The sequence below is a fragment of the Biomphalaria glabrata genome, chromosome 1 (genome assembly GCF_947242115.1).
Source record: "Biomphalaria glabrata chromosome 1, xgBioGlab47.1, whole genome shotgun sequence".
In the NCBI taxonomy this organism is placed as follows: domain Eukaryota; kingdom Metazoa; phylum Mollusca; class Gastropoda; family Planorbidae; genus Biomphalaria; species Biomphalaria glabrata.
The window spans coordinates 75,375,958-75,442,821 of NC_074711.1; the positions used below are offsets into that span (position 1 = coordinate 75,375,958).

The 66,864-nt window shown below is 33.9% G+C and overlaps 3 protein-coding genes across 9 annotated transcripts in view; 2 read left to right on the plus strand and 1 right to left on the minus strand.

Annotated features, from left to right (window-relative positions):
* The window catches only part of LOC106072616 (mediator of RNA polymerase II transcription subunit 1-like), a 17,069-nt gene extending 6,843 nt beyond the window's left edge, over positions 1-10,226 (plus strand). Inside the window, exons 13-16 of the mRNA XM_013233023.2 lie at positions 703-895; positions 995-1,090; positions 1,191-1,296; positions 1,465-10,226. Of these exons, the coding sequence (XP_013088477.2) occupies positions 703-895; positions 995-1,090; positions 1,191-1,296; positions 1,465-6,733 (5,664 nt within the window). The 3' untranslated portion in view covers positions 6,734-10,226. The remainder of the gene's footprint in view (positions 1-702; positions 896-994; positions 1,091-1,190; positions 1,297-1,464) is intronic.
* Positions 10,227-29,741: 19,515 nt separating this feature from the next.
* LOC106072604 (uncharacterized) lies at positions 29,742-58,037 on the minus strand. 7 transcript variants are annotated; one of them, XM_056014515.1, is made up of 15 exons: positions 57,208-57,612; positions 55,256-55,332; positions 54,985-55,047; positions 51,873-51,991; positions 51,443-51,529; positions 50,748-50,893; positions 49,182-49,361; positions 48,911-48,958; positions 48,769-48,826; positions 48,572-48,642; positions 47,836-47,884; positions 38,821-39,058; positions 35,869-36,034; positions 33,938-34,092; positions 29,742-33,747 (listed from the first exon to the last, which is right to left on the minus strand). In XM_056014515.1, exons 4-15 carry the CDS (start codon positions 51,934-51,936, stop codon positions 30,234-30,236), a joined length of 4,776 nt encoding a protein of 1,591 aa, XP_055870490.1. In that variant the 5' UTR covers positions 51,937-51,991; positions 54,985-55,047; positions 55,256-55,332; positions 57,208-57,612; the 3' UTR covers positions 29,742-30,233. The 7 variants fall into 7 exon arrangements, with proteins under 7 accessions (XP_055870490.1, XP_055870482.1, XP_055870478.1 ...); XM_056014507.1 differs by lacking the exon at positions 54,985-55,047 and having other exon boundaries at positions 57,484-57,613; XM_056014503.1 differs by lacking the exon at positions 54,985-55,047.
* Positions 58,038-58,889: 852 nt separating this feature from the next.
* Positions 58,890-60,445, plus strand: LOC106072614 (WD repeat-containing protein 74-like). The gene has a single exon (XM_013233021.2). The coding sequence runs from the start codon at positions 58,926-58,928 to the stop codon at positions 60,186-60,188; it is 1,263 nt and encodes a 420-aa protein (XP_013088475.2). The 5' UTR covers positions 58,890-58,925; the 3' UTR covers positions 60,189-60,445.
* The last annotated feature ends 6,419 nt before the right edge of the window (positions 60,446-66,864 follow it).

Sequence of the window (66,864 nt, forward strand, 5' to 3'; positions counted from 1 at the left end):
CCTGAGTTGTGAGGTTCTTTAAGTTCGTTGTGTCGTGTGGTGCAGTTGGAAGAGAGCCTGGATAGTAGGAGAGACGTAACAATATATATATATAAATATATTGATATATACTTAGAAATTAAAAAAAATAAAATACATTTTTATTCAATGATTAGCATGTATCTTTTAACCCACTTGCTCCTACTGCTGTAGAATGGGGTAATGATGGCTAACTCCTAGTGCGTTGAGACTCTAGCAGAATCCCTATAAAAGGATTTCATCATGTATTGTTGAGAACAGTACCCTAGAGATTAGTTAAAACTGTATCTGTATTGCTTTTTATTATTTTTTAAAGAATATTTAAGAATATTTATCTATTCAGAGTTACCCCTCTTTGCTTACGGTATATATATATATATAATTCTCTTTGTCCCCCAACCATGCGGGGCACCACACTCATACACCGACTTTTTAACCTTCGATGAGAAGGTCATGGAAAGATAATGCTTTTATTTCTGCAAGTTGGACTAGAGATACCCCACATAACTTTCGCAGTGACAGAGAACATGGCTCAGAAAAAAAATTGGGGGGGGGGGGGGGAGAGAAAAAGTAATCTTTCTCTTTACATTCAAAACTGGAAATTGGTCTCATTGGTTTTATGCAAACATAAATAATAATAATTATTATATAAGTTATATAGGTTGTCTTTTTTGTTTTTAATAGTCTTTGCCAGATCAGCGTCACATTTACTTTCTGGATGGATTGAATGGGGTGTCTCAAGATTTACAGGGAGTGATGGTATCTCGCATTCCTTTTACCCATCCTACACATGTGCCACAGATATTGAACCTATTGAGACAGCAACTTTTATTTAACATAGTTTTGTCTAGTTGTATAAGACCTGCTTCCAAAAAAGGTAAGAATAGTTTCGGTTTCTATATTTTGGCTCTTTAAGTAAATTATTTAGGAGGTGAGAATACTTTGAGGTTCTAATGTGTATGCGTTTTTTTAACAGAAGTATTAAATACAATTGTTTTTGAAGTCACAACTGTGTCCCTTCAACAACTGACTATAGTTTTTGAACATCCTGCCTATGACTCTATGATAACAGGTAATATATTACAGCAATAGGATTTATAAAGAAATTTTTCCCAGGATATCTGTTTACATTAATTTGAATGAATAATAATTTTTAAAATATTTTCTTCTAGTGGATATTGATCTTACTGACATCACCAACCTCAAGTGCCACATTACTTGCACTAACCATGAACATACATTATGTACTGACGATGCCCTATCTAAAGTGTTTCAGAGGTATCTTTTTTCTAGATGCATTAATAATATTTGTATAAACTTAGCTAATTATTTAATGTTATAAGGTACTTATTCAAAAAATGAAAATAATTAATAAAATTCAGTTGTTAAAACAATAGTTATGATTAACCAAAGTTTAAAAATGTTCTTTAAAATATTTTTTCTTAGGTGCATGTCCATCCCAATAATGCTGCGATGGCTTGTTGGGATTGGTCGCCATCATTTGGATAAGCTAAAAGAAGCAGCAGCACTGGCAGCCGAAAAAGAGAAAAATGACAACGCCTTATTTCTGAAAGAATTGAAGCAGCGGCAAGCAAAGCTTCAAGCCACAATGCCTACAAAAGGCAGGCCTCCACCGCAACCTCCGCATCCCACTCTTCCGCCTCCGCCTAGTTACACTCAAATTCATTATTCAGTGGCTCCAACTCACAGTCACATGAGCAGTAATGGACAGTCTCAAATGGTGCCAATGTTGTTAGACAGTAGAACTGCTACTGAAGGGATGGAGGATTATAGGAATTTCAGTGACAATAACTTACATCGGGCCAATAATTCTATTCTGTTGTCTCCCGGCCCAGACAAACCTCATAACCCTCTGTTATCTACATTATTGGAAGATAAACTGCCTGGTGGGGGTGGACAGCCTGAGGTGCATGACAGCCCTATGTTGTCTCGACTCCTAGATGATAACATATCAGTGGCTACCAATGTTATACCCATGACCTGTAAACCTAATCAACCACTTATAGGTGGCAAACGTCAACGCAAGAGAAAATCTCAGTCAGAAATGAGTGGCCCCAGTCCCAAACATAGATTTGGTGACAGTGACTCTTCAGATCGCATGAACCCAATGGGGAGCTCTATGGATCTGGACATGGGGCCAGGTCTAATGAGCCAGGGCCTGTCCTCCACACCTCCTATAATGAGTTCCATGCAGTCAAACCTTGGGTCTTCAACTCATTTACTCCACCATCATCCGCATTCATCGCTCAACCATGCTGCCAGTTTATCTCGTTCACAAGGAAATGTGATAGATCTCACAGAAGATAGTATATCTGCAGAATCCAGTTTAAAAAAATTAGTTGACAGTGTAGATAAGCATTTTCCTCATAAAGATCAAGATTTAATGATGTTTGATTCTGAGGCATCAAACAGAATTCCTAATATGTTACAAAATTCTCCATCGGGCTCAAAAAACGAGAACGCCTCTACCTCTCTTGAGGTTTACCTCAAAGGGTCGGGAGAGGTAGGCAGGGCTAAGGACTTCGACCCAAGTGATGTTTCCACTGTCCATGTTTCCAAGTTAAGCACGTTGCTGCTAGCACCTTCGGACAGTCCAACATCAACTCTTAATGCATCATCACATAAAGCTAACTCCAGTTTCTTTAGTGATGGGCAGCTCACAAGTGATAATAGAATTATTTCATTGATGCAGGACATAAAACCGCATCAAGGATGTTTGCTAGATGGGCAATGCTCAAATCCAGAGCACCCTAATGACAAACAAAATGTGGGCATATTTGAAAAATTTGACAGGGCAAGACAGCAGCAGGTTGGTAAAGTAGAGCTAAGCAGTGCTGAAATTAAGTCTGCCCCCTCTGAAGGGAAAGTTTCTTTAAAACTTCGAGTGGGACCTTTAAAACAACAAAACAGTGTCAAGCCAGTTGTGAAATCTGCGGATAAATCAAACTTAAAATCTAATAGTATAACAACGTTTGATTTCAAAAGTGATGAGGATGAAGATGAAACACTGTTGCATTATTCAGACAGTGTATATTCGTCTTCACCAACAAGGCTACAGATTTCATCAGGTAAGCATAAACGTTCTAGTGATGCATCTATTTCTCTAAAGACTGATAAAGTAAAGAAAAAAGATAGAAATTCAAGTAGTACAACTAAAAGAAAGAGAGAAAAAGAAGACTCTAAACGTGAAAAAAAAAGGAAAAAAAATGAACATATTATTCAAGAGTCTGTATACAGAACTGTTGAAAATGACTCTAAAACTGATTTTAAATTAAAAATCAGGGTAGCAAAAAAACCTGTGACTGAGAAGCATGATCAGTTATATGATGGTAAAATTCAACAAAGTTATGAAATTTCTAAGAAATCTTCATCTAGTCCGGTGGAAAAGATAATTTCCAATAAACAGGAAGTTAAAGAAGCTAGTTCTTTATTAGGAGAAAATGTGAAAGTAAAAGATGTTAATGCATCTGTGCATCTTCATAAGTCAGGCTCCATGACCAGTGTTAAACCTGGCACTATCGCAACTAACACTCATAAACCCTCTATTAAGTCCCTCAGCTCTAAGCCATCTCAGGTCAGTGATAATAAAACTGACACAAAACTTGTCTCCAAAGCAACAATTAGATTGAAGCCATTAAATATGCCAAACTCAGGTTCAACTGTAAATGTAAATATTAGCCAATCGGGGTCTAAGACTTCTAGTACAACACTTGCCAATTCAAGTAAAAGTGATCGTCGCAGTTCTACCTCTGCAGCACAGCCTGCCACAGATAAACGCTCTGCTGCTCATAATACACTGTTAGAGCGAAGGGGCTCCACATCAGGATTAGTAGAACGTAGAAATTCATTACAATCTTCATCCTCTGCAACATCATCAACAGCAGCAAACACTACTAGCACTTCAGTCAATTCTTCTCCTGTAACCACTTCTGCTAATCTGTCTTTGTCCAGCATTTTGCCAAATGCTCCAACTGGTAGCAAAATAGCCAGTCTGCCAAGAATTCCAAAACTGCCTTCCTCGTCCAACACATTGATTAATCGAACTTCTAGTTTGGATCCCATTACTGATACAAGTCTTACACCACAAGGAACAAAAGCTAACAACAGCTATAATACTGGACCAGCAGGAAGGGTGAATTCTAGTCAAGGTACAGCTGCTGGTAGACCTTCAGCCAATAACAATGCAGCTTTTAATTACAATAGGCAGAATTTTAATGTTAATAGGATGCAAAGTGCTAATCGTCAAACTAGCCCTGGTGTAAATGCTGGGCAAATAAGCCAACAGAGGGCTGGAAATATTCGACCACATCATCCTTCTGGCAGTAGCACTCAAGGCAGTAGTGCTGGGCAGAAGCAAAGCTCAAATAGTCACAAAACCGGTAGCAGTGCTAATTCAAAATCTAACAATAATCCTAATGCCTCTCCTAAAACTGGAACTACAAAAATAAATATTAGTGGAAGTAGTACAAAACTAGGACATTCAAACCTTAGTACAGGACAAAAATCTGTGACTAGTGGAGCCAATGCAGTCAGTGGACAGAGGCAATCATCTCATGGAAACATTCAGAGGACACCTTCAAACTCTTCTAATGTTAGTAGGTCTCCAAATACTTCCAGCTTAACAAAATCTCCCAGCTCAGGTAAATCTCCTAACCTAAGCAGTGCTGGCAGGTCACCAAGTCTTAGTACTGCTAGCAAGTCTCCCAATATTACTTCAGGTGTGAATAAATCACCTAATATTAGTTCAGGTGTGAATAGATCTCCAAATATTAGTTCTGGTAAGTCTCCCAACATTAATGCCAGCAAGTCTCCAAACTTGACCAACCATTCAAGCCGTCCTTCTCCTTCTAGCAAGTCTGTGCATATCTCAAGTTCTCATAAACAATCAGCCAACATGAGCAAATCTTCCAATTTATCAAAGGGAACATCTAATGTCATGAAAACTCCTAACTCCAGCATTAACAATGTTTTGGGCAGCAGTAAGAGTTCACATAACAAAGCTGTAAATAAAACCATTGTGCCAACTTCAAATAATCAAATCAGTAAAACGATTTCACTCCCCAGTGTATGTGGCACCACAACTGTGACTAATGCTATCAGCTCTGCCACAGGGGATAATTTGTCTAGTCCAGGTGCTCTGAAGTCTTTACTTTCACATTCATCCCATAGCAACAGTGCTCCTCTTTTAGCATCACCGGGCTTGGTGACAGAAAACTTGTTGGTGAAGTCTGTGCGTGAACAAGTTGAACACAGCAATAATTTCAAGGACGGCAATGATATAAATAACATTTGTATTCCAGATAAACTATCTAGGTCTACCTCTAGCACGCCAACAACGCCTATGAGTGCAGATAGTTGTAAAACTAAATTTCCATTTCCTTCTTCAAGGGGGCGTAAAAACTCACTTTCTGCTATCGTTGATAAACTGAAGCATAATGCTGTTGGAGGTGGTTTAGACCTATTAGTAGCACCTTCTGAAGGATTTAAAGCGAGTTTGAGTACAGATAGTACAAAACTTCAAACTGATTCTTCTTCTGAGATACTCAGACTGGAGGAAAATAAAATGCTTGATGCTTCAGACACTATTGAAGGTGCAGAGCTCATTAATAATTTGGAAGGCAGAGTTAATCATGCTATTGACTCATTAACAAAAACGAATGATTTTCTTGGAGAAAAATCTACTTCTGAGTATACAAAAGCTTTACTCTTAGACACTGAAGGTAGTAATAAGTATTTTAAAACTCTTGAAGACAAAACTAAAGACTTTGTTAAATTGACAGATACCAATCTTTCTATGGATTTAAATATTGCAAGGGAAAAGAATAAATCAGACTTTGCTACATCCAACTCTGTTCCTTTAAAAAATATAAATGTGGAAAATAAAAAATTGAACATTAAGAATAAAGACAAACCATCACCTTTGAGAATTCTACCAACTCCATCATCACCAGTTGTTCAGTCACCTGTTTCAGGAAAGTTATCACCTTCAGTTTCACCATTCCATACTCCTAACTCCTCACCATCTAATACTCCTAGTGTTAAAAGTGCAAGAGTTCATAAGGACACAGAAGAACAGATTTTTAAAATTCCGTCAGTTAAACCTGCTCCTGATCAATTAGAAGATTCATCTGATACCATTGGCCATTTAGCAAATGCTAAAAATGGTAAACTTGATGTTCCTGACCATACTAGTGGCTCAGCCAGAGACAATCAGGATCAAAAAGTTAGTCAGGAGCAGAGTAATACAAAACATTCTTCTGTGAAAGTTCTTTCTAGTCCCTTAAGTGACATAAGTAGTCCTGAAAATGGTTTGGTGATTGATGATGAGGAATCCTCTGGCTTTACTTTCAGGTCAGGTACAGAGAAAAGTTCTTTGAATAACATGCTAATGAAAACACAGTTATACTCCTCACAAGTGGACAAGAATGTATTGAATAGTGTGTTATTAAAACCACAATTGTCTCCTCACATTTCCAAAGATGAAGTAGCCAACAGCATTAGCCAGATCCATGGAGATAAATCAAGCAGTCCCATGAATAATTTGGAAGGGGTGTCAATACCAGGTCGCTTACCATCCGCCAGATCACCAGCCCTTGCCAAGAACCCTTCAGGTGCATCAACACCCAAACGCTCTGATTCCCCTTGTGAAATTGATGATGATTTAATGGATGAAGCTTTAGGATTTGGTAGCTGATATGAGCTTTAGTTAAAGCAATGTAATTATCGCCTTCAAATTGTAAATGCCATCCCCTTTCCTGATTTGTGTGGAATATTTTCTTTCATTGTCTTATCTGTTTGTTATTCTAATATATACATTAAAAGATTTTATTTTAAAGATTTTTTTTTATGAGTGGGATGTATTTTTAGCTATGTATACAGTTGGAGCTATGTGTTGAATTTTAGCATTTTGTTGCTAAATGCTAAATGTATATCATAAAGAATACTTCTGAAGTAGCACCCAAAACCAATTCATCACAAGTGCCATTATGAGTATCGCTGTAGCATTTAACCAACATCCAAGTTCAGCCACGTGAAAGTCATCTCTGTCACATATGCATTTTTCTGGCCCAATGAGTCATGTATTTTCCCTATGTCCATAGCCTGTAAATAGCTGGCAATTTGTGTACTTTATTGTATTCTTTTTTTTTTTTAATTTGGTTTGATAACCATCTTCAAACTTGAAAAAAGAAAAAAAGATCACAGGTCTAAGTCGCTGTACAGTATTTATGTGTATATAATACATAGATTTTTTCTCTCTAGCTCTCTGCCATTTGATTAAATTATGACTGTGTTGTACTATTGGTTCAGGTTCTTGTTTTCTGTGTACACTAGTGACTCCAATGAACTAGCTCTGTGGATGACTAGCCTCCACTGCTTGACATTTATCTGCTGGTCTCTCAAACCATTTTCTTTTGGTTCATTGAGCTTTACCCATTTTTCTTTATTCCTGTGTAGATTTTGTTCATGATAAGAATTTTTTTTTATTTAAGTATTTCCAGTCATGTGATACTTATTGTGATGTTTACTAATGTTACTATTTTTAACCGCTAGAGTTTTAACTCATGGACTCCATCATTCTTGTCATTTGTGTCATCCTCCTTTAAATTGTACATTTCCTCTCTGTTAATATCTTGACTTTTTTAAAGTGACTATAAATATAAAAAGTCTTATTTTTTCTGCTGTTTCCAAGAAATTAAATATTTTATTAAGTCTGTAATTTTTTTATTTTTTTTTGCTTGCTAACTATGTGTTACAAAAATTAGTGTGTTCAACTAAATGATATGCAGTGAAAAAGTTAATCATAAACTGTCCAGGAAGTTCAACTGAATTAGAAATGTGGGTGTTTAAAAAAAGATATCTTATTAGATGGGTACTTTTATTCACCTATCAACAAGGAAATAAAAACATAGCTTTAGTTTTGTACAAGTTTTTTTTTTTTTTTCATTTTTTCATTTATTAAGCTGTCTATTTTTTTCTTAGTGCTGATAAAGATAATTGGTTTGCATAATTATTGGCTGTAATATCTCTGTTGTCATTTTTTTAATACATTTCTTCAGTAAGATGTAGGTGACTAAGGTGGCATAAGTTGTTGTTGTTGTTTTTTTTTTTTACAGCTTTTTTTTTTTTATGTCTTCCATGCTCAATATTTTCAAATAATTTTAAGACAAGTATATTTTTATGATAACAGCAGTTTAATCAAATATACCAAATTTATATATTTTATCAAATTAAAAAAAAACCCACTGAAGTTCTTTAAAAAAAAAAGCTGTTAATGTCTTCATGAAGACAAATCATTTTAATCATTGTAGCCTTTTTTAAAAAAATTACATTTCATTGTTTTAGCTTGCTGTTTAGAAGTATATATATATATATATATTAATATTGTTACCGGTACTAAAATGTCATCTTTGGTTATTTAAAAAAAATTGTTTCCTTCTGGAAGTGCAAATCTTTTTGTCTTACTCTTCCTTTTTTTTTCCCAGCTAATTTGTTCTTCTGTACAGAAGGTCAGCTGGACTGTAGTTTCTCAAGGGCTACTGTCTCCCATATTTGTTTTTGTCTTTAGCTACAAGAAAAAAACGGGGGTGGGGAGGCAAAGCAAGTTTGACTGCTTGTGTTAGACATTGGTCCTAGTTGATATAGTAAACACTTCATACTAAATTAGAAGAGATACATTCTTCTCTTATCTAGGCTTTGGAAGATTTGATATTGACCAAAACTTTATACAAAACATATGTTTGTATGCTGCTTCATTTAAACAAAAAAGAATGCTTTAACTTACACCTGAAAAGATATGGTACTGCTAGATGGATTTAGAACACACACACACAAAAGTAATATTTGTTAAAGTTTTGTACTTTTGACAGTCGTTTACCATCTCATTTCTTTTGTACTAATGAAAGTAAATAACACTGGATTTCCATCGATTCATCTTGCTAAATGTATATTGTGATATCAGTTAATAGCTGACAGCTTAACAAACTGGTAGTAAATATATATATATATATAGCATAAAACTTGTTGGATAAAACGAACAGCAAGCATTATTTTTTTCATCAAATGTAGTGTTTATATTTGATTTTCCATGAGAGCTGCAGTGTTGGTGCAAATGAAAACTTGAATCATACCCTGAAAGATACTGTGAATAAACTTTTTGCTCATCTATTTAAGTTCCAACTGAAAATCACACAGCACACACACACAATATATATATATATATATATATGCTACCATGTTGTAGGTATGTATGAAGAGCTCAGACTAAATGCTCCTTTATTTTGGTCAGTGCTGAAATCAAAGGGCTTCTCTTGCCTGCACCCAGACTCTGGAACTGAATGCCATCTAGTGATATTTGCTACAGCTGCCCAATAAGCTCATTGTGTGTCAGTGTGTTAGTTCTAGATCGTTGCCAAACTATAGTATCTCTTGCATATTAGCCAAATTAACTGCTTTGCTTGATTGATTTTTATGAGTCCAACTGACCTAACGGCATGACTTGTACAGATGTATACACATATTTCATTACATCCCTTATTGAACCAAGACATAATATGACTTACAGGTTATCTTATTTCCAACTAACTTCAATCATATCAAAGCATACATATTAGCAATGCTTAGGATTCCAAGCTTGCTTTAAAATTAATTTTTTTTTAAATATAAAGGTAACCTTTTTTACATTAAATTTTTCATGGCATTTGAGTTTATAAATTGCAATTATTCCAGCACAATAAATTTCAGTAGCTTAGTCAAAGTAGTGTAGATGTGAGATTGTAGATTTTTTTAATTGCCATTTTATTACTGCTCCCAATTTAAAAGAAAAAAAAGAAAAAAGCATTATTAAATACTTTGTGTCAAGTTTATTTTCTTATTAATGAAATGATTGGTCTATACATATTATACATCATTTATATTTTTAGTTTACTGGATATTCTGTGTAAATGTATGCATTTCATGTATTGAAATCAGAGTTCGTGTCTTCATATGTGCTATAAGATATTGTTTAATATAAAGTCATATTTGTGAATATTTATATTTGACTGTAAATATTGTATATTCTCATCTTGTAATGGATATTTTCATTCCTTTGAAGATAAAAACATGAAATAAAATACACATGTAAACCAATAATATCTGTTGATATTGAAACATAAAATTTATAATAAATTTTTCTATGGCTACTTTAATTATTGTTGCTAGTTTTGTTTTTGTGTTAGTTTAATTAGCTCAAACACAGGGACAAATGCTAACCAGATTCCCTTTCTTAACTAATAATCTAAAATTAATATTTTAAAGTTATGTTATTGGAGAAAAAATTACATTATGTATGAATCAGTTTAAATGTTACATAATTATAAATTTGAGAAATAATAAAGTATCCATTCTTAATTCTACACTAAATATGCTGTTAATGGTATTTAAAAAAAAAAAAAAGATTCTAAATGTTAAAAGTATAGGAGGAAGCAAAAGGTGATTGAATAACCTGATTGGGTAACATGGAAGAAATGTCAAATCGTGTTCCATTACTTAGTCACAGCAGCCATAATGCAGTTATCTATGTTCTGTAAGTACATGTGGAAGAAAGGATTTTGGAATGTTTTTGTAATATCATTCATATTAAGGTTATACTATTAACTCGCTCTCTCTTTCTGTCTGGGTTTTCTTCCAGTTCTCGGATCAAGTTGAACCTCTGTGCACAACTATTCATTGATTGTCAATGGCAACATATGAATGAATCGAAAAATTAACGAATAGGTCGTAATTAATTAAAATGGTTTAATATTTTAATTAGAAAAGGTACTAAACTAAGGGTAAATAAGCCTTGTTTAGAGACTGGTAATGACTCATTGGCACGTTGGCCTTCAGACTAGAATCGGGGTCGTTAACCTGCGGCTCTTTGGCTGTGAAGCTGCGGCTCTTAAGTTCCATACGCTAATATGAATTATTTTATCGAAACATTTTTTTAAATAGTTCTGAAATGTTCAACGAGGATTAGGCACCGATTCTATCTCTCAGCCACTTGTACTCGAGCTCCCCTTCCACGTGACACGCGTCGTCAGTGTTGTCAGTCCGTCGGAAGCTCTCGAATGACTCCGTCGTCTGATGTTTCTATGTAGGTTTTAATTCGCTTACGACGCAAGACAATTTGGCATTTTCACCACTCGCTTTGGCTGTTTGTTGTTTCAAGTAGGCTAAATGAGTTAGAAGCGATTATCTTCTCAAAGTTAGAAGCAATCTATAAGTAACGCTAATCTGGTAGACTTTGCGGTACCACTAGAAATTGCACAAAAAGGCAAACCATTACAGATGGTGAGTATGTCAAGACTGCTTCCTGCATGCAGTGGGGAACTGTTTCGTGATTTCAAAAAGAAACCATAAATCTTGAAAAAAAAAAAAAAGATTTGCCACTGTCCGCTAAAACAGTTCAAGATAGAATAGCTAAAATGTCTTCAAACGTAACATATTTGCAGGTGGATGATATCCAGCTTTATTCTGTCTTATCGTCTTGCGATATATACAGAGGGCACAAGTTGCCCTTATTGTCAGGTATATGTCTTCCCAAGGTCCAAAAGAAGAACTTCTAGGATTGCTACAGCTCTCAGGACAAACTAGAAAGGACGATAGAACAAATGCTATGCAAAAAATACATTGAAGACATTAAAATCGATTTAAATAAAATCGTTTCAATAGCAACTGATGAAGCCAGAAATATGACAGGACAATAACGATTCTTTCTTTGGAGCCAAATAAACCATGAAATTCTTACGTTTCACTACATAATGCATAATGTAGCGCTTTGTGCCCAAAACGATTCCAACCGAAATAGTTAACGTCATAAATTTGGTAATCAAGATTGTTAACAGCATCTTGTCAAAAGCATTCTACAATCGTCAGTTTAAAGACTTCTTAAAGGAAATGGAGACTCAGTATTCCAACCTCCTTCTTCACAATAAAGTGATAGGGCTTTCCAAAGGTTGAAACGTTTTGCTTTGTGCTTGAAAGAAATAAATACATTCCTAAAGGAAAAAGGCATTAATCACACTGAATTAGAGAACGACAAATAGTTGCAAAAAGTTTACTTTATGGTGGATATAACAGAGAAGTTAAATGAGCTGAATCTAAAACTGCAATGAAAGGGAAACATAGCCTATGTTTTGGTAGAAGAATTGGTTTGTTTTGAAGACAAATTAATTCTGTTTACAGAAGATATTCAGAGGGGTAAGTTACTTCATTTTCAATGTCTAAAGCAGTATCGCGTTAAAATCAGTGCAACTCTTGACATGAATTATTTCAGCACAGTTATATAAAAAACAAGGTCACAAAAGACAGTTTGTGTGGAAACACAAACTCAAAATCGACCCCCGAAGTGGTCCACCCAGGCAGGCTTCAATATTTTCAGAAAGAACATCCGAATGAAATTATATCAAAAACAAATGAGAGATAAGAATTGAGAAAGAAGGTTAACAGATCTTGTGTAGTGCCCCAACGGTCCCGCAGATCAAAGGATAGGTGAAAGTGAATGTAAAGTTAGATGTGAACCTGGCCTAACTAGTTCCCCTTTCAGACCTTGTGGTCTATAGGGCAGATGATGTAAAGTTCATCTGTTTTTGTGGCCTACGATTAACGAGGGTGTCATATAGCCAGCACAACGACCAACCGCCTTTACTTTTCCCCAACTAATGTCAGGTATCCATTAGAGCTGAGTGGACTCAGAGGCGCCCAAAGAGTCCAAAGTTGAAAGTCCCAGTCTTCACCAGGATTCGAACCCGGGACCCCCGGTTCGGAAGCCAAGCGCTTTACCGCTCAGCCACCGCGCCTCCCCTGGCCTAACTGATGTCTTATAATTGATCTAATTGTTTTGAAAAGGCTCAATCTCTTATTCGAAAAAAATAATATAATTCCGCAAAAAAATCAGGAAAATGAAGTTTACAAGATTACTATTCGTTTTAAATTAGGTTTAACTTATGTGAGCAGGTCAGGCAGGCGCGAGTGGGAGGACCTATTCTCTTCTGCTCAACATTAAAATTTACCTAACAGTAGGCAGATTTTAGCGCTACTGGGTGGGCTCAATCTGTGCACCTCGGTATGGTGACCAAGGGGCTAGAGTCGCCTAAGTAACCAGACATACTAACCTATAAAAATAAAATATATAAAAATAGATCTAACCTATACAACAAAAATACATATAAAAATAGCTCTGGGAGCGCAAGCTCACATTCATCCTGCCTTAAATTTTTGCGTCCCCGCAAAACAAGATAATAACAAATTACTTAAAATGCATTACATACATACTGCTGACATATTCTACCATCAAAGAAAATACACACTAAAATCTATTTGACACTAAAATATTACAGCTCCCTGACATGACTTAAATTACCTTGCTTTCAAAAGACAAAAGGCTAAAAAAAAAAATACACTTCATCAGCTAAAACACAAAAAAGTACTCTTGATTCTGTACATTCTCAAATAGGTACAGCAGCTACTAAGCTTTAAAAAAAGATTTTAAAAAACACATGTAGATAACATGTACTCATATAGTCACTACAAACTAATACATCTTGATAAATAGAAATGCAATCAACATATTAAAATAAAAAAATTACAAATGCAAGAATTATGCTAGTAAGGTAAGGAAACGAACTTCATTTCCTCCTCTCGTACATATCTGTAAGTACTCCCATCTTCTGCTTCTACCATGTACCAGCCAGAAGCATACTTGGATACTGCAGTAATTACAAAACACGAGGGTTCATACTGCATGAACATTCTGCCTTGGCCTCTGACTCTCTGTTCGACAAGAACTCTGCATCCAATGTTCAGAAGGTCGTTTCTTTTCCTCCGGTCTTCTGAATCATCCTGAGAATTAAGGGAGGATTCAGGCTGATGCAAATCTAGGAAGGTGTGTGTTTCCCTATCAGCCTCCATATGGTTTCGGGTAGCGTCAGCTGAGGCTACTTCTGCATGCATTGACAACATTTCTGCCACTGCGGGTTGGCTTGTGTGGACCACTGCAGTGTTGGATCCTCTAGGATTCAGTGGCACATCAACTGACAATTCTGCTGGCTTGGGGGAAGGTTGCAGTTGTACTGCCTGTGGTTGTTCCACTGAGGCAACCTGAATGTTGCTCACTGCTGCACCAACATTAGGGCAAGCCCGGGTGAAGTGGTCCCGGCTGCCACTATTCGAGCAGTTGCTTCTAGAAGGGTGTTGCTGGTGAGCCCGGTTCCCTGGCTTCTTTCGCTGACCTTGGTACCTGTTCCTCAGCTTGCAATTCCTAGCAAGATGGCCAGGTTTGCCACAGGTATAGCACTTCCTGTTTTTCTTCATTGGCCTCTTCTGGCTAAAGGTGCGCTTTGGTTGCCTACCCGGTTGTAAGGATATCTGTCTCTCATTGCTGCTAATGTGATCGGGCTGATGGTTGTTGCAGTGGGGACAGCTATAGTTCTGTGGCCTCGAAAATTGTAGGTGCACAATCTGGGCTGCAAGCTCCTCCACTTGCTTGGAGAGAGCAGCTAGCTGGCCTTCAATCTTTATTTCATTTAATGTCACATTGGTTATGGCTTGAGAGGTTACATGTTCGTCTTCGGCCCATCTGATGGCTATGTCCCTTATGGACAAAAAGCTAGTGTCTGGTCGTTCAAGCAGCCTCTCTAGTAAATCTCTCATAAGGGCTCTGTCGTTGAGATTTTCCACAAAATGATCTCTCAGGACAGTTTCATCAAGGACTGTCGCTGAAAAGGTACTCTGTCTGTCTACCACTGCTTTGAACGATTGCTGTAGCCGATGCGAGTAGGAGCGAACAAGCTCTCCTGGGCGTTGGCTGATGCGGTAGAGTTCTCCCATAAGCTGAGAGACACTCCTCCTCTCACCATAGGCTGACCGTAACAGTTGGGTGAGTGCCTCTGGAGACTCCCTGGTTGCTTGAGGGTAAAAACCAAGTTCAGCCTTCACTGACTCCCCCAGATGAGAAATCAGGAACTCACACTTCTCATCTGGCTGCTGAATGTGCTGGGACTTCCAGGCTCTCTCTATGTCTTGAAGGAACTCTTCGACTTCCCTGGCTGGGCCATCGCCATGGAAGCGTCGAATGTTCCACTCCGTTCTTGGCACCACTATCACTGTCTGAGACGGCTGCATTCTTGCTGCTGCTTTTCCCTCGCTGTTCATACTACTCTAACTACTCAACAAAATAAAGCCTACTAACCTCTCTAATAAACGCTAAAGGAAAACTAAACTATCACTATCTCTACTGCCTATCAATGAACTCTAACACGAACCTAATCTATCCTAATCCCAAAAAAAAAATATGCGTGTCTGGCTACTCAAGCACAGATCCCACTTCTGACACCAAAAATGTGAGCAGGTCAGGCAGGCGCCAGTGGGAGAACCTATTCTCTTATGCTCAACATTAAAATTTACCTAACAGTGGGCAGATGTTAGCGCTACTGGGTGGGCTCAATCTGTGCACCTCGGTATGGTGACCAAGGGGCTAGAGTCGCCTAAGTAACCAGACATACTAACCTATAAAAATAAAATATATAAAAATAGATCTAACCTATACAACAAAAATACATATAAAAATAGCTCTGGGAGCGCAAGCTCACACTTATAATTCATACTAATTAGCTTTTTCTCTTTAAAAAACTGCTTGCATAACTGATTTAAAAAATTAGATTTTTCGCTTTCAGAAAAAAAAAAGTAGCCGTTGCATCAGAACTTTGAATGGTCTAAAATATTGTGATGTCGGATTTTCAATATCTTTTCTAGTTTACGAGATCTAAACGGGACGGACGGACAGACATTTCGCACAAAACTAATAGCGTCTTTCCCCTTTCGGGGGCCGCTAAAAAATCAAAGATGAATTTCTTGACAGATTTGAGCAGTTCAAAACCAACAAAACTATTCTAGCATTCCAAGTATATCCTCTCAACACAAATAGTATTTATGCTGGATGAAATGGAATCTTTCTTTGTGGGGTGGAAAATGTACAGAGTTGAAAAGAAAGTTGGAAGTGTTGGAGGTCCAGAAATGTGTGTATGTAATGCAACAAAGTGAACAGCTTTCAAAGAAATGCCGAGAGTTGATTCGGCGCATGGAATAATCTTCCAGATTTCTATAAAGTGTGGTGAAGAAGTTGGCATTTAAAATGCTGACTACCTTTGGATTGACATATTCGTGCGAGCAAGCGTTCTCTTGCAGGAATATAATTAAAAGAAATGTATGAAGCCAACTAACAAATGAAAATTTAGAGTCGTGTTTCAAACTAAAAACAAGTTATGAGCCAAATTTATCCAAACTTTCTAAAACTTTGCAAAGGAATCGCTCCCGTTTAATTCGTTTGCTCAATTGTTTGTTATTGAAGAATAAATAAATTCGTTTTTTGTTTTCAATTACAAAATTATGTGAGTACTAAATCTATTTATAGCCTAGTTGGCAATAAAAAAACTTTTGTGACCCCTTTAAAAACTTTGAAATTTTGTAAATTGTACTTTTTGGCTCTTCCGACTCAGAAGGTTGCCAACCCCTAGACTAGAGCAACTTTCTTTTTTTTTTTTTTTTTTTTAAAGGCAGAACAGAAACAACCCATCTCCCCCCCCCCCCCCCCCCCCAATCCCCTCCAAATGATCCATCCACAAAAGTGATTGGACCCTAGCTCACTGCAATGAGCATGGAAATTGCGCTAAACAAAAACAATTTATTTAAAATATTTCCAGTCACACACATTTATTATTGTTAGTCTAGATCTATTAAAAATTAATTACCGGGTACATGATTGATAAAAAATAATTGAATTTATGCCACTATTTTAGTATTATTTTTTACTTTAATTGTAGGCCTATTTATACTGTCACTAGCCAGTTGGGCAGGCTAGATCTAGTAGGCAAGACGAAGCCAATGACATTTTGTTTACAGTTTAGTTTTTACTAGACTAGTTTGACATCATTACTTGTGTTTCATCTAGATATCTCAGGAATGTCCTTAGTACTAGACGTAAATAAAGAGATTTGATTTACACCAACGACCTATAGGCCCTATAGGCCTACAGGCCTATTTTATGTTTACGATGTACATATAGCCTAAAAAGCGGAAAGAAGAAGGATCGGGGGCAGTTTGTTGGTACCGGTACATCATGTCACATAGATTAATGATAATAAATGATGTTGGAATGCTAAAATAATAATATTATTATAAATTATAGTACTCAAACTACCATAACGTTTTAAATGTTAGACGAGTGGTAAGATTAGTGTAGCTGCTTATGTTTTATCATGCTCACATCTGCTGTACCGGTAGGCTTATAATTAGTAGGCCCTATCAACATTTTGCGTGGTTTAGCAATCTGAACAAAAATATAAAAGTAAATATAATTTTAATGCTGTCAGTAAGATAATTTGCAACAAACAAACCGCACTTGAATTCGTATTTGAGGAAAAAAAATGTTAACAAGCTATTGGATATTGATATTTTAAACATAAAAAAAAAAAACAGCTTTTGCGTCACAATTTTAACATTTAGGCCTAATAATCACAGAGAATATTCAAAACACTGTGATCACAAGAGCATAGAGACTTAAGAACTCTTGTATACCCTTAGCAATTAAATCACTGAATAAAATCCAACTTTCCGATGTAAACTTCACATGTAGGGGCCTAATGGTGAAGTGAACATGACTAGTATGACATCATTACTTGCGTTTCTTCTAGATATCTCTAATTTTACAAAGAGAATTAGATGAATTACAGAAATGGGAATCAAATTGGAGCATGTCTTTCCACCCAGAAAAATGTCAGTTATTAAGAGTGACAAAAAAGCTAAAACAAATTAATTTCACTTATCTTATTCATGGTAAACCAGTAACACAAACTAAAAAACGCAAAATACCTAGGTGTTATAATAAATGAAAAACTGTCATGGAATCCCCATATTGATGAAACTATCAAAAAATCAAACAAAGCATTAGGGTTTATTAAAAGAAATTTCTATAAATCAAATAAGAACATAAAACTAAAATGTTATTTAACCTTGGTTAGGCCAATAATAGAATATGCATCCTCTGTTTGGGACCCATCAACTCAAGAAAACATAAAGAAACTTGGAACAGACACAAAATAGAGCAGTGAGATTCATAACAAACGAATATTCACATTTGACTAGAGTAACACCTTTAGTTAAAGATAAAGGCACATTCCTCATCCCATATGCTAGGACAACTTTTTACAAATACTCCTTCTTCCCTAGTGCTATTAGAGCATGGAATGGGTTGCCTGACTAGCCAGGAAAACCAGTGACTTGGCAGAATTTAAGTCATTGGTTAATATGCATGACTGAATGGATGACGCTTAGGACGTAATCATCTTCTTTTTTTAAGTAATGTCTGTATATAAGATAAGAAGACATGTGATATGAAGCTTATTATTATTAGTGATGGGCAAAAGTTAACTAAAAAGTTAGAAACTTTTAGTTTAACTAAAAAAAATTAGTTATGGCCATTGTTTAACTAGAAAAAGAAAGTTTAGTTAAAATCGTAGTTTAATTTTTTTTTTTAGTTACTAAATAAAAAGTTTGGAAAATCTATGGTGCCATACAGGATGAAACAGGGTGGAGGACACGCACTAACCATGAGTTATATCAATTATATGAAGACCCACCAATAGTGAACGAAATAAAAAAAGAACAGACTACGTTGGGCAGGTCACCTTGAAAGAATGTCAGACAACAGAGGGGCGAAAATCGTATACAGGCAAAAACCAAAAGGCAGGCGACCCAAAGGCAGACCCCGAATGCGATGGATAGATGACGTGGAAGCAGATCTGAAGCAGCTTGGGGTTAGGGCGTGGAGACGAAAGGCCCAGGAGAGATCTGAATGGAAGGATGTGTTAAAGCAGGCCAGAGCCCTCCATGGGCTGTAGCGCCACTGGGATGGGATGGAAATAAAAAGTTTAATTAAAATTTGTAAAACTTTTCAACATGTGGTCAGGGTTGAAACGCAATCCCTGTTTTCTGGTCATGTGATATCAATAACTTTGATTATCAAAAAAAATGATGCAGTTAACAACTATTTAGTCAGTCTGCATTTGAAGAGGGTAAAGTAAGATCCAGGTAGAAGTTATGGGAGTAAATATTTGCACTTGAAAGTAGCAGTATTATAAAATGTTAAACATTTTTTGCCAAAAGTTCTATGCAGTAGGCTATTATGAATGAGGTTGTTCCGAATTTTTTTGTGAGCCACGTGGAGGTGTTTAATTTCTGTTTCTAGTGGGAATCTGATTAGTGAGTTATGTCAATATTTAGTGGTTTTAATCAATTCATTTGCGGCAAACAACATTTTTTTAACTGCAGGAACATCAAGTACACCCTTTTATAGTCTTAAGACTTATTATTGAAATCTATTAAGTCTAAATCAACAGCTAGACCTATAAAGATCTTAAAGTATTAGGGTAACCAACTCTAGAAAAAAGTTTTTAAACCACACCCTCTCTGTCCATAAAGTAAATAGACTGTGTCCAACTGATTTTAACAACCTGGTCAGCTAGATATACACATGACCACATGTAGGCCTAGTGTACTGTACGTGTGTAGTCGATTATAGGCCTACTGTAAGACTGCCCTGCATTAAGCGATATGCAATAGTGTTTGCTTAATGTGGAGAGGTCAGACAAGAAAATAACACACTGACGTGGCTAGTCAAACATTTTCGTAGATATATCTTTACACTAAAATAGTTATAGCCTACACCCTCCTTGCCCAGAAAGTAAATAGATATAGTGTGCCCGACTGATTTTAACAACCTGGCCAGATAGACGTACACGTGTAGGCCTATATAGTGTACTGAGTGTGCAGTCCATAATGACAAGATCACCTTGTTTTTTATCCCTTGCGCGTTTAACGGTTATGCAATAGTGTTAGTTGTATTTTTAGTGGTCAGACAAGAAAATAGCACATCGGCATGGTTAGTCAAGCATGTATCATGTATTTACACTATAAAATAGTTATACAGGTCAAATGTTTTAAAAACTCCAACAATTTCGTTTCTATTTCTTTGGATACTAGATCTAAATTTGAAATTCTAAAATATTTTATTTAATGAGATTTTAAAATTTACCAGTAGGCCTATAAGTAAGATTTTCCGTTATATAATAAGTTAATATATTTTTTTTTAAAAGAGTACCATTCTTATCTAAAGGTATTAATTCAAGGCAAAAATACAAGCACACATATTTATTTAGACATTTTATTTTATTGTGCATTAACGTTTATGTAAGAAACATATTCCTTAATACTGATTTTATTATAGATAAATATTACTAGAATGTTAAAAGAATAAGATCAAACCGTAGGCATACAGTCGGATGATTATATATATAGGCCTATAGGTCTAGTTCAACCCCGCCCCCCCCCCCCCCAAAAAAAAAAAAAAGTTTGTTATAGTTTAATTAAGTTTCTTTAGTTTAAATTTAACTACCTTTTGAAATTCATGATAAAGTAATAGTTTAACTACTTTATTTTAGTTGAAAACTAGTTTTAGTTTAACTTTTAAAAGTTAGTTTAGTTCCTATTACTAATTATTATTAGGCCTATTTTTAAATTTAATTTAAAAAAATTGTGTGTGTGTAATGAAGAATTGATAATAAATTAGAAAATGTTTAAAGCATGCTCCTTCTTGTAATAGCTACGATTCTGCTATTATCTGAAAACATAAAAACAATGTTTTAGCAGAGATTTTCCAGTTCAAGCTTCAAATGTTCATTTTATCATAAAATGTATTATTTTTGGTTATGTTGTCTTTTGAAAGCTAATGGAGATTGTTATGAACATAAAAGATAAGAGAGTCGAAAACCATGTCTGTATAGTATGGCTTTAATACACTGAATGACTACACAACACACATTTCGTGAACACATTCTTACGGACGAGTTACAAGCACATGTAACCATAAGAACGATAACCGATACAGAATATAATTTTCATAACATTCACCCCCGGTTCAAATTATGCTAACTAGTATTATAAACAATAAAAGAATTAAGTAAGTGTAGAATAATAATAGAGATTCAAGTAAACAAACAATGTAGAATAGCATGACATTATGTAACATGTTGATATAACATGGTAAATCAAATAGCTTATTAAAATATATCATGATAGATCAAATATCACATTAAAGTCAAGTCAACAAAGCCAAATGAAAGTAGTAAAATAAACAAAATAAGAGTTCTAGTAAGCTGATGAGCTTTACACTTTATAGTTGGGCCTAGTTCTCCTTACTCTAAGATTGTATGTATGTATAGTTTCATCTGCTTGAGTTTCGGGCGGTCTGGCTATGTCTTCGATGGTGCTGGTGGTTTCTTCTGGCATGATAGAATCAGTCGGTTGATTCCTGGGAGGTGAGGTAACAATTTAATACACTGAATGACTACACAACACACATTTCGTGAACACATTCTTACGGACGAGTTACAAGCACATGTAAACATAAGAACGATAACCGATACAGAATATAATTTTCATAACAGAGATCATTCTGTTTCAAGGCATTTTTGTGGTATTTTAATTGTTTTGATCATCATCATCATCAAACTCCATTTGAGTGAGGGCTTAAATCCTCTCTTGCAAAAGCCCTGGGCAGAAACCCTGCTGCATACATTACCATTTAGCTCGAGAATTTGTGATTCCCAGACCTGTCAAGATGGAGATCAGCAAGTCTGGGGCAGTCAAAAAGAATATCAGACACAGTTACTTCCTTCTTCTTCGCAGCGGGGGCACATGCATGGACAGCCTCAGCCACGGGGAAATGCGGTCAGGGCACATCATGTGCGACACCCCGGCCTTTATGGGACTTGTCCCAGCACTCAAACCACTTTTCCATTTCTAATTTGTGGATTGTTACCAGAGCATGGTGAAAAACTCACAGCCTGCTCGGTAGGTGGTGTCAGGCCTCCCTATGGGACAAGGAGTCAGCAATGGTGTTGCCAGTCAAACCTGTATAACTCGATACCTATTGCATTATTACAGGGGTGCCATAGCGTTGATGTATGTTGTGTGAAGCCATGAAGATAGTGTCGATATTGGGGGGCTGTGGTCCAGGTTTTTTCAAAGCCTGTAGTACAGGTTTTGAGTCAGTAACCGCAACAATCTGTGTTGCCTTCAAACAAACACTACCATATGTTCCAAAGATTTTAACTGAGTCAGAGCAAAACAACTCAATGTAGGCCTCATAGCTAGCTCTTCCAGAGTCTATTGATGCCGACCCATCAAGTCTATGCAAAAATGGCACTGCGCTTAAAGGCATTGATGGTCTCCAGTGCTAGTATTTGAAGGTAGTTAGATGAATGCCTTATCTTAGTAGCGTAAGGGTCTACTAGTTTCAAGCGTATGTCTGGGGTCGTTGGGCGACACCAAGGAGGAAGGCGAAAACTTTGAATGTTTTGTCTGTTGGTGGAAACGCCAGCTTTATCAGATAGTCTAGTGGCATGATGCATAAAAGACTGCATCTGGATACGTCTTCTGCATCTCCATCATCCACTAGTTTTCTAGTTGCGTCATTGTTTATTGTGAATGTTTTGTGAGAAAGTAATTAACAGGTAGTGGGGCAATAAAAAAGACAGTCTTCTATGTCTACTTGTATAAAAAAAAGTATATGTTATTATTATTCTTATTATTGATTAATGTCTACAGTATTTTATTTATATGTGTGACAACAGAACATGGTGTCAGATCTTGTGTCAGATTTGATGTCAGATTAGGTGTCAGATCTGGTGTCAGATTGGGTCTAAATTATTAAAAGTGCATTTTATTTGTATCAATTGGTGTCGTTAGTTCATTTTGTTTTAGATCTAGATAGATCTAAACATAGAATATAGAATCTATACCAATAAAGGAATTATTCGATCCTCCTAAACCGTTATCACTAGACGGTAATCTATCTGAAAGATGGAAAAAATGGAGACAAAGTTTTCGTTCGAAATATTTCAAGGCTGTTGATTTACTGGAAGATGAAAGTCAAGCAAGCCAAGTAAATGAGTTGTGGTTTGAGGCAATCGGTACTGACAACAATGTCAAAGTTTGGATGGTTGATGTCAATATTATGGGAAAAATAGTCAAAATGAAGATTGACACAGGAGCACAAGCTAATGTCGTATCAGAGTCAACCTGGAACACTTTAGAAACTGATAGTCAATTAAGGCACTTAAATTCTACTCTACAAGGATTAGGGGATGAAACATTAGAACTGAAAGGAGTTGCATTGGTCACATTTAAAGTCGACGAAGTGGGAGTCAAAGATGATCTGTATGTGATCAAGAACGAAATAACCCGAGTTTTAGGTATGAAGACATCTATTGCTTTGAAACTAATTGAAGCGAAAGAAAATGTCGAAGTACACGATGTCAACCAGCAACTAACAACAATTTCTACGTCAGGTTCTCAATTGCAAGTCGACGATATGCTATTATGTGGTCAAGAGCAATTGACGCCACATTATGACATGTTTAAAAAAAAATCATAACGCAACAGCAAAGTTTCCCGGAAGTGATCAGAAAATTGTTGAAATTAGACGGAAAACTGAATCTGATGCTATATTGAAACTAGTTATAGGGTTTGTTGCTGAACATAAAAATTATATATGTGTCAGACGCGAATAGCCCAATTTTCAGTAAAAGAAATTACAAAAGTCATTTCTCTATAGAAGAAGTTACGAAGGCTATATAAAATACAACCACAGACCTATATATACTACAATCAATATAGGTTTTTGATTGCCAGTTACGATTTATTTAGGTAGGTGCTGTTTTACTATTACATACCAAGTATTAGAGTTTAGAAAAACCCAGGTTTGTTTCTTGTGCAACGCTATTAGCTAACACCTCATATCATCTCTCCATTAGTATATTTAGATCTATAATCTAATTAATTCTAGTCTAGATCTATATATAAAAATCGAATAGATCTAGTAATAGTATATAGATCCTATCTTGAGACTAGATTGCCGAGTCTAGCCTATGCTATGCCTATAGTCAGTTTTTATTAGAAAAAAGTCTAGATATTAATAAAGACAAAGACTAAAGCTTTTTAATTATTAGATATAGACATAAGACATAAATCTAATAATACTGTAAATACGTCTACTATAGGCCTACTCTATACTTAATCTACTAAACTAGAGATCTATCTATAGATCTATCTATAATCTAGTCAATCTAGATCTATACAATATTCATTATAATAGCCTACTTCTACTTATAATGACTTATTTAATAAGTTAGTACTTAGACTTAGATCTATTATAGTTTATTAATAGATTTACTTTTCAATGCCTAGACCTAATAATAAAATTGCGAATGATGTCTATAATGACTGATTTTTTTTAATTTTTTTTTTTATAATAATAGGCCTACTAAATCTAGGTCTAGACTCTACTTAAATCTAGTCTAAAATAATGTCTGTCTAAGACTCTAGATTCTAGATGATTGAGAAGTTCACATAGAGGTGTTTTTAATAATACGGCATGTCGGCTGAAAGTATATAAAGTGCTTTTTTTTTTTTTGTAAAAATAAAAAAGAGGCTCCGGTACTCAGTGATAGATTGCCTAACTTTCAACTAATAATAAATTAACAAATAACGTTGAATTACAAGAAAAGTAATCACTTTTCCCGACATTGAAAAAAGAAGCCGGTACCCCGTACCGGTGCGTAGGGCCTACCGTCACAAAAATATATGTATATCTCAAACTTCTTTCATTTAATTTTTTTTTTGCGGGGTTATTGCTACTTAATACATTGATACCGGATCGATTTAAATAGGGCCTAAGTATACAAGCAGGATTTCGAGCATTGGATAAATTTATTTTTTAAGTACAAAGTTTTATGGAAGAGGCAATATATTAGTTGTTTGAAGTTTGTAACTTCTTAAATTCAGGCTAAAAATATCGAAGCCTACTTTTTTACACTCATTTCTAAACAATTAGAAGAGATGGACTAGTCATAGTGTAGCTTGTGTACATCTGCAAAAACACTAACTCAGTTAGACTTTCAAAACTATTTAAAGAAAAACTTAGTGATTATTTTTAGTGTATAATTCTATTATTATTCCTTTTTAGAATTAGGATATAAACAAAAATTTGCCACATGACTTTATCTAACAGAAAAAAAAAATAAACTTACGTCTATTTATGCGGTTATTTATAGTTACCTAGTAATATAAAATATATTGAACTAACACGTACACGTACATTCATCATAATGCAGCCATGCGATTTTTCGTTTATAAACATAGCATTATTTAGGACCAATATTTTACTAATTCTGCTTGGAGAAATCAGGTATACCCATTAGGAGAAAAACGACCCCTTTACTCAAGAAAAATTTAGGAAACTAGAACAGACACAAAATAAACAGTGACATTCATAACAAAATAATACTCAAATCGATTAGAGTAACACCTTTTTAAGTAATCATTTAAAGTTTAAAATAACTACAATTTTTTTCAACAATTATTTTGTGTATGAAATTGTTTATCGGAAAATGCCGGGTACATGAAATAAGCTAGTCCTAAAAAAAAACAACACAGATCTTGGGTAAAATACTCATCAAATAAAGTACTGTAAATGTGTAGTTTCACGCGCTAGTTTCAGGTCTTTTCTTTTTATAGCCTCTATCGGGTTATATCCCAACTACCCGTATTTTTGTGCAGAATTTTTTTTCTCTATCAGGTACACTTAAAATTATAGCATAATAATGTCAGTTTAATTTAAAAAGAGAACTGAAAAATACAAAGATATGTAGAGAAAAAAGCGACTTCCGGCCCAATACTTTTTAATCAAAGAAACGAAACGGACTAGTCCCACAAACCCTAATTATGTCAGAGAAGGTTGGCTAAAGTTAAAAACTCAAGTTCATGAAAAGTAAAAGTGTATTGGTCATTTAAAGACAGTATTCATGAAGAGAATAGAATTTTGTTTTATGATAACCGAATTATAATTCCTTCAAGTATGAGAAATGAAATTCTCGACAAGTCATTATGGTCTTAAGAAAACCAGATCGAAGGCAAGACAGAGTATGTTTTGGCCAGGATTGTCCAAAGATATTTTTTCGACAATAATAAAATGCTCAACATTTACAACGTTCAAAAGAAATAATGTGAAGGAAAAATATGCTACCTCATGCTGTACAAGACAGACCATGGAAAAAGGTTGCAACAGATTTGTTTGAATGGTGGAACAATGACTACTTGCTAGTTGTGGACTATTTCTCCAAATACCCTGAAATAAAACGACTGAAGAACAAAACAGCAGAATGTGTTATCAGGGCACTGAAAGGTAGTTTTGCTAGACATGACATACCAGAAGAAATAGTGAGCGACAATATGCCATTCAACAGCTATTTTATATAGAGTTTGCTTCTGAGTGGGGTTTTAAGATAACAACATCAAGCCCCAGGTACCCTCAATCAAATGGTCGAAGTGAGGTGTATGTTGGTATCGTAAAGCAGATATTCAACAAAGCATACAAAATTGGGAAAGATCCATATCTCGCTATGCTCGAGTTTAGAAATACTCCAATAAGCAGACTGCCGTATTCACCTCACAACTGCTGACGAGTAGAAGACTCAGGGACATCATTCCAACTGATCCCAAACTATTGAAACAATCGGTAGCTGAAAATGCAGACATTACTTTAAGAACGACAGATGAGAAGCAATGTGAAATACGATGCAAAAGCAAGACTACCTATTCCTAAGGATTACTCTGTCGGAGAGAAAATGAGAGTTCGTTTAGGACAAACATGTCAGAAAGCAGTTGTCGTTAAAAAACATTCATCACCCAGATCTTACATCATAAAGACAAACGATGGAAAAACCTACAGACGAAATCAACGCTTTTTAAACAAGTGTTTCGATGAAGATATCTCTGGGTACTATGATACTGATGAATACAACGAACAGCAAACTGTTGAAACAAACGAAACAGACAGTTATAGACCAACGTCTAGAGAAATTGTTGTGCCAGTCAAGACAACCAAAAGTGGTCGAGTTGTTAAAGTCCCTAGTAGATATCAGTCTTAAGAACTTTAAAAAGAAGGATGTGATAACAACTTTAAAAGGAAGGATGTGCAAATATGTTTATATTGTGTCATTGTTTATTGTGAATGTTTTGTGAGAAAGTAATTAACAGGAAGTGGGGCAATAAAAAAGACAGTCTTCTATGTCTACTTGTATAAACAAAAAGTCTGTTATTATTATTTTTATTATTGATTATTGTCTACAGTATGTTATATATTTATCTGTGACAACAGAACAGAACTATTCTTCCGGCCTTTTAAACCTCTCAAAGCAAGTTAGTAATGACTGTTCCCCCCAAATTTAGTGGACCTACATAAGCCATTATTTCAGCCGCATTTACTGGTCTTTTCCTAAAGGTTCCACGGACAAATCTTAGTGTTTGGGACTTATCAACTCAATTATCAAGTTTTTCAAGAGATGTCCTATAGCAACAGATTTACACAGGTAGAATGTAGTCGGTTTGTGGATGCCAGCTTCCGCACAATGCAAAGTTTCCCTGAAATCTTTTTTGCATCTTCCTGAATGTTTTTTTTTAGTCAGCGATCTTATGTTATAATGTTACACCAAAGTATTTGGGTATCTTCTCCATGCTGAGAGCCACTCCGTTGAGGGAGAGTCGGAAAAGCTGCCCGATAATGCCAGTCCAGAGAGAGAATATACCGTCTTAGTGGTGTCTATCTCTAGCCTCCATTTGTTTGTGTGTGTGTGTATGAGCAGAGCGTTTGGAGATTTTGCAACACTTTTTGTATAGTGTTTGCGCTTTTTCCGGTTATCCAAAGGATAATATCAGCATATAGCAGTTTTTTTTACCTGGGCTAGTAGGTCATTTATGAAGGCCGCAAAGAGGGCGCATGACAGGATGGAGCCCTGTGGCAGACCGTTTTCGAAGGACATTTCCCTTGAGATTTCTCCGTACATCCTGGTTTTTAATGTATGCTCTTGTAGGAAGTCTCTGATCCAGTAATATATCCGTCCCCGCACCCTCCGGGCTCTTGTCTTATGAAGCAAACCATTCCGCCATATCATATGCCTGTTTTAAACCCATTAACCCCCAAAACTTTATTAACTGCATTAAATAATTTTTGTCCATTAAATATCAATTTCTATTGGTCTAACTAAGACATTGCAAAAAGAATTTTTGAAAAATTCCATATAGTAAAGATTCTGTGAGATGTACACTGGCAGTGCACGCTAGCATGAAGTGACCCCCTGAGGAAAATTATATAAAAAAATGTAATTACAATGAAGACTGCTTATGTGTTTTCGATCCTTTGGTTTAAATTTGAATTTCTTTAATACACTTAAAAATATATTTAACTGACAATGTAGCTTTAAATTACTTTTTTACTCTTCGAGTCTATGGTTAGAAATTAGTTTTAAAAAATGTGTAATTTGAAGGTGATGAATTTTCAAAAATGCAATATTACTTAAGCAGGGGGGTCTAAGGAAAACCAGAAAACATGGCAAGGGGTCTATCAGACAAAAAAAGTTTGGGAACCACTGACTAGGTCACTCGTACATATAAGTGCATGACTGATCCATGACGCATAGGACGTAATCATCTTCTTTTTTGAAGTAACGCCTGTATTATATAAGAATTGATATAATTACACTTGACACAAGTTTTTTTTTTTTTTAATGTTTTTCTTGTTCTTTTATATTTCCAACCATCAAATCTCTGGTAACTAAAAGTATATAGTTTTTTGTTAAAAAAGCTTCATTTGTATACAATCTCATTTATTTTCAAATATGTATTGTTAAAGCATTCATAAATAAGGAGAGAAAAAAAAAAAGGGCTACATACACTTAACTATCTTTATATCAATTAACAACAAGTGATGATCAAACAAGAATGGGCAAAACCAATTTGTGGAAAGAAGCGCCACATTCAAACTGTTCTCAGGAGGTTTATTTCTTAAATGCTACTAAAAATGACGCGGGTTTTGGGTGTACAGGTTAAGTGTGGGTCTTTAAATGGGAACTTTCCCATTGGAAAATATATAAAATAAGCAAAATATTTAAAAAAATCACTTATCTAAGGGAAGAACACACTTGCAACTATATCTCAATAATGTAGAAGTTATTTCCCCTTCATTATCAAACATAATAGTCAGTTACCAATAATTAAATGAGTAATTGGTTTATATTTTAATTGATTCAAGTTTTGTTAGGTACAATAAATAATTGTTTAATGTTTCAACTTGATTTGAGAATAGGATCCATCCTATTGTCAACCCCAATGAATAATTGTGCAAAGTTTCAAATAGATCCAAGAATGGGTGTGGGAGAAATAAGGTGGGAGAAATAACATGTTCTAACTTTCTACAAGACATGACAGTGTGAGTTGATAAAGTTTCATTTTAAAAAATCCACATTTAGAAATTATTTCAACAAATGGAGCACAGATGTATCTGCCCTGTAATGTCCCAATAGCGCAGAAGGTGCACACTTGAGTACATTAAGAAATTCATTCCTAGTTTAATAGCCACTCATCAACTAACAATAAGATTCAATGTTTTTATCTTTATGTTTAAAATCATTGCTGAGTACGGTATTTTACATATAAAGATCATTACAACCTGACAAAAGTTTTAAATATACAAATAGACCACTATTCCAAAAAAACAACAACAAAGAGATTGATTTCAAGTTTTTACATTCTTTTTTATTAGTTTCATTTAAATTGTATTTAGATTATATGGTAAATAAATTATTCCAGCAAAAATGTTGCAAGTAAAGAGAATCATAACCAACACATACATTCACACATTTTTACCTTAGAAGTTTTAGGGTAAACTTTATGTTACAATAAACATTCAGTCCATGACTTCATTAGTTACAGTTGCAAACAGAACAATTTCATAAGAATACTGTAACTGTATCACCATAAAAAAAATATTTGTGAAATAGTTGGACAATAAGATTTAGGACATAATAGATGTAAAGTACAACCAAAATAATAAACAATTGTAACAATTACATTTATAACAAACAAACAAAAAAATACATTTAAATTTACATATAGAGAATTAATAAATATAAAGTTTAAAAAGTATTTGTGTTTTGCAAATACCACCATTTCTCATTTAATTGTTTTATTTAAATAAATAATAAAATGTATTGATTTAAATTATATCAGCTAGTTTTTATTTTTTTGGTACATGATTCCTCGCTGAAAGCCATGTCATACAATTTCCTTTTTTCTCCTTTAAATTTAAGCACAGAGTGGCTATTTGTGGATTTGTGTTTATTAAAGCTGGAGTTATACTTAACAGGAGATAATAAAACAATAGCCTCTTTGTCAGTTCTACCTACTTTACAGTGTTCTGTCTTGCCAAATGTGTTTTGAATATAAGATTCACAGATATCACCCCAAGAGGAATCTTCAGACTTCTCCTGGGAAACATGCTTTGGAACAAATGTCAACAAATCTTTGTACTCATTTGAAGTTGTTACATCATCTTCCTGTGAAGTCACCTGTGAATTTCTCAACTCACTCTGCACCTGTTTTTTTTTATCCAGCCAAAATACATCTGAATCATATATATAAGTAGCATCCGAAGAAAAATCTTCCATTTGAGAATCTGCATCCAATTGATTTTCTGGATCTTTGAATCTATTTATATCCTCCAGTACAACACGCAAGTCAACAGCCCAGTTAATGGCATTGGAATTGTTTGGTCCTGAGTGTTTCTGTTTGAATACTGGGGAATGTGAACCAGTGCGATTTTCACTCTTTTTCTCTAAAGATTCCTTAAATTTATTAGATAAAACCGGGGAAGAAAACAAAGGACTTTTTGATCTTTCTGGAGGTGTAACTGTATTAGAAAGATGTTCAAAATCAAGTCTACGTCTCTTACCAACTTTTGTTAATTTTTCTTGTAACATGCTTTTGTTAATTGAATCCTGACAATGTCTTGGCCTACTTTTTTGTTTCTTTGAGGGTGACGGGGTGAAGTTTAAAAGATCAACAGAATCATTATCAGAATCTTTAATGGTTGTTTTCTGCAAAACTTTTAGAGTTTCAGACTTATGTGAACACCCAGCTTGATTATACTCTGAATGTATACTACTGGAAACATCCACTTCTTCTAGTGTAGAGGAAAAAGTATTTTTAGAATGTCTTTTTATTTTCAACAATATCCTAGGGCTACCAGTACTGTTAATTTGAATGTCTTTTTTTTTTGAGCTTTCCATTTCCATGTGTTGATTTACCATATTTTTTTTAACTTCTTTTAAATGTGTGTCCAGGCTATGAGCTACTAAGTCTAAACCTTTGACAGAAACATCTTTAGACTTTTGGGTTAACAATGAAATATCACAGCCTTCTTTGAAGTTTTTATAAGATTTTTCAGTATCCAAAGAACTTTGACTACCTACTTCTTCATTTTTAGACCAATCCTTATTTGTATGTAATCTATGTTTAAACGGATTGTGTCGACGAATAACAACAGCAGGACTACCATTGGAGAATTCATTTACTTTGGTATTTTCCTTAGGCATTCTGATCTCTTCTTTTGAATCAACAGTGCTTCTATTTGCAGAAAAATTGAGCTTCCTTCTGTAACTTTTCTCAGAGCAGCTGCTTGTCATCTTATGATTAGCAAAATGAGAAAAATTTGAATGCATCTGTAGCTGTTGAGGTGAAAGTATAATTCCTATATTACTCTGGTCACTATCAGCATACTGGCCTTCATGGTTGAACAAAGTACATGATCTTCTTTTCTTCACACGTTCTGCAATATTTGGAACAGCAGGTAGTGCTAGGTCAGCAATATTTGGAACATTATGTTGATTTTGTATAATTAACTCTTCAGAATTAATCAATGCATTTGAAAATTTGTATTCCTTAATATTATTTAGGTTTTGTTTAGATTTTTTTTTTTTCTTCTTTCCTTTTTCTTTCTTGTCATTATCTATGGAATTGACTGTTGAAACATCAACTTCTTCTGTATATTTTTCTAATGACTGATTTATTCTCTGTCGTGTTTTAACTCGATCTGCAATGTTGGGGGCTGAAGTGAGAGAGTTGTTTACATCTCTACCATTATGATCATTACTATTATAATTCTTGTCTTCATCTTGATTAACATGTTCCATATTTAGTGACAATTGAGAAAGGTTATTTCCATTTTTGTCACCATCTAATTCTTCTGTGTCACAAACTGTATCCATTAAAACCTCACTATCATGTGAAGAGCCTTTCAAGAATTCATTTAGAATTTTTACATCAGGTGACAGAATATTAACATGATTCAATGTGTCCACATTTTCCATTTTTATATCAAGCTCATTATTTAATTTACCAACATTATTTTCTTTAGTAGGAGACAGGTTAAATAATTTTGATGACAAATGACATGTATTGAGGACTTTATCACAAACCTGATTCTGTTTTGTTGGAAGTTCAAGATTAAAACAGTATTCTTGAGCTGACTGCTCATGATGTTCTGTTAGGGCTGTCTGATAAATTAGTGATAGTTTGTCAATAGTTTTATCCACATCATTAGATAGTTGATTAGGTTCATTTATGAAGTTTTTGCTGCAATGTGAATATGATGACATGTTAGACATAGATGTCAATACCACTCTGTGTTTACCTTCATCTGTAACACAAGGCATGACATTATTTTCTGGCAAAACTACATCTAACTCAGATATATTTCTATTTTCATTCAATGTTTCTTCAGGCATGCTATTACCAATGTTTATTTCTTCATAAACCATCTTTTGCTCATGATTCACTAGACCATTAGTATTTTCCTCAATGGCATTGAAGCATTTATCTTTGTTTTTATTTATTAGAATGTTGGGGTAAGTTTTTGTATTGTCAGAAGAAGATTTGCTAATATTGACAAAGTCTACATGCTCAGTGATGACTTTTTCATCAGTAGATAAACTTAAAGAATGAAAATCCTTTATGATATCATCTTGAATACAAATGTCAATGTTGGGATCACGCTCTAATTCAGCATTTGTACTAGATTTGTGCACTGTTTTTTTTAATGATCTAGTATTTTTCTTTAAAGGACTTTCACCAATTAATTTGTTTTTGATCACTGGGGTGCTCAGTGATTTGAACTGATCACTTGTTGGCTCAATATTTACTCCATACTTATTATTGCCAGCTAAGTCTGTCACCTGTGTAAAATCAATCACTCTAATAAGAGATCTGTTAACAGCTTTTTTAGATTCCTGCTTTTTATTTGCAACTGGAGCTGAAAAACACTTGGTACTTCCTAAGCATACACTCTCAGCAAGTGTAAAATTTGGACTGCTTTTGATGGATGGCTGTAAACTGGCCATTGGAGAATCCCTGAATATCATGGAACGTTCTCGAACCCATGGTTTTTTATTTGGTGTTGGCTGGCGTCTACGAGGTGATGTGAACATACCACTAGGCCCTGGGCGTCGAATTACTACAGCTGAAAGACAATTTTCAGTTTGAGGATCCTTCTTGGGAGTTTTGGCCAAAGATAATGATTCTGTAATATCGATTTGGTTATTATTTTTTGAAGTTTGAGTTTCATTTTTTAGTTCTTGTGGATTAATGAGACTAGTTGGAGCTGTTTCCAATGATGGATTTTTTTCCGTTGTCAATGGTGAAATTGGTGATATTACTGGCAAAAAAATTTCTGCACAGTTTTCACTGGGAATAGAATAAAAAGAAAGAAAAAAATCATTAATAAGTTAGCTTCCAAAATAATTAATTGAAATTGAACGATCTGAGATAATTATGCTACATAAATATTAATTTAGTAGCTGGATGTCTTTCAAAGCAAAAGTTATATATTAAAAAAGTTGTATTATGTATTGTAGTTGCAATAGATTAGAGCTACCTGTTTTCATGGAGATCTTGCTTCTGAACACAATGTTTTAATAAAACAGATTGTAAAAATTGAACAGTGGATGGGCTACTGTTGATCAGTGCATCTAAACTTTCATAGTTGGACTTGTCTCTTGCAAAAGCTCTGTGATCATAGCTAGATAAGTGCTGCCAAAGAAACATTTTTGTTTTTTTAAGCAATATACCTTGAATAAATTATTACTTTGTACATTGTAATTCATTGAAAGTACTATGGTTGAAACAACTCAACTGGACCAAACAAAAAACAAACTATTAAATAAGGAGCAAATATGAAGATAGGAAATTTTTAATCATTATTTAACAAGGAGCATTAAGAAGGCTTTGATAAAAATGCATTAGAATATATATTTGTAACTTTTTTCATGTGCTGAGCATTGTGTGGATCATTCAGAAGAATTTCAAAATGCATTTTTGAAAGCATAAAGCTCCCAAGACGGGCACCCTTGAGGTACCAAACCAGACGTTCAATTACCATATTCTCAGTCATGAGATGGGCCTGAGCCCTCATCAGTGGAGGTATTCTTTCCCTTTTTTTGATATAGGAATAAGGGTGGCACACTTCCAGGCCTAAGCAGATGATCACTTGCCCAGGTCTGATTTACAAATGCCAAGAACACAGCACTTGCTTTCCTCCCTATATGATTTAGCAGAAGGTGTGATTTCTATGTTCCCTAAGCGCTTTTGGCTTGTGGTTCTTAACAGTCACTTTTTTTCATCAGCTTTGCGAGCCTCATCAATGGCCTTGGACATAGGAGACTTCTTGGCAGCCTTGTTGAATTTAGCAAAATATTTATTCAACGGGGTGAAATGTTTACCCCACTGGGTGAGAATAATGGGATCTTGTTTATTTACACTTTACATCAAGCATTAGCTATCCCTAAGATCTAACCCAGCTCAAGTGTTGGTACAATCTTCTTGTTTTTCCTCAATCAGTGAACAAAAATTAACCAATTAGTTAATTAGGTGATGAATTATTTTGTTTGGTATCTTACAAGGGAAAGAAAATGTACTTGAATGAAGTGGCAGCATAAGTTGAACTAGTTCCCTGTATACTTAGTGTAAAGAATTTGGTCGTTGCCTACAAGTTTGAAACTAAAAATAGATAGCTATGAAAGCTTCTATTTTCATTACACTTAGCTGGCACAGAGATTAGTGCACTGACTTGAGCCCTTGAATTCAAGTGTTAGATCTTTTTTTAAAAAATAAAATGCATTTAAAAAGCTATCACAGTAACCTTCACAAAGATACCTGTACCTCATAGTCTCATAGGTGTGACTGGCAACACTGTTGCTGACTCCTTGGCCCACCAGGGAGGGCTAACACCAACTACCGAGCAGGCTGTGAGTTTCCATCATGCTATAGCATAGTAGTTTTTTTTTAGCGCTCGGACCAGTACCAAAAAGTGGGATCACATGAGGTGCCCTGACCATGCTTCCCTGAGGTGGAGGCTATTATATCACAGTGAAGGACAGGCCACTGTCCTGTTGGCTCATATTTTGCAGGACTAAGGCTTAGCTTTGAATCATTGTGCTCCTGCTGCAGGGAAGAAGAGGAAACAGTGTCTCATATTCTTTTTAACTGCCTTCTGTCTCGACAGGTCTGGGAAACTACAAATTCTCAACCTGTACGGTAACATATATGCACTACGCAAAACGGCCTGGGTTTCTGCAAGAGAGGATTTGAACCTCTCAATCCCTCACTCAAATGGAGTTTGATGATGATGATGTTAATCAAGGACCAATCTATGCATAGATCTGTGCATAATGTATTTGCTCTATTTTTTCTGTTTATTTCACATCCCCTGTACTAAGTCTAAAAAGATGAACCAGTATGTTGCTGGCCACTGATTTATTGAGGTATAATACAAAATTAAAGTTATTCAATCATAATGAGGTTACTTACTTCATTTAAGTTGTTGTATTTCATTTCACAACAATCACAATAGCCTTGCTGTTTGTTAATCTGTGTAGACTTTTTAAGGTGAACAGCAAGATTCCCTCTTACTTCTCCAGTAGTAACAATAGGAACACCAACAACAGCACTAACAGGAGAAACTCTAACAGGTGCTCTGCAAAACATTATTTCAACATACAATGTCACACAACTGATTGAGGTCATTTCTGCAAAACATTATTTCAACAAACAATGTCACACAACTGATTGAGGTCATTTCAATGAAGGTGTTCTGCAAAATATTATTTCAACATACAATGTCACACAACTGATTGAGGTCATTTCAATGAAGGTTTTCTGCAAAACATTATTTCAACATACAATGTCACACAACTGATTGAGGTCATTTCAATGAAGGTGTTCTGCAAAACATTATTTCAACATACAATGTCACACAACTGATTGAGGTCATTTCAATGAAGGTGTTCTGCAAAACATTATTTCAACATACAATGTCACACAACTGATTGAGGTCATTTCAATGAAGGGAACAGAAAAAAATTTTAGGACATTTTTTACACCCACATTTGTGAACCACCACATCGAGGAGACCTAATAAGCACAAGTTGTGAAATTCTATTTAAATTAGGTAGAAATTAATAACATTTAGTTGTTTTTTTAAAATAATGTTACAAATCAATTTAACTAAAAACTACATGAGATTTACTGCACACACAAAGAATGGATGCAAAGCAACTTTGTTTGTACCATTTAGAGGAGAAAACTTTTGACAGCTTTTTTCTCTTGCCCTTCGCATCTAGTCTCTAGCTTTTTATATCTGGTCCAAGCAGTCTGAACATTCAATAATAACCAGCCATGGGCTTTTAAAACATATGCTCTAGAATATTCTAAATATAAATACTATATATATTGCTCACTATTGCATTAGATTATATATAGATCTACATCTAGAATATCTAGATTTCAGTCAACTATCCACTTATCTAGTCCAAGTTAGATAAATTGTTTTGCTTCCAGGAGAATTGTGATTATTAAATGTTATCATAATCATTTGTTGTCAATAAATTCTTTCCAGATCTAATCTATTGAACTCTATCTATTTAAGATGGTCTTCTTGATCCAGATCTAGAGTTAGCTTTCAATTTTATCGTCACTAATTCTTCTAGACATAAATCTAATCTATTCTATAGATATAGTGTCTAGACCTCAGATCAAGATGTGCAAAGGTAAAGCGCATATATACTAAGGCATGATGATGATAGGCCATCTAGGCTGCCATACCCACACCTGTGGCTGGGCAGTCCAGGGCACATCACACATCCAGGCAACCATTCAAGATCTTGATCAAGAGTATTCAAATGAAAGAATCTAGATCTAGATCCAGACATCTTATCTATCTAGAATGATTCAAATCATTGAAGATCTAGATGAAGACTTTTAGACCTAGATAAAACTAGATGGTTTCAAATTAGAACTAGATCTATGTTAATAGACCAATATAGGATATGCGCATGTAAAAAATAAATCAAGACTTAGTTCGCATTCTTCTAGAAATGGAAAAATAATAAAATCTGATTTTTTTGTAAATGAAAAGATTTTTTTTTTCATCAGAGAAATATTGTGGGGGAAAAAAAGTACTTTTAGTCTGAAAAAACGTATCAGACAAAATTTTCACTGTCATTGAAATGCTGATTATCGAAACCGTTTGACCAATCTTGATAAAACTTGGCAGAAATGTTCCTTGGGTACTAACTGGAACCGTAACGTATGTATGGTAGCCCTGAAACAAACTTAAGAGCTTAAAAAAAAAAATTGCTCAACTCTATTAAAGCCTTAGTATTTTATAGATCTGGGCCATGTTAACCAGTCTACATGATGAGACAAGACGGAGAGGTCATGGATGTGCAGAGATGAAAATATCAAGATCTAAATTAGGCCTAATTCAAGAAAACAATTTTTTACTTTTACACATGAACATACAAATTAGTGTCTATTCATTTCATTCTTTAATCAAAATTAACCTTCAAATTTGAGTTTACAAAACATTTTTTACATAAAATCGTTCGTTCTAAATGTAAATAGCTTTAAACGCCTTGACATACTTTTCCGTAACTCGCTGCACCATTACATGCGCCGAGTAGTGATACAAATGAAATTAACGTCAGAAGTCATAATATCGTGCATTATAAAGTCATATTATTAAACTAATAAACTACTTACATAATACAATTTACTTCCCAATGTGTTTTTTTAAAGCATTTAAGCTTACAGCTACCGATTCGGTTTAACTTTAAGTCTTTATTTTCAATTTACTTTTTTCTTTAAGATTTACTTATGCACATTTAGACCTCTTAAGAACATAGCTACATATATACAAAAAATTTCATTCATCATGTCGTCATAACGTGAGTGTAGCTAGATCTAGGTCAACACAAGCCATTTAGATTTAGTGTTTAGTTATTGACTGGACTACTATGGCATTCAAGTTTTTTAAAATTCTAGATATAATCTACATAAAATTAAACTAACAATGGTATATTAACAGTTACATTCACGAGTTCGCTTTAATTATAAAATATATTTGACATCTTGATATTGTGCACTTCTAAATACACAAGCAAATGTTTTCATTCAATAATTGGATCTAGATATCTAGGTCAAATAGCTATTTTTAGCTCCATTCATAATATTTTTATATTCTTGAATTTATGCATTCGCTTTACTTATTATTTTCTTTAATTGTTTTTAATGCACTATATCAGTAACTATTTCAGTGATACACAAATTAAGACCTGCGGGCAGCGGGTAATATATGGGTAGTATATAATAAAGATCAACTTTTAAATTACTTAAAAGTGTGATTTTTGCATTTATCCCCCCAAACAACAAGCATAGTACATAAAACAAATTAAATTACAAGTAATACTAAATTTCTACCACCTTTTTTCTTCTCCTTTATGCTCAGTTAAAAAGGGTTCAAGACATGGTAACTTTTGTACTGGTAAGCACTTGCGTGTCTTGTAGTGATTCTGCACCTTTAACTTGGCTTCTCCAAAGGGGCAAATTCCAGGAGGTGCTAGCAAATTTATTTTTGGCCAACAGGGAAGTTCAGATTTGACTGGTCTGTAAAGTTTATTGATGGCTTCAAACTTTATGAATGGCCCCTTTAGTTGTTTCTCTGGCAATGATAAAACAAATTTGTACAAATATAATGCTAGACATAACATTTTTAACTGAGTATATTTTCCTAAAATGGTTATTATAAATTTACTTACTATAGAATAGTCTATTAGGTCTGATATTTTTTTTAATTTTTTATTTATCACCAGTTAATGTAGAAAAAACAAACTAAACTTGTTATTATATCCTTGAAAACCAACCATTTAAAGACTTTTCATCTTTTAAACAGAAAAAAGAAAAACATAAATGTTTTAAAATAATTATTTTATAAACAATGTAGTAATTCTGCTCCAGGTCAGGCAGTTATGGTATGCATAAGTGCACTGTTCGACACTGTATATGGACAGACTGATTAGCAAGGAGAGACCATAGACATAAATATATAGACTGGAAAAAGGAAATAATTTCATGTAACTTGAAAACAGGTATATCGTGGAAGCGTGGTCGAGAGGCCAAGTGTGCTTGAACTTGGCTACCTAGAAGGGGGCTCGAGGTTCAACACCCGACTCGGGCAGAGTTGTGTTTACTGAGCGCCTAAAGGCAGCACGGAAAACCAACTCCTAGATACCCCCTCCCCCCCACAAATGAGATTGGACCAAAAGCGCTCTGAGCATGCTATAAGCATGAAAGCAGCGCTATATAAAAGCTATAATAATAATAATAATATCTGATGCAAATGCATTTATAAATTCTGGAAAGTCGCATGATCTTAAGTTTTGAAAATTAAAAACAAACTAAAACGATTTCCTTTGTTGTTGACGGTCTCCATAACCTTATTCATGGCTGTCATCTCATCGCTTCAAATGTTTAATTTTAGTTTTAAGACAATAACGTTGAAGAAAATAAGCAGAGCAAGTTATAATGCTCGTAGTCCAAGGCACAAAGGGACAAGCCTAGATTAATTATAATCACCTGACTAGATCATGGTCTATAGTTCTGAGTAGTACTAGTACTCAGCCGTACTACTAGTGACTAGACTACTAGACTTTAGAAGTAGAATATATCTAGATTCTAGTAGTCATAGATTGACTCTTGAGTAGTGCTGTGTGTTTTTAGCCTACCTAAATCGCCACAGTCCAGCGCAGGACGAGCGGTCAACCGTGACCAGTGACAGTACACGCCAGTTCAGCAAGGACCAATGTCGTAAATATTAAGCGCGCAAGTCACGGCGAAAGTGATCAACTGGAGTGGTCAAGAAGGTTCGAGTAGGCCAGTAGAGACACTATATAAGAGCGAGTGTGTCAGAAGTACTTCACTTCACGTTACCTTGCAATGTGACCAGTACGAGGTGAGAACCAGCACGGTGTGTGAAGTCAGGCGGAGCAAGGCTAGGTTTTTGGACAATGTGATATTGTTGCAAACTGTACAGTGTTGCAATGTATTTGAAATTAAATTGCTACTGTAACTTTGGCGCCCTGAGTTGTGAGGTTCTTTAAGTTCATTGTGTCGTGTGGTGCAGTGAGAAGAGAGCCTAGATAGTAGGAGAGATTGTAACACTGGTGTCGAAGTGGGATCTGATCTACTATGGCTCGTCTGAAACTGCTGTACGAACTTGAATTGTAGGAATTGTTTGGACTAGGAAGTAAACTATCTTCAACTCTGAAGGAATAGCCTAAACATGTAAAACATTTTACAAACATTTTTTACAACAAAATAAAATCTATTAATTTATGTTATTAAGGAGATATAACTATAATAATGTTAATATTACATATCTATACTATAAAGTAGAAAGTAAGGCATATGTATGTATGTATGTATGTATGTCAGGAATAGAAATAAAAACCGCTTGACCAATCTTGATAAAACTTGGCAGAAATGTTTCTTGGGTACTAACTTAGACTGTAGTGTATGTATTGTAGCCCTAAAACAAACTTAAGACCCTCCAAAAAAAAAAAACGTTGACAGACTCCAATAAAGCTATAGTATTATATTGATCTGGAGGTGCGGTGGCTGAGCGGTAAAACGTTTGGCTTCTGAACCAGAGTTTGAATCCTGGTGAAGACTGGGATTTTTAATTTTCAGATCTTCGGGCGCCTCTGAGTCCACACAGCTCTAATGGGTACCTGACATTAGTTGGGGAAAAGTAAAGGCGGTTGGTCGTAGTGCTGGCCACATGACACCCTCGTTAACCGTAAGCCACAGAAACAGATGTCCTTTACATCATCTGCCCTATAGACCACAAGGTCTGAAAGGGGAACTTTACTATTATATTGATCTAGGCTTTGTTTACAATGTTGACATGACAAAAGATCGAAAGGATTTAGATCTAATTTTAAGAACTACACTTTGCACATATAGTTTTTTACTTTGACACATGAAAATACAAAATATAGTCTATTGATTTCATTATTTAATAAAATTAACCTTCAAATTTGTGTTTCAAAAGCATTTTTACATAAATTTGTTCCATACATCTGCAAATTCAGAACGTCCTGACTTACTTATAATACCATTCATTTAACAAATCGGGTAAACCCGTTTTAATTGTACTTTATATCCTATTCATCTATCGCTCCTTTCGTTTTTAATAGATATGAATGTATTGGCTTCGGGTAAACCCATTTTGGCAAAACTAATTTTATTTTCGTAGTGAAAGAGAAAAACTTGAAAGGATCATTAGCTAAGTTTAACATACAACTAAATCCAATCCACTAGATTAGTAAGCACAAACTAGGACCTGCATGCCACGGGTTATGTCAGGCTAGTAGATCTATATATGTGATGTCACTGCATACACTTATAAAGAACTAAATCTAGTAGTTTTAACAGTACCTAGTCATTGTGATCTTGATATAGACTAGACTATTTATAGTACAACAAATGATGCCTGGTTGTGCAGTTTGTGGGCTGGTCTGTCGTGTCATTTGGACTTATCAATGGTCCCTGGCTAAAACCCGAACCACTCCCATCCCCCATTGTCATGTAAAGTAAATTATCTTCAACTGAAGGAACATTCTAACATTTTACAAACTATTTGATTTTGATCTAATCTTGATCTTAAATGAGCGAAGATATAAATTATAAACTTCTCATAAGGTGATCCATTATTTCTTTGCTCTTATAATATCAATTAAGCCCTTAATTTTCAATTTTATATCTGAGAAATTGAGATTTACTTTTGTAACAGATAGATCTTGATCCAAACTGGTTAAGCAATGATATGTATTACTATATTACATACATTTTATATACAACTCAATAAGTTTCTTTGCTGTTGTTTTTTTCTCTAACAGATTTTCAAAAAAAAAATATTAACATCTGGTTGAAATGGAGAAAGGCAAGAGGAAAAAGAAGAAAAAAAGAACCCTGAAGAATAGGATTTTTTGGACAGTACAGATTTCAATGAAAGGCATAAACTAAATCCAATGGTAGGTACCAGCTATCCATCTTTTAAATAAACAAATTTTAGAATAACAGGATTTTAAAAAAATATGTTTTACTTTATGACAGTTGCCCAATTAGATATATTTTCCTGTCAGGCTGATTAACAGTAGACATGATTATCTTTTTGTCACACACAAAATATTTTTTTCTTTTTCTAGATTGACAATCTTAAACCTAAAACACTAACAAACACAAGTGATGTAGTGATTTGTAAGGAAGCTCTAAAAAAGGTAAAAATTTATACTTCATAATGTTACTCATAATAAACATTATATACACCAAGCTGAAAACAGGAGATAAACATATTTGCAATTTAAAAAAAAAATAATTCATTTACAGAGCATAGTCTAGAATTTGAATTGAAACAAAGACTTGAACCTTAGCCGCATAGATGTGAGCAATTAAAAAAAAACACAGTATCTTGAAATCATTCTGATAAATGGAAAAAAAAAAAAAATGAGCTGACTCAGCCCAGCTTATTGTACACAGCACACCACTGTGCTGACACTGATCTGTGCACTGCACAAAATTTTAAAATTCTACTCAGCCATCCATGGTATCTTAGAAATTGAGCCAAATATAGGAATCAATGGTTATTCATGAAAGTCTGTGGCAATTTCAAATCATCGTTAATGAGGCATGTCATTATGTGAGGACTCACTGTATTCCTTAAATAACTTAATAATAAACTCGCACCAGTGTTCAAAATACTTTTTGAAGCTTCATATATATAAGGATGAGTACCAAGTGACTGGAACTGTCACTCCCCTATTTAAAAATGGAGATAGCATTCAATAAACGTTAATACCATAGCTTGTAAAAATATTAAAATACGTTGGCCTTAGTGGACTCAGGATTTCTTGATAGTGAAAGAAAAAACTGCAATAATAAATAGCTTCAAATTTTATAGCTATAATAGTATAATAATACATATTTGGATTTTGTCTTGTTAACATAAACTTTAATCTATTTAATTTTTTGTCAAAGAAAAATATTTTACACCATTTATCTTATGTACAAAAGGTATGTAGTAGTGAATATTACTTGACATTACTATTTCTATTTTAATACACTATTTTATTTAATATTCTGTGACTATACTACAGGATATAAGAAGGTATATGTGTTTCCTTTTTTTATTTCCTCAGGAGATGACCCAAATGATGCCTCTCCAGGAATCTAACAAAGATATGATGGAAGCATTATAAAAGCTAGTGACAGTCCACAAATGTATTCTTAATGGCTTGAATGTTACAAGCTATGTCAAGAAAGCAAATTATTTATAAAGAAAAAAAAAAGTAAAATTCCCCTTTCAGACCTTGCGATCAATTGGGCAGATGATGTAAAGGTTATCTGTTTTTTGGACACGGTTACTGAGGGTGCCATGTGGCCAGCACAATAACTGAATATTCTTCATTATGGGAGAACACTTCAATAAAAAAGACTGAAGCATTATGAATAGTTGATAGTGTTAATTTATGCTTACAAAAGGCGTGAATGTGACAGAGAGAGAGTGTGTGAGCTAATAACATGGTGGTCAAGTTTGTTGTATTAAATAATTGTTAAATTACTTTTAGGTACAAGTAGCAATAATGCTATGTAATGTTAAAATGTAGAAATCATTGTGTTATATTAAAAAAAAAAGAAATTTTGTGATTTAAGGTCTTTCTGTGTAGTAAATATACTGCACTCTTAATAATTTCTTCCAGTATATTATGTCATTTATTGAATGATATTAAAGAGCTTCCAAATAAATATGTCTTAATATGATTCTTTACTTTTTATTTCATAATACCAGTAATAATAATAAAAATAATCTTAATTGTCATGGAGGAAATGCATTTACATTTACTATGCTAGCAAAATATTTTATATGAAGGTCCCATAAAGAAGAGCTGTTACATTATATTCTAAAAAATGCATTACATTTGCTTATAGCTCTAAAAATATTTGACAAATTGTTTTGCACTAAACAATTGTTAAGATAAAACTTGAAATTCTGCAAATCACTAAAATGCAAAATAATAAAAAATATTGCGAGAGACATACTGCAATGTAGGCCTAAATTCTTAGATAGGAAAGGTTCAATGCACAATGTCCCTGATGCTAATGGTGTCTGGACAGAGGATGTGAAGGATTTTACAAGGTAAAAAAAAATTAGTGCTTTTCTGATGACAGCATGAGTTGTTTTCAGCTATATTTCAATTCCATATTTATCATATAGCACATTTTAAGTATAAATATATATATATATTTTTTACAAAGAAATCTCTCTTGAGCTGAATTGGGGAGACTCTAGCATTGATGATCATAGCTTTGACAGCAGGTTTTCATCTATGATACTTTTGTTGTTGGTTACAGATTCTACTGTCTCATCCATATTAATAGGTTGTGTGTAAGTTTTCATCTATGATACTTCTCTTGTTGGTTACAGATTCTACTGTGTCATCCAGAGTAATAGATTGTTATTATAGTCTTGTTAATTTTAAGTAGCCTACTAGCCAAATTTTAGACTACATGGCTTTTTTTTTAATGAAACAGAAGTGCGATGTCATCAAAAAGATTTAGTCAACGTTGAATTAGTGAAATTAGGTATTTTTTCAGCAGATGTCCAAATAGACTAAAATTTAAACAGTTTTAGAACAAAAAATGAACATTCTGATTGGTATATATTATAGGCTCGCTTAGAGATTTAAAATAATAGTGAAAAGATTATAATACTTATATAGCAGACCTGCCTACCAAAAAAAGTCCAAATGCGTAACACTTACGGTCAAAATGCGTATTTTGGAACCAGAATGCGTAACACTTACGTGATCCTCTATTTTGTCATATATATATATATATATATATATATATATATATATATATATATATATATATATATATATAATATTAGATGTCATGATTAGATCTACAATCTAAATCTAGATCAATAGAGATTATATCTAGACTAGATCTGGATCTATGTCTATATAATGAATATAATCTACTCTAGATCTGGGCTCAAAAGTGTTACCGATGCCGTGGATCCGCTAGATCCAAACTTTCGTAGGCCTACCTTCATACTTGATCTATTCTATACTAAGACTAAGAATCTAGTCTAGATCTAGACTAGATGATAGTAGATGTTATCGATCTAGATCTAGTCAATCTAAATTCTAAATCATACTAGATCTATAACTAGTTTGTAGGGTAATGTAGAGAATCATAACGTAATGACTAGCTAGACTCGAGCTAGATCTATTCCTGTATAACAAGTTATCTAGATTCTAGATCTAGAATCCTGATCTAGATCTAGACTAGATATCTACAATGTCACTCAATGTGTTTTTAATCGATAGCTGTTCGATTTTTTTTTCTATACAAATGAATATAAGAATCAGGAATGCACCAACATAATTAATTTCTACTCATGAACTTACAAAAAAAAAAAAGTCACGTTGGTCAGCTAACTGACAGTACCAACCTGGTACCAACCCGCCACTCCCTCACTCTCGCGTTCTTTATTTCTAGACATCTAATTGTTAAGTACCAATCAACGTATAGATCTGGGCACATTGTGTTCACCCCACCTTTTCTGTTTCGCCCCTCTCCCCACAGGTGGGCTTAGCGTGACCTCGGTGACCGCTTGTAAGCTAGTCTAGAGAGGAGAAAAAAAAAGCATACGAAATGCGTAACGCGACGGGTTAAATGCGTATTTGCGTACTGGCGGTCATTTTTGGGAGATTTTGCGTAACGAATACGCATTTTGCGTAACGGTAGGCAGGTCTGATATAGGTTATGGCTGAAATAAATATTGTTATAAACCTGGTGGTGGCACAGATGGGGGTAGTGGTGTGAGTGTAGTCAGTCGACGCAAATCGCCCCAGGCCAGCGCTAGACGAGTGGTCAACCGTGACGAGTTACGACGATCGGCCGAGACGAGTGTCAACAAGAGGGTTCGGGAAGAATCGCCGTCGTGAACAGAGCTCATTAGCGTCCCGAGAATTGCAGTCATCTGACCACCTAGAAACGTCGAGCGGCGTTCTGTCCGGTTCTAGAAGGACAGTAGGGACCCTATATAAAGAGCGGAGGTGTCGCAGTCAAGACGGTTCAGAAAGCGGGTTCACGACAGGAGTTCAGAACACGGTCGACTACAGCACAGTTCAACGGTGTGGTTCTGTACGGAGCATTACGACGGTTCAGTGCGGAGTACTGTCAAGTACAGTTGAGACGACCGGCGTCTTGATGTTGGTCTTTGATCGAGTCCGACACATCGAGCCCAAGTGTGTGAAGTCAGTCCCGAACTGTTGAACCCAGTGCAAGCCCGGAACGAGACGGAGAGGCCAGTGCAAGACTTGATACGGCGGAACGGTGTTATCGGAGAGATATTTGTTATCGCAGAGCTATTTGTACTGTTCTATGTGCTGTCAATTGTACAGTATTGGCTGTTATTTATGGACATTAAACCTTTACGTTATTTTGGAGCCCTGACTTGTCAAGTTCTTTAAGTTGGTGGTGTATGGTGCAGTTTGCAGAGAGCCTGGATAGTGAGATTCGTAACAATATGAATACTTTACTTTTACACTGCTCATAAATGCTGTATAATAAAATCCACAAAATTGTCAGTCACAAATTTTCGTTTCATAAAACTCTTTTATCGGCTAGTCTATATATTTATGTCTATGGGAAAGACAGTTGATTCTGCCTAAGTGAAAGGAAGAAGATAAGGTCTTGTGCTCTGTGTGGATTGCCTGGTCAGGAAGGTGTCTGAGAAACAGTGGAAAGAATGCTTGGAAAACATTCCTAGTGGTTTAAGAGGCAACAATTCTTCATACAACCAGAAGATAGAGAATGAAACAGACTGTAGCCTTGGGATAGCAGTGACAGTGAATCTTGCAGGATTGAGAAGACAAGACACATTTTTAGTGAACCTTGTAGGATAGAGTTAAAAGATCTGAAAACCAAAACTGTTATCTATGTTTGTGGTGTCTTCATATCACCTGTAAATAAACATCATTATCCTTTTATATTTCCTTTTGTTGATTTGCCTCTTAAGTCTAAAACTATAGGTAAGTTAAGTTACATAAGATCTAAACAAAGTTGTCGTCTCCTTTCCATTACGACTAAAACAGAAAGATTTAAAAACTCCTTTATCCCACTTTCGGTCAGAGTGTTACAAGATCATGTTGTCATCGAGAAGTACATAGAAGTCAAATTCATAAAGCGCTGGTTGTGAATGTGTATGTTGTTTCGTGTGTGAATGTTATTCGAATTTTTCATCTATATTGTTATTGTACAGTAGTTACGCTGAGGTTGTCAATTGTAGTCAAACTGAATTTCCATTTGATTGGATCAATAAAAATTATCTTATCTTAATAAAATAAAATAGCCCTGTTTACTTACTTTTTTTCTTATTTCCAATTATTTGAGGATTGACAGTACTTGCTTCATCCTAGATGGATAAAGAAATATAAAAAAAAACAAAGTTTAAATTAAGTGTAATTGTATCAATTAGTTTGGATCAGTCCATGTTATTTAATTAAAACCATTGCATGTTTTTTTTTTATTTGTACAACAAAATATTAAAATAATAATAATTATAATAATTTATTCTCGTAGGTCTATAATTCCCCTAGATTTTGACATTAGCATGTAGCTTTTATAGTTTTTTGTTATGAACTTTTGAAAAAGCACATTTTTTGTGTTTTTTTATCTCCCTTTTTAAAATAGGCTAAATAAAAATAAATTGCATTACTTGACAACTTTAAAAATAAAATTGAGCATATTCTATGTGGGTATACTTATGTTTTATTTCTGGGAGCTTTATAGTTTCTCTTAAAATGTCCAATGGCTTTGAAGACCACAAGAAATAAAAAAAAAATGGGTTTTAAAATGTGTAACTTTAAAAATATTTTAGCTAGAGGCATAAATTTGGTAATCGTTAGTTCTATTGAAATAAATTTAAAAATAAGCTATGTGATAATTTTGAAAAATTGGTTTGGGTCCCTAATATTAAAAATATAGATAAATATATGCGACTTTATCTTTCATTTTTGAAGAAATTTATTGGAAATAATTATAAAACTTTCTACATTTCAGGAACAGAATTAACAAAAATTAATTTCATAGTTTAACATACCTCATCTTTAGATTCATTTTTGAATTCTCTATCAAGCTTTTTAAGTTCTTTTTCCAACCATTTACTTGCAGCTGAAAAAACAAAAAGTTTTTCAAATATAGGTGTTACTAGTTATCATAGTAAAATTTGATGTTTCTTTTCAATTAATACTACCTATGTTCTACTTTGAAAATAATATAATCCTAAATGCATTTTACCTTCAAGAGATATAATTTTTATGCCTAGTTTTTCTGCATTTGCCACAACAGAGCTAGCCTGCAAGAAAAGATAGATTGCCTGAAGTGCCTTGAAATATCATTCCTAATTATGTAAGCACTAACCAAATGAAAAAGTACTTACTTGATTTTTAGCACACGCTATCTGAGCTAATGCTTTTCCTCTTGATACCTAAAATTAAATTAAAGATCAGAAAACTAATTAAAGAAGAATAATTAACATAAATTAGAAAAGTTATGCAGTCTATTTATTAAGATATTGTACAAATCTATACATAATATATGTAACACACATATTTTCTGCTGACAAACTATTACAAATTAATCACCTATCCTTTTAAATCACTACAAAGTTTCTAATTATTAACTACTAAAAAAAAGAAAGGAGGCATTACCACAGCTCTCTTTGCCTCATTATTTCCAGTTGGTGATGGTCCACAATTAAATGGACTGGTGAGATTACCAAAGGATGGACTTTGTGGGTTATCTTCTTTAGCATTAGTTTTATCTGTTTTAAAGGGGCCAGTTAATGATATTACATAATTGACCTCACAGCTTAAGAACTTTTCAACCTTCTGAAAACAAACAAAAAGAAAACAACTTTTCAACCTTCTGAAAAAAAAAAATTGACTGAGTAATTTAATCCTTTTTTTTTTTTTTGTAAAGTAAAGCTTAAGAGAACTTATCAAACTTTTGAAATAAAACAAAAACTTTTGACAATGAAATATTTGTGCTTGTTACAATACTACTAATAGCTATTCCTCCTTAACTAATACAATTTTTAGGTGACAACTGCTAAGCTGACTTCTTTACTGAGTTTGGTAATTTAACTCTGTCTCCAGAACTATGGTTTCATCGTTGATTTGAAACAGATCAGCAGTGCTTTTAAACTCCTTTTTTTTTCTTTTTTTTTTTAACCTTCCTGTATGTTTTAAATTGCTCAAAACTTTATCTCAAATAATCCCCCCTCACCCGCTGCCTTGCTAAACACCCAGAAAAATCTTTCTTTCAATGAGTTTTTACAGAAAAGGATGTTTTTAAAGCAAGGTGCTTACACTTCCTATTTTCAATAGGATTGATTTTCCAGATGGAAGTTACATGAGCTTAAGAAAATCATTTTATGTGTTTTTATATGTTACATAATTACATATAGTTTTGTGAAATTCTGGAAAAATATAGTAAAAAAAATATTTTTTTTTTATATTAATTTGTATCATATATATTTCTTATATCTAGTCTAGAGCTAGTTGACTCCATGGTTGGTCAGTTTTAATTTTTTTATTATTTAATGAAAGCAACATTGATAATTAATTTGCCAACATTCATTTTCAAAATACAAAATTAAATTAATTTTTGGTTTTATAAACATCAATTAATATATGTAATATTGTCTAATATTATCACCAATTCCATACTACTCTACTGACTAATGACATTAGAATTCAAACTACATTGATTCTGTAGTATACAATAATAAACAACAGGTATTCAGTTTGAAATGATCATTTGTTTATATTATTTTTTTATCCTGAAAACATTGAAAAAGTCTTGGGTAGTCTTTTTTTCTAAGACATCTTATATAATACAGACGTTACTTCAAAAAAGAAGATGATTACGTCCTAAGCATCATTATGAATTAGCGTCTCTAATCAAAGAACTTGAATAAAAAAAAAAATAAGAGGCAATAACATTACCTACATGCATAAAAAGAAGGACATGGATAGTTATTACAAATGAATAAATAGACCTACAAATTAGTTATCTTGCTGCTTGCATTTAATTTTTTTTTTTGTGATGCAAAAATGTATTCTGTTGAATTTTATGAAAATGTAAAGTGTGTTTAATGAGATAAATAAGATGGAGAACTAGAAATAATTATATCCTTAAAAAAAGTATACATTCTTTAACAATTAATATAAAAGTCTATACAAGATTTTAAAGCAGACAAAAAAAAGTCTTACAGCTCCAAGTTTTTTCAACTGTTCCTCGATTAATTCACACTGTTTGCCTTGTTTTATATCAATATAAATAAGTTTATTCAACAATGGTAGATTTTGACTGTTTTTATCACCTGCTTTAGATTTTTTCTTTCCTTTGTTCTTAAGACCTAAAAAAAAAAAAAAAAATTTTATAAAATAAAGTTGAAAAAAAGCCACCATCTTCAAACTCCTTTCTTGTAAATGCCATGGACAGAAACCCTGCTAGTATGCGTAGTACAACAGCAGGGGCACCATGAGTCAAAAGTACAGTGGCCTGTCCCACACTGAGCTATAATAGCTTGCTCAGGCCTGGACAGCCTCCACAACGGGAAAGTGCAGTCAGGGCACCTCTTGCGCTCCCAGACTAGTACACAATTTCACAATATAAAACAAACGAATATAATTTGACATTCAAAGATTATTATATGAAATGTTACCCTTCTATGGTCTCCTTCAGCTGCCAAGTAACTATGGATAATCTCATAGAAATGAGATGAATGCCCGAGCATTACCTATAGTCAGAAAAACTATGTCACTAACACAGTAGTTTCACCCTCTCTCTGATGTGTCACAGGCTCTCTTAATGTAAGTATTGGTCATTAAATATTACTAAATGTATGAGAATTCTCTAAAGAAGAAGTTAAAGACATAAATTACAAAATGCATCATTTACTTACGTATTTTATCACTAGCTTGTTTCATTGTCAATGACCTTCTTTTATGTGATGTCATTTTCTCTTGTTTAAAATAAAAATTTATTGCATCTGAAATGTTTAAGAGGCAAATTTTATATTTCCTAAATTTTTTTTTTTTTTTAGAAGAAACTAATTTAAAACTTAGAAATTTCAATATCATTAATTTCATAAGAGAAAATTGAAAAATCCATTTTTTTTAACAGTATAAGCTTGTTCAGAAATAATTATTTTTGTCTATTTAGACTGTATATTATTTGTAAGAAAGCAATGTAATTTAATCTTTTAAAAAATCCATTATGAAAGGCTTAGTGATAGTTAAAAAAAAAAGGGTGGGGAGTGGAATCCAGCCAACTGATTCAAACTCAGCTCGAGAGACAGAGAATTTTTTTATCTTATAGTTCAAATTCTGTACCTTTGTTCTGTCTTTTTGTGACAAAAGCAGGCCCACTTCTAGATCTAGATGTGTTGTTTAACATTATCACACTTCAGTATCAGCTTTTCTGACCCATTCTTTATTTGACTTAATTTGACCTGTAAGGAGAAAACCTAGTAGAAACCAACAACTTTGTCTACTTGGAAACATCATGATTAACAATACAGACAAATACTTGCAACATATAATTGGTGTCAGATGGCCAAACAAAATCTGAAAACTACAGCCTGTGGGAAACAAGTTTAGCAGCAAACAAATATAATAAAAACTCATCGGGTGCAAATGGGTCTGGATAGGGCAAACAATGTGAAAAACGGCAGAGAACATTGCAAGGCAAGCTCTAGACTGGATCCCATAGGGGTAGAGAAAGACAGGGAGACCAAAGCAAACATGGAGGTGATTAGTTAACCAAGAATGCACTTGGGGTAAGTCTTGAAATCATTGGATACCCATAACTTTTATGTAAATAAAATCATTGGGTACCCATAACTTTTTATGTACATAACTTATTATACATACATATTACATATGGCCCTAGTCCACCAAAATTGCTGGTCACATGAACATACTTTTTGGAAAGTTTGTTTGTTTTTTTAAACATTGTATATAAAATCAAGAGTCTATGCACAATAAGGTATTACAACATCACCAGTTTCTCGTTCTTGAAACAGTTTTTGTTAAGTCACAGGGCTACCTGACCATTAGTAAGGTGAAATGGAGTCATCTAGATACCAAGTCACATTTAATTAATAGACTGAAAAAGATTTAGTAAGATACTGACATTTCCATGTTTATGTTTTATGTATACATTAGAACACCCTCATTAACCACCAGCCTTAGAAACAGATTGTCTTTGCATCATCTGCCATATATATATTGTATTTGAAGATTATGGTTCAGTGTTTTATGTATAATTGCTACTTTACTTTTGAGTCTTCTATACTGAAGGCTTTCTAAATTTAGTGATTTTACTAAAGACATAGATCATTAAATTTACTAAAATTCAAGGAGTTTTGTAGGTTATGTGTCAATTATCTTCACTACATCTACCTTAGATCAAAATCTAGACAGTCACTAGTTAGACCTAAATCTAAGTCACTCTTAATGTTAGAACAAAGTAGATTTAGAAGTAAGAAGGCCTGAAGAGGTGTAGTCTGTATATACACTAGATTTAGTGTGTCTTCAGTCATAACAATCAGAAGAAACAACCATTTCTTAGCAATGCTAAGCTAAGGCCACCTTCAATCACAAGATCAAGCTTAAACACACAAATGGGTGAAAGGCGGTGTTTATACGCCACTGATCAGCTTATTAACACAGCCAGCCCAACATGTGACCTGAATGCCTAGATCAGCTGCTTTCTTTCTCCCACATTGACAATGTTTAGCAAGAAATAAGCAAAATTAGACTTTAAAAAAAATTGAGTAAAAATTTTAGGTGAGTTTACAAAATTTTAGGATACTTTTCATTTTTTAGATTTATAGATCTAGATCTCTAGAGGTCAATCTAGAATACTAGATTTAACCATTTAGTACTAAGTACTTTATTATATACATAGTCTAGTAATAGATCTAGATATAGTAATAAAAGTATATATATATACTATTTAATATACTAATTTAATACTACAAACTACAGTAACCATATTTATTATTATTAATATACTATCATAGAATCTAGAACTATAATGTTTATATAGAGTATATGCTCTTATATTTGGAACACCCCATCAAATTCTCCTTCACTGCGTCACTTTTTTTTTTTTTGTGTGTAATTCATTAGTTTTTATGTTTGGAGCAAAAATCTACATTTCGGGACTGCACATGCCCAATTTTAATTTTTAGATAAGTTCTGGTGTTTTTGTTCTGTTTTTCAAAAGCAGATGGCAGTTCTTTAGATTCTCGGTTACCATGTATGTAAAGCTATTATTTTAACCTCCCCTGTCAACTCACACCCATATAAGGGATGAAGGTTAGATTATGAGCCTGTTAAATCATACACTGATGGGCATATCAAAATAAGAAAGAAAGACACTTCAATCACATTTATACTTAAGCTGTTAAAGAAAATTACAAAAAGAAGGTGTCCAACAAATCCTAATAAATTTAACTCATTCTTCTTCCTTGAACGCGGCAAAATCGTAAAAAATATTATTGGAATTAATAAATCTATGATTTGTTCAATGAATAAACATGACCTAGATTGAGGTATCAAGATTATATAATTTATGAATGAAAGAAAAAAAGTGTGGGCTGCTAATATGAAGTAAAAAAAGACTATGCCTACTACAGGTCATCGTGCCAGGTGAGCAGGCGGCGAGGAGAGTGAGGTATACACTAAGCGTGTAGTGTCACAACATATTAAACAGGCAGTGGCGGGAAGGGAGAAAGAGTCATATGAAAAAAAATATAAGCATCTATGGGAGGGGGTGGGGATAGGGTGCACAAAACGAACATATCCAAATTATGAAAACAAGAAGAGGTTCCATGGATGGAAATAAAAAAAGAGAGAGAGAATATATGTACTTGAAAATGTCACGTTTATTAAATTATAACAATTTATTTATAGATCTATAATATAATCATATAATCCATATATTGAGTTACCTATAATCATATAATAATTAATATATATATTTATATATAAATATATATAAATAAATAAACTATTTATAAATGGAAAACAAAATCTGTATCTATCTAATATTTATCTAGACTCTATTATGTATAGATCTATATATAAATTAATCTATATATATATATAATTTATAAAGAGAGATCTATAGTAGATCTATATGAGGCCACAGACTATAAATTATAATATAAATACATATTGCAGTAGTGAATCTACTTCTTTTAATACAATCTATTGCAGTAGTGAATCTACTTCTTTTAATACAATCTAAATATTTTAAATGAACACATAATTTCTTAGCAATTACATAGTGACAGTGTTAGTGGTGTTCAGCCACAGTGATCAGTGTTCAATGAAAGGGAAAACACAAAAACTGCATTCAGCGTAGACAAATGAAGTGACCCAATTTATTTTAAAATAAAATCTTGACTATGATTGGAAATACATAGGAACACACCTATTTTTATTGTCCATTAGTTGAAGAAGAAGATTCTGCTTTAAGTTTTTTTGTAAGTTAAACCTTCACCAAATCAAAAAAATTAAAATTAAAAAATTTGACCTAGTTCCTGAAAGTCGGTGTTCAGGTAGAAGAATCGGTATACGATAGATTTTTTAGATCTAAAACAAGATTTAAATATCTAGATCTAGATTAGTGATAAGAATCTTTAGATCTAATCTATGAATCTAAATTCTATATAGTCTAGAAACTAAAAGCTTTTTTTACTTACTAAGTTACTTTTACATTCCGAACCTTCATTCAACAAGTTACAAACACTTTAAATGACTTAGAAAGTTAGATCTAGATCTGCAAAGCAAAGCTGCAATCTTAGAAGTCTTCTAACTTATAAATTTAATAAGCATTTTCTCTTTGACATCATGTTCATGTTGTGATGATAATCATTGACATTATTTATGCTGTTAATATGTGTTTAGTGTTAATCACAATGAGTTGAATGACAATATTGTCAATATGTAGAATGTAGATTTAATACTTTAATTATACTGTAAGTACACTGTGTGTCACTGTGCAGTCAAGTGTGTAGATCTAGAATCTAGACTCTTGTCACCTAGTGAGTGTAGATTATCATTAAAGATTGTGTAGATCTACTCATCTAGATTAGATTCTGAGTGATTCTCTAGTAGTCGACTATTTCAATAATCATAAGTAACATAACAATTACAATACTGTAAAAGTAACAGTTTACTCAGTCTCAAGGCGAGTCAAGACTCAATTTCATTACTTTCTCAAGTAACTCAAGAGTGTCAACAATCAAGACTTTAGAGTTAGACAAGTACTGTGACTTAAAGGGTAACTCCGATGGTTTTGACAATTTTTGATATAATATGTGTTTTGATTTATAGATAATGAATATATTATTCTTTTTTTTTTATTTGCAAGAATAACTTAGTAATTGATGTTTTTGTGACATAATTTTTCTGCGCATCCAAAACAGTCAGATTTTCACTGAATTTCTGTGTGACGTCACGACGGTGCACTCAAATCCTATTGATACTCATTGATAGGGAGGCGAAAAAGAAATTATCTTTGATAAAAAAAATTTTTCGTTATTACATCATTAAAATACTTTAAAAGAAATTTCTAATGGTGTATTAATTATGACTGTATGTTTGACCGTAAGAAAATTATGATTTTTTTGTGCTGTTTCGACCTAACATTGGTTGACATGGAAAAAGTGATGAGAGAGCTTGACGCTGGCTCAGCCGGCGAGACACACCCCCAAGGTCAAAAGTTAAAAAGTTGGAATTGAGTTTCGTAGACGATAGATCTACTTATTAAATAAGAAATTTAATAGTAGATCTAGTATTCGTAGTAAATTTCTAGCTCACAAATCTGATTTCATTTATATTTATGAACTTCAGTTGTTTAAAATGTCTCAGTAGTATCATTAATTGAATTCTTTGGCCTGGAAATCCAATGTATTGTTGGTACTGCACCTGGTATTAACTTCAATTTTTTTTTTAAATCCCATTTCCACAGCAGTGAAGTTGCTGAAACAGCTTCTCTCAAAATGGTTTGAGCATAAACAGGAATTAGCTAATGCCTTTGTAAAATATTTGCTCTTCAGGCGAATAAATTTTCCCCATTTTCCCTTTAAAACTTCATCTCTTGGAAACAAATGAAAAGAGACACTAATTAACTAATTTCTGTATCAGCATACTTGCTGATTTTATCTTTGTGATTGGAACTACTGCAACAAGCTGAAGAACAATATTTAATTTTCTTCAAGTAGAAATAGAGGTTTATAAACAATGACCGATTATAAATCAACGTGGAGACTAGATCTAGCTGTGAAGCGTAACAATAAATGCGATCCGATAGGTCTAGATCTAGACTAGAGAGTTTATCGGTTATATAGGTCTAGATCTATATTTAGCCAGCACCTTCGTGACGTCACGTTTTTAAAAACTAAAAACATCTCGCAGAATCCCGTTTTTTTGGGGGCGTGGAGAATTTTCTGTCTAATTTATTAAATATAAAATTTTCCGAGCATTTAAATAAAAAATGATATAATGTTTACTATTACAACTTTTTACGCAGAATTTAAATATGTCAATAACTAAAATTTGAAAAACTATCGGAGTTTCCCTTTAAGTGACTGTCTAGACCTAGTGACCTAGGCCTAGACTAGATAATTAGACTGATTTACGCATAACTCACTGATTAGTAACAGTAAAAAATACTATTATTATTATAATTATAGTCTAGACTAGTCTAGTATTTAGATCTAATCTACATCAGTAGTCTAGTACTAATTCTACACTCAGTGTAACTGTAACACTACTAAAGTACTACTAGATACTACTAACACTAGTCACTAGCCTAGCGCCCCGAAGATATAATATAGATAGATCTAGAGTCTAGACAGAATTTTTTCTAATTAAATCTGTTGAATCTCTAGATTATAGAAGATAGACTAGATTCTAGACTATATACAGTAGACTTAGACTAGGCAGAATCCAGTGTAGATCTAGAGATTATGATTATCTAGACTTTAGACTAATTCTAAATCTAGATCTAGTCTACGAGTAGCGGAATTGTTTGTTTTCTGGCGCCGTCTGCAATAGCCAGATAAACGCAAAATAAAAATATTTTTTGTAAAATGTTGCCAAATACACATATTCAAAATTAGTCCCAAGAATAACATTAAAAAAAAACTAAATAAGAAATGAATATTTAGATCTACATAGCCTGGTACATATAATCAACTTACGCAATTTTTAGCATCAATAAATAATCTAAAATGAATATCTACTTAGTCAAAACGTTTATTAAATATATTTGCCAAAAATCTAACCTTTGCCAATAACTTGTGGTACACCTAACAATCTTGAATTACTAGGCTACACTACTATATAAATCAAATCTTATCTTATATAATACAGACGTTACTTCAAAAATTACGAAAAACATGCATATATGTAACCCTGCCGGACCAAGTAAAACAAAGGACGTTTGGGCCACGAGGCCTTCATCAGCTACAAAACAAACAAAAAATAACAAACAACACAAAATAGTCTTAAGTTAACTTATCTGTCCGACGTTGTTCTCTATCGAGGCAGAAAAGAAAAAATGAATCTTTATCATTTTTTCTTTTCTGCCTCGATAGAGATAAGACCGTGGCCCAAACGTCTTTTGTTTTACTTGGTCCGGCAGGGTTACATATATGCATGTTTTTGGTATGTTCTATACAGTCGTTTACCCTTGCAGCAGTAAATCTGTGTTTTTTGATACTTCAAAAAGAAGATGATTACGCCCTACGCTAAATACCGGTAATCAAATGCTGTCTTTTTTTATTTAGTGTATTTTACACATGGAAAGTATTCATTTTTCTAAAAAAAATATTTAAAACTCTATTTCAATGGTCAACTGTCCATCGTAGTATGTCTTATTTATGTATACATTTTTTTAAAATCTTATCTTCTTATCTTATATAATACAGATGTTACTTCAAATAAGAAGATGATTACGTCCTACGCGTCATGCATTTAGTCATGCATATTAACCAATGACCTGAATTCTGCAAAGTCCCTCGTTTTCCTGGCTAGCTCAGGCAACCCATTCCATGCTCTAATAGCACTAGGGAAGAAGAAGCATTTGTACAAATTTGTCCTAGCATATGGAACGTCTTTCTGAGTTTTTTTTTTCATTTTGTTTCCAGCAGGTGTAACGTTGGATATAACATTTAAAAATCGATATACTAACAGTAACCAAGATACCATGATAAAATAAAATAATAGTAGTAATAGAAAATAAAAGTGATTTTATTAATAAATACATTCGTAGTGAATTCATATTCAATTCAACATTTAAGTTGGCACTAGATCTAGAAGTTGTATTAGTTGGCAGTACAGACTAAAAATAGAAACAAAACAAAAATGGCTACGACCATGCCTTGCATTGGTGAGGTTGAGCTAATATCGAAATCTTTCACAATGAATCAACATTTATTTAATATTTTTACTGGTACTAGTACCGGATTATTGAAAGGTTCTAGCATGTGCGATAAAAATTTTGCTAATCTTAATTCAATGGATTCTTGCTCGTCGAAAGGAAAGGAAATAACGTGCATGTGTTGGTGGGACTCAAAAGAAAGAAATTTGTTGACAGGTCTAAGGAACGGTCAAGTGCTGAATTATTGGTTAGAAGTAGGTGTTATAACTAACATACCGAAATCTGTTCCTGCTGAAAAATCCATTTTAAGGTCCATTAAAGCTGTTGATAAAAAAATTCTTATTTCCGCCTTTAATACTGGAAAATTAAATTGTGAACATTTTAATTTTGATTCAACTTCAAGCACTTCATGTGTAAAACAATTAAATGCTGAAATAGAAATAAATTCTGGGCAAGATTTATTCTGTATGGATCATAACCTTTCATTTCAAAATCAAGTTGCTACTGGTGGAAAGGAAAATCCACTGAAAGTATGGGATATAAACTCACCTACCAATCCCATCTTCACAGCCAAAAATGTTCCCAATGACTGGCTAAATTTACGCGTTCCAGTGTGGGTGATGAAAACCCAGTTTTTACATAATAGTGATAAATTAGTAACAGGCACTGGTTTCTCACAAATTCGTCTTTATGACCCTGCAGCTCAAAGGCGGCCTGTCATTGATATTCAAATAAAAGATAGCAAATATCCCATTACTGCTCTGGCATTGAGGCCTTCTTCAGACTTTCAGCTCATTGTGGGAACAACAATAGGGAATCTTTCCTTATATGACTTACGAAAAAAAGACTTAGTTCAAAACTACAAAGGCTTTGCAGGTGGAATAACAGATGTGAAGTTTCATGCTATACATCCATATTTTGCTGCTTGTGGTGTTGATCGATATGTAAGATGCTATGAAGTGGATGCACACAAAAAAGAAATGCATTCTTTATTTCTGAAATCGGAATTAAATTGTTTGCTGCTTTCTTCCAGCTGGTCATTGGATGATCAAGGACATTCTATTGAAAAATATACCCAAAGTGATCTTTTGTCTGACACAAATCTAGTTGAAGATAAAAAAGAAACACTTAATGAAGACAACAATGATGAAAGTGTTTGGGATCAGATGGAGGTGATTAAAACAAAGAAAAGACGAAAACAACTTACCTTGCCTTCAAAGTCAAAGGTTAAAAAAAATTCGAAATGAACTTGTAAAGTAGTAACAATATTCATTTTAATGGAATATAATTACTCATTTCCATTTGTAACTCATTATTCTCACATTAAGCCTAAAAAAATTATTAGGAATTATTCCTTTTAGGATAATGTCTTTTCAATAATGTGACAACACTTTTGCATTAATGTGCACATAATGTACGGTTAATTTTTTTTTAATAACAAAGATCTAATAGATTTTTATTTTCTACCCTGCACATAAAAAAAAAAAAAAAAAAAAGAAAGAAAGCTGTATATTTAGACTCTGATGTGATATCTTTAAAGAATTAGCAATTTTGTGGCCTATTCTTTCATTTAGATTTACTGCTAGAACTAGTTTTGAATAAGATTGAATAATCACAGAACACATGTTTTAATGAAATGTGATAGCATACAAATATTTTCTGTATGTGACATCTAAAACTAATGAAACCCTCAATACAAATTGACTAAACCTGTAATCCAAAGATGTGTATTTAGCACCTTTTATAGTTTTTTTTTCTATTTAATCACTAGATATCATTTAACATCCAATCTAATATGTTTTTTTTTCTTGATACGGATGACAGTTAATTTATTCAAATAACTTATTTTTGTTCTTCTTTGTTCATCAACAAGGAATTTCACATTTATAGGTCTTGTAATGTGTGGACTAAAGGTATGGTAATTAGTCCAAAAATTGCAGTGCTCTCCCTATAGCAAAACAGTATGAGTTGGTAAGGAGAAGGTTTGAAATAATACTTTACCTTTACTATACAACTCCCTTTGTCAAGTCATATGCATAAGTTTAATTGCTTGTAGTCCTATATGTATAGGATATATATATTGTCTACTGATATTTGAGCTGGCAAGCCCTCTCTGTTTTTTTTCTTCACATTTTAAAATTTAAAAATGTCTTTTTGTTCATGTATAGTGTTTTGATTATATGTTAATTATTTAGTTCTAAACAATTTGTAAAGTTTTAAGCTTAATATTTTTGTTAATTCTCAATAATAGTTACCTATACCTGTACCATGAATTACACAAGTGTTTCCCAAACTTTGTCCCGCTGAATCCTAGTGTTCAGCTGGCCTGAATAGGTGTTTCACGAACTACTGGAATAATTAATTAGTAGGCCACCACTTGAATTAATCTTTCTTTAAAAAATGCAAAGTGTTCTGCTAAATACTCAGAATGTGTGAAGTGTTCCATTAAGGAAAGAAGTTTGGGAAACATTTACTACACTATTGTTTTACTACAAAGTCAATGATTCCAATGTGTGTACATTAAAAAAAAAAAACCACCTTGTTACTTAGCTTGAAAGTTTGTGTTTTAATCATTGACAGTGGCAAGAGCAATGAAAATAAACTTCCTACAATACATGTATTGATTCTACAGTAATATTACACTCTATAATAACTAAATAAATTATAACATTGAAACGCTGAAAAGTTTTCACAGGTATTAATATTGATAACATCAAAAAGATTGAATTAGTTTATTGAACAATGTTTTAGCAATAAACTAGTTCCTACTAGAAAGTTTTCAAAAAGTTAAGCTTGTTTTTCCTTCAAAAAAGCATCATTTCCTATTTTGGAGTCTAGCAGAATATGGGCTTTACCCGATTTGTTTAAACGTTTATCTCTTTAATAGAGATAAATTTAGGTATTTTCTTTAATTTTTAGGGCCCCTGGTTGTGGGAGGACATTTAAGATACACTAGGGTTTCTGCCATGACCTAAGGATCATTTGACAAGTTTTATCAAGATTGATCAAACGGTTTTGATTTCTATGAGGGACATGCATACATACCGGGTACATAATCCTTGCTTTGTGCTTTATATACAATTTTTCATATATGATGGCAAATCCATAAAAAGGAAACTTTCTGATGTACCGGTATCTTGTGTAAAGAATGTAGGAAGTGTAAAGCTATCTCTGATGATAATTTCTGTGCTATTTTGTGCTCTTCTAACTGTAGCTTTTATAAAGTTGCCAACATTGAAGTTTAATTTAGCGTCCCAGACATTGTTTAGTTTCTAATGAAAATCTCGATTATATTAGACAAGTCGACCCCTGGCATAGAATACGCAGATGTTTTTCAGGGCCGGTATTAGGCCACTGCAACCTATGCAACCAAAGTGGGCCCCGCACTTTCATAGGACCTGCGCTAATTCTAGGTGTATAAATTATTAAATTAAACCATTTTATAACTTATAACAGATTTCCGCTGCCTCCTGTCAATTTACCAGGAGCTCCTGGAAATCTCCTGAAATTGCAAAATATATGAAAAAGTCCTGGAAATATCCGGAAATTATTAAAATCTTTAGAAAACTCATACATATCTCTTGAAATATATAGACAAATTGTCATTTTGGGGTGTCATTCATTATGGAATCAATAAATAATCCGTGCAATCAGAATAATTTTTATCAAGTGTTTTGTTTAGCACAATTTCATGCTTTTAGCTTTCTCAATGCAGTATGATCCTATCACTTGTCAATGCGGTACCAGTTGGGAAAGGGGTGGGAGCTGTATCTGGGTGAATGTTACAGTAATCGCTTTTTAAATGCATTAAAAAAAAGTTGTTGAATTTGAACTCAGAGCTCAAGGGGATTAATTCAGTGTACACCACCATAAATGTCAAGTATTATTTCTTTCCCTTGTTCGATACCAAACAAAAAAAATTTACCAATAGCTTATTAACATTTTTTTTTGTATAGATTCTTGTTTTGTCAGGTGCCTACCAATAATTTTGCAAATTTTCAACTTGATCCGATAGTGGGTGTAGGAGAGAGAACGTGTAGGCCTACACATTTTTATTTTACCAGACAGAGAGTGAGTTAATATAAGCTTTCTAAATGGTATTCAAAAACTACTTTTTTTTGGGGGGGGGGGGAAATCATTCACGAAAGTGGACGTAGAAAATTTCCTAAAATTTTGTCTGAGTCTGTTCCCATCACTTATTCTACAAAAGCCTAATTCATCGCTTGTTCGAACCAATACCTAAATTTAACAGGAATTCAGACTGCTGAAGCTGAGGTCAATTGCGTACAATCCACGTTCTCATAAAAAAAGTACCGGTACCGTAACAAAAAATAATAGAATTATAACAAATACAAACTATCCAGGTACTTTTTATTCATGATAAACTATTTACGCAGACTAAAAGCTCAAAATACCGGTAACTAAGTAATAAAAAAATGAAAATGTTATATTAGAATCCCAATATTGGCTACAAACAAAATCAAGTAAAACTTTTTTTTTTTAAATCAAACAAGAACGTAAACCTAAAATTCTGTTTAACTTTGGTTTGTTTAGTTCCATGGTTAAACCAATGTTGGAATATGCGTCCTCTGCCTGGGACTCGTCAAGAAAACAGGCCTGAAGAAACTAGAACAGACACAGACTTGAGATTTATTACGTGTATTTTCAAATTTTACTGAGTAACACTCTAATTGATAAAATAAAACTTACAGAGACACTTCAGGACATATAACTAAAAAGTAAACATAAAACACCGAACCATAACTTATACAAAAATACTAATAAAAGAAAAAGACGCATTTCTTATTCCATATGCCAAGACTTTATCCATGCAAGTGCTCCTTCTTCCTTAGTACAATATTAGAGCATGGAATAGCCAAGAAAACCAATGACTTAGCCCGAGTTTAAGTCTGACAAGATTAACACATGTATACGTTTACGATGTAATTATCGACTTGGAAGATAAACGAACCGGGAAATTAGCATTAGGCGCTTTGTTGAAATTCGTTGAAATTTTATTCTACCCGGTATCTTGTAATGGATTTTTGAAGTGAGAAAAAAAATGAAATACCGGTATCTATATATAGGAAGGAGAGAGAAGCCAGAGAGGTTTGCTATTATAAATAAATCTTCAATCAAAGCATGTGCCTTACAATTCGTTCCAAAATGGATATACATTGGCAACACTAGGTCTGCATGGTTACCTTATATAGGCTACTGCAATCGTTCTTAATTTTTGGAATCAAATACAATTATTATGTTAAACGTGTTAATGATTCTAATAACAATTTTTAAATCGCATGTCCCTTTTCTGCTGTCGTCAACCCAATCGACCGAATAATGGTAATAGCAATAAATTCAGAAAAAAAAAGAAACAATTTATCCTTCATTGTTGAATTTCTATCCACTTAGAATATATAGATCTAAGTATTCAGTCGCGCAGCAATTTAACGGAGGTAATGACACACATGTTTGTGAGCGACTATCCATGCTATTGTTTATTAAAAAAATGTAGGCCTACCTCTTTTCTGTATGCTTACGTTTCAAAAATGTTTACTCGTTTTTTACATGGTAAGTTCTTATCTTATTATCTTATAAATTAAAGATGTGACATCACAAAAAGAAAATAATTCGCCTACGCTCTACGCATTTCATGTGTCAATCTAGACATCAAGCTCATAAATAATATTCCTGCACTAAACATTTCGTGGAAGAGACAAAGCCAATGAGTCGCAGTTTGCGATCACTGACATAATATAGCACAATAAAGTTGTAGGCTACACTGGCGATCGGTATGGCATACACACTTAGTTGTAATTAAACAAGCTCATCTAAAACTTTAAAGAACAGGACTTAATAATTTAGATTACTGTAATCTCATTTGTCCATTGACTTTCGTCGTAAGCAGTGGCGTAGCTAGGGTGGGTCCAAATTTGAAAATCCCCCAAATGAGTGACGAAAATCAAAATAAAGATGATGCCTATTATTAGGCTATTATAAGCTATCCCGACAAGATCAACGTCTAATCTTTCGACTCAGGACCGGACACAACAGAATGAGACAACATATGTACCGGAAGCTCAAAATTGGAACCAGTGAAATCTGCCCATGTGGAGTGTCACCAGAGAATGCTGACATGTCCTCCAGGACTGCTCACTTTACCAAGAGGCCGTTCAAGACACTGGCCCCAAAACACCCCAAATAGCCTACAAAGAAAACTATAAGAGAGAGCTCCGTGATTTGGAAATCACTTCGCAGTTCATCTCATATATTGGTCTAGTCATCTGAACACTCCAGCATAAAAATGAGAACGAAGAAGAAGAAGTGTCCGAATTTTGTTTTTATATTTAAATATTGCGCAATTATCTCATGTCATGAATGTCAAAATGCAGGGGAAAGAGGTCAAGCCCCCCCCCCTCCGGCTCCCAAATCCCTATAGCTACTCTGCTGGTCGTAGGGGTACTGTGATGGTAAAGTTCGCGTAACCACATCCATCCACTTTTACTGGTTATCGGGATATTAAATACATTATGGCTTTATATAGCGCTACTTTCATGCTTAAAGCATGCTCAGAGCGCTTTGGTCCAATCTCAGCTGTGGACCAGTTTTTTTTTTTTTGGGGGGGGGGGGGGGGGTATCTAGGTTTTTCCGTGATGCCTTCAGTCGCTCAGTAAACACAACTCTGCTCGAGAGAGAGAGAGGCCGATCCATTCTTTTATGTTATACAGCCACATGGCCGGTCTTAGGCCACTGCAACCTATGCAGTCGCAGTGGGCCCGCGCTTTCATATTGCAAAATATATACGAACAATTTTTGGAAATGTTCTGCACTAATTAAAATCTCCTGAAAACTCATAAAAATCTGATGAAAAATAGACAAAATTATCATTTGTGTGTGTCATTCATTATGGAAAACGCCATTCCTACGCGCGATAAAAAAGAAGGCAATGACAGCTTTCATCTAATAAAATGTAAGGATCGGACAAATTTTCCCCATAACCGTATTTACTTTTATAGTCACTGGCATAAAAATATGCCATAGGTTGCAAGATTCGTAAAGTAAAGTTAACTTGATCGCCATTTGGTACTTGAAAAGAATGAATAAAATGCAAAGCCGAATTTATTTTGTAATACAAAATCTAAATTTTCACATAGCCTACTATCCTTTTTCTCACCTAGACTAGGCCCCGCGCAATCAGTTTCGCATAGGGCCCCGCAATTGCTAGGACCGGCCCTGTCCAGCCAGCTAGGACGACCCTTTTTTCGTGCTCCCTCCACTAACGACACTAATGTACCTGTACCTTAAAGGATAACTTTTTAAAGTGTCCTCCAATGAAAAACTACAGTAAAATTATAGCTATCAATTTGTACCAGTCGCTGGGATCCATTAATGAAGTGGAGTGAATGGCAGATTTTTGGTGTGTTTTTTTTTTTTACTTACAATTTTTTATCAGAAGAATAGCAGGATAACTGTAGGTACCTCAGAATATGCATTTTTTGGTTATAGTTTTTAATATTGGAAATAATGCACGAGCGTAGCCAAGAGAGTTATGAAGTTAAAACCTCTCCAAAAAACTTAAGGACAAATACAGTCAACAAATTGGCTGAGCGCAGCCCAAAAAAAAAAAGGGGGGGGGTGATGTTAAACCTCCTTTTCCAATAAAAAGCTACAGTCACTAAATTCCATGAGAGTAGCCAAAAGGTGTTTAGTGTTTAACCTCGATCCACCTCCAATAATAAACTAAAGCGAACATATAGTTACCAATTTCTACCAGTCGCTAGGCATCATTAATAAAGTGTGGTGAATGGCAGATTAAGAGTAACAGTATAATACACTATAAATACCGGAAATAATGCTTGGCGCTGTGCCCCAGACCCCACTTGTGGAGCTCACAGCGCTCTCCAAGACCCTCTTACTGGCAAA

Bases quoted from the DNA above. Each gene is read 5' to 3' on its own strand.
- LOC106072604 (XM_056014520.1), bottom strand. From the start codon at position 51,936: ATGTTAAACAACACATCTAGATCTAGAAGTGGGCCTGCTTTTGTCACA. The intron at 47,885-48,571 runs GTATGTTAAACT...TTATCCATCTAG, and splicing joins AAAATGAATCTAAAGATGAG to GATGAAGCAAGTACTGTCAA. The intron at 39,059-47,835 runs GTAAGTAAACAG...TATCATTGCCAG, and splicing joins AATTGGAAATAAGAAAAAAA to AGAAACAACTAAAGGGGCCA.
- LOC106072614 (XM_013233021.2), top strand. From the start codon at position 58,926: ATGGCTACGACCATGCCTTGCATTGGTGAGGTTGAGCTAATATCGAAA.